Genomic DNA, 72089 nt, shown 5'->3' with positions numbered 1-72089 from the left:
CTGACTACTTGTCCATACTGTCTACCTTCTTTGCTTTCACACAGTCTCTGTACCACATGATTTCTGTAAAAAATGACAAGCACATTATTATTGGTTGGTTTAATAACTTTCTACTTACTAATAGGTCTTGGCCTTACACTGCAACCAATACCAAGGAAAATGCATTGTTATTATTATTATTGCCATGATTGAATTATTTGAAAGTAAATGGGTTACTACTGAAAACACAGCTACCACCTGCATGGCTATGACCAAATTAGTAACATTCATATACACAATTTTGTAGTACTATTTTCAAGTAAACTGTTTTCCAAACACTGACTGCTACCTTGAAGTACGTTACATTTTGGGTGAAATTTTTCTAAAAAAAATAAATTTCAAGTGACTCTATTTGTTTTGATTGCTTGTTTTTAAGTTCATGACAAGCTAAGATTCCTTCAGAGGACTTTATTTCCTCTTCTCAGTGCAAATTATCTTATATCTTTCCCAAGTTTTTCAAAGTGATCTTCAATATTCTGGTCTTTCCATTTGTTTCCTAAAATGCAGACCCACAAAATTATCATGAATTATTACAAACTACAGAAACATTACTAGATTTCATGTTCATTGTACACAGTGCCCATGCCTAATTTCTTCACCAAATCATTCCCTTGCCACATTCCAAATCACAAATAGCACTGATGATAGGGAAATACTTCTGTAATTAAGTGAAATGTGTTGTCATTCTTACCTACAGAAGCCAGGTTCCTGCAGGTTTCCTGCATCACTTCTCTGCAGAGATTCTTCTGAGAAGAATCTACCAAAGCCCATTCCTCCTGGGTAAAGTTCACAGCCACATCCTCAAAAGCCATGGAGTCCTAGAACATTCCACATATGTGGATAGTAGGACGGGTGAGACTGACAGCACTGGGAATCTATACTCAATCCATAAGCTGTTTACATGATTCTAAAATTTCCAAGCATTTATTCTATGACTTGATTGTCACAACTCTTAATCTGTTCACACATACTCCCTCCCACACAGCAGTACTAATGTGAGAATTGAACTATTCAAAAAGGCAACAGCAAAGTAGAAACACCCATCTCATTAGAGAATCCAGGGAGTAAGATGTGCTGCTAGGAGTTACCTTTTAACTTCACTTTGTACATTTCTAGTATCTGTCATAATAAAGTTCTACCTGATGTGCATAAAGGAGTTAATATTATCAGTCCTGAGACTACTTATTCTTAAAAATGTCTGCTCACAAAGTTCCATCTTTGTTTGTATTAGTAACTTACATTTTGAAAGGGATTCCACCAACCCAAGTAATAAGAATGATTCACTGCATCTAAATGGCTTATGCAATATATTTGCCAAAACTTTTTCTGCCGAAGATCTATTATTTTCACTGCAGTGGTGCTTAGAGAACCAGACACCAAACCACAATCTGAACACTAAGTGTTCAATGAGTTTCCCTGGTACACAATATTTTACATGTGCTGTCACTTATTAACTGGGGAGTTGAGCCCATTCCATGTGATTATACCAAAAGAGAGTAGGCTTATTAAATTTAATTGAGTAGTAAATAAAACCAATAATTGATATTGGACAATATTAATACAATAATTTTTCAAATTTCTGTTGCACAATGTCAAGGTAGAAAGGAATAAGAGGAAATACGACACCTGTTTTTAAAAAAGGACATTAATGTCACCACTTCCAGATGCTATTCCTATGAAATCACATAAATTCCCAAATCAGGTTTTTTTTAGGCAGGAAAAATTACTTTTTCATGCATAGTAAAAATGACAAATGTCTAATGCTTTTTAGTCATCTAAAAAAAGAGTGATGCCTTGTCTAACATACTTCTAAGATTTTCAAACGAAAATACTCAGGACAGCACAGTATTAGCAGAGACATGAGCAAGCAGACCAATGGGAAGAAGTCTTAATGACCCAGCATTTAAATGAAAAGTTGATGAGTGATAGAGTAGGCACTGTAGAATAGAAAAAGAAATCACATGCACTTTAAAATATGAGGCAAACCAGGCTGGCATCTGCTTAGGAAAATGCACTGCATTCTTCTCTATTCCATGATCCATAATCAACTTATTATATATTCAAATATGAAAGATAAAACCAGAACACTTTCAGAAGTCACAGAAAGATTTTTTTTTTTATTTTTTTTTTTTTTACGAAGGATTAGGCAGAATTTATTTTATGTAAGAAAACAGTGATAAAGGAACAGACAAACTCAAACATATTAAAATTTAGGGAATAAAAAGAAAATAGTGTGGGCAGGGCATGGTGGCTCACGCCTGTAATCCCAGCACCTTGGGAGGATGAGGTGAGCAATCATCTGATATCAGGATGTTGAGACCAGCCTGGCCAACATGGCAAAACCCCGCCTTTTTGCTGTTTGTATTTTTTGTTTTTTGAGACGGAGTCTTGCATTGTCGCTTGGGCTGTGGTGCAGTGGCAAGATCTTGGTTCACTGCAACCTCCACCTCTCGGGTTCAAGCAATTCTCTTGCCTCAGCCTCCCAAGTAGCTGGGATTACAGGTGTCTGCCACCATGCTCAGCTAAATTTTTTTTTGTATTTTTAGTAGAGACAGGGTTTCACCATGTTGGCCAGGCTGCTCTGGAACTCCTGACCTCGTGATCCACCCACCTTGGCCTCCCAAATTGCTGGGATTACAGGCCTGAGCCACAGTGCCAGGCCTAAAACCCCGTGTTTACTAAAAATGCAAAAATTAGCTGGGTGTGATGGTGGGTGCCTATAATCCCAGTAACTCGGGAGGCTGACACAGGAGAATCACTTGAACCCGGGAGGCAGAGGTCACAGTAAGCAGAGATAGTGCCACTGCACTTCAGCCGGGCTACAGAGCAAGACAGTGTCTCCAAAACAAAAAAACATAAAACAACACCAAAAAACCCCTCAGATATCCAGATAAGAGGACACAGATGTGTCCACTGTCATAAATTCTTCACCATGCTACAAGAGGGGAACTGACATTTTGGTGAATCCTTGTAAATCAACAATTTATCTATCACACTTTTATTTCACCAGTAGCATTCACAAAGCTAAGTCCTACAATTCCATTTGAAATTACCCTTGAAAAGAACAGACCTTTAAATCTTACTACACTCACTCTGGGGAAGAAATAAATATGAACTTTTAGCAAATAAAATACGTCATTTTACCTTGCTACTTTGGAAATAGTACCTTTATCTTTCAAACTGTACTAACAACATGTATCTTACAGTCAATGAAAAACTGAAACTCATATAAGCGGACAAGCCTTATCAAGGTAACAAACTCAGGGAGAGGCAGCGCTGACTCCAACACAGACCTTTCTAAGTGTCACGGCAGGCATTCTATCCCTCGGGACACCCATCCTGTTCAGTAAAGTCCTCAGTGACCACCTAGGAGGCACTGGCACTGCTCTTTGTCCTCCTGTGTGCCTTGAGTGCATTTTCATATTCAGGTTCTTGCACATCCTCTCTGGGGTGGGTTTTCCTTGTCCTTTGGGACAGTTTTTCTCTCTTCACAAGTCTGAGACAATCTAGAGAGCAGAAATCATTTCTGCCTTTTCCTCTCAATATCAGCATCCCATTTGCAGACCGTCAATGTGTCTCCGAGGAATAAAAGCTCCGGCTGGAGGAACAGTTTTAATGACCTAGCTTTAATGACATTACGTTGTATTGTCCATTCATTTTAATGTCCTAAAATTTTAATAACCCTAAGGGGTCACCATTTTAGATGAAACTATACCAGGAGATTCCTCAAAGGCCAAGAGCATCCAGTTGCTCCCCTGAGAGACTCTACCCCCTACCTCAGGCTGTCCTTGGCGATGAGATGACCCCGGGGCTGATACTCACTAGACCCTCCAATAGACATGGCCACAGCGGGTATCCTGGATCATCCCCAGACAGTTCTAAAATGCCAGGACTAGGAAAAGACAGGAGGGTGTCTGAGGACACAACACCCTGTAAAGTTTTCACGGGGGGACCTCAACCTAAAGACATTTTGGTAATATGTACACTTAGGAAAGATGAAAAGAAGAGAGGCACAAAGATTTTCTTTTTATAGTAGTATGTCAGAGGATTTATTCTCCGCTTTCCTCTCTTGTAAAATGTTTGGAAACAGAAAAATATTTTGGACAAGGTGGCTCACGCATGCATTCCCAGCGCTTTAAGAGGCCGAGGTGGGCGATCAGTTAAGGTCAGGAGTTCAAAACCAACCTAACTAACATGGCAAAACCCTGTCTCTACTAAAAATACAAAAATTAGCTGAACGTGGTGGTGGGCGCTTATAAGCCCAGCTACTTGGCAGGCTAAGGCAGGAGAATCGCTTGAACCCGGGAGTCAGAGGTTGCAGTGAGCTGAGACTGCGCCATTGCACTCCAGCCTGATGACAGGGCAAGACTCCGTCTCAACAACAACAAAATATATATATATATAAACATACATTTAAAATTACTACATGTAGATAGTATTTGAAGTCATGGGACTGACTGTAGGTAGAAACAAGAGAAGGCAAGGAAAGGTTTTATATTGATATTTACATATAATTATATAAAATATACATAATTATAATATATAAATATATCATATAGGCTGGGCACAGTGGCTTACACCTGTAATCCCAGCAATTTGGGAGGCCGAGGTGGGCAGATCACCTGAGGTCAGGAGTTTGAGACTAACCTGACCAACATGGAGAAATCCCATCTCTACTAAAGATACAAAAATTAGCCAGGCATGGTGGTGTGTGTCTGTAATCCCAGCTACTCAGGAGACTGAAGCAGGAAAATCCCTTGAACCCAGGAGGTGGAGGTTGCGGTGAGCCCAGATTGTGTCATTGCACTCCAGCCTGGGTGACAAGGGTTAAACTCCAACTCAAAATAAATAAATAAATAAATAAATAAATAAATAAATAAATAAATAAAACAAGAAATATATATTTATGTCTAAATATATAATTATAATACATACATGTATATGTAAATATACATTTATTATAAATTTGTTAATATATGAAATATGTTTATTTCTGAGACAGGGTTTGGTTCTATCACCCAGACTGGAGTGCAGTGGCACTATCATAGCTCATTGGAGCCTTGAACAGGTGGCTCAAGCGATCCTCCCACCTCAGCCTCCTGAGTGGCTAGGATTGCATGCACACACCACCATGCCTAGCTAATTTTAAATTTTTTGTGGAGACAGGCTCTTCCTTTTTTGCCTAAGCTGGTCTTGAACTCCTGGGCTCAAGTGATCTTCCTGCCTCAGGCTTCCAATGTGTTAGACGTGGGCCACTGCATCTGGTTTAATGCATTTTTTAATTTGCGAGTTTATATTATTTGATATTTTTAAGTACTGAATGTGTTGAACAATCAACTTGCATAATTCCTGAACAATGGACGGTCAGCTCTCATGTCCTGGTTCAAATCGCCCCAGCAACCACGGCTAGAAACCTTTCAGCCAACTTCCACTTATGTCTCCCAGGGCAGGACAATGTCACTTGGCCAATCCCCACTAAGAGGGACTCCGGAAAGGCATGAAACTATTCTGTTTTCTATAATGGAACCTGACCAGGGAGAAGGCAGCTGGGAGGGCCAGCTGGGCCCTCCAACCAGCAGCGTCCACCATCGACCAACTGCCCTAGAACTACACCGTGCTGGGCATTTGGGACACTGTTATGAGCAAGAGTTTCCATTTTTCTTCTCATGGGACCTTCATGCTAGTGGCAAGAGACTTTTTTTTTTTTTTTTTTTTGAGACAGAGTTTTGTTCTTGTCACTCAGGCTGGAGTGCAATGGTGTCATCATGGCTCACTGACCTCTGCCTCCGGGATTCAAGCAATTCTCCTGCCTCAGCCTTCGGAGTAGCTGGGATTACAGGATTGCACCACCACATCTAGCTAATTTTTGTATTTTTAGTAGAGATGGGGTTTCACCATGTTGGCCAGGCTGGTCTGGAACTCCTGAGCCACTGCACCCAGTCAAGAGGGAGATTTTAAATCAATAAGTAGAATTGTGATGAATGCCAGAAGGAAGAATGTGTGTGATGGGGAGGGGACCTAAGTTATTGTCTCACATTTTAACACTTTCATAGGCAATAACTAAAAATGTAGAAGCTTAAAACAACACACACCTTAAAGCCAATTTTGGCAAGCTAGGAGTTGAGCCTATTTAAGCGGGTCCTGTGCTTGGGATCTCATGCTAAGCAGCTGGGCTGCATCCTCATCTGAGGCTCCCCCAGGGCAGAATCCATTTTCAGGTCTGCTGAGGTTACTGGCAGAATTCATTTCCTCAGACCCGCTTGGCAAGGGCCCAGCTTTTTGCTTCCTTGCCTACGGGGCCCCTCCAAAGGTCTTTCTCAGCACAGCATCTCCCTCCAGCAGCACCTGCAGGTGGAACATTTCTCTCTAGTGTGCGAAGGTGATGCACTGTGACAGTGACATCCCATTGCTTTTGCCAGGGCCTATGACTTAGAAGCCAGTCACCGGTTTTGCTCGTATCTAAGGTCAGGAAGACTATGCAAGGGCATAGGTCATTGGGGGGTCAGTCGCTTTAGGGTGTGGCTGCCACCACAGAACTTGGTGAGAATTTAAGGGTTGGTAGGAGCTGGCCAGGTACAGGGGGGAGGGTGTGTCAGGCAGGGGTGAGGGCATGGAGGGGGATGCAGAGGCCTGCACCCTGGAATGTCCTTTCACTCCCTGAGGTTTTGTTCTCCTGATCCCTGAGTACATCCCAGAACACGGTGGGGCCCTAGCAGGGGAGAGGTAGGGAAGCCTGTGTTGTTCATCTGGGGACCTTGTTAGGCAAATCAGATTAGGGGCCAGGCTTTCAGTGGTGGGTGCGAGCGTGGGAGTGATGAGTGTGCAGGTGTGTGTGGGAAGAGCGATGGGGATGGGGTCAGCCCCAGCCACCATGAAGACCTTAACCGTGCATCCACCCATCCCAGCAGCCTCCCTGAGTGAATGCCTTCAGGATGCAGGTCCTGTTTTGCACATGGAAGTGAATCAGAGTGGGACACTGCCTTGCCTTAGAGAGGTCACACTTCTCCTTCTTCTTCTTCTTTTTTTTTTTTAATTTGCAACAGAGTCTCACTCTGTTGCCCAGTCTGGAATGCAGTGCTGTGATGTTGGCTCACTGCCAGCTCTGCCTCCCAGGTTCTAGCAATTTTCCTGCCTCAGCCTCCTGGGTAGGGTAGCTGGGATGATAGGCACGCATTACCATGCCTGGCTAATTGTTGTATTTTAGTTTCACCATATTGACCAGGCTGGTCCCAGTCTCCTGGCCTCAAGCGATCTGCCCGCCTCAGCCTCCCAAAGTGCTGTGACTACAGGCGTAAGCCACCACACCGGGCGAGAGGTCACACTTCATGCCAAGTGGGTGGCAGCGACTCAGACAGCACCCCAGCTGGTGCTGGGAGTGAGGGGTGCTCAGCGTCCTAGGAAGGCAGAGGGCTGCATGAGAGGTTCGGGGAGGAAGGACTGGAGGAGGATTTGAGATTTTCACCTGAGCAGCTGGGTGGATGGAGGGGCTGTTTACAGAGAATCACGAGAATGTGGATGAGCAGGTTAGGGCATTAATAAACCACTCTGTTTTGGCCGCGGACAATTTGAGATGCTTCCCTGTGTCCAGCTGGGGCTTTGGGAAAGGTCAGGGCTGGGCATCTGACTGGGATGGATGTCTCTGGCAGGCAGCAGAGCATGTGGATGGTTTGTGAAGCCCGGAAGGGCATGAGATTTCCTGTGGCAGTGCCCACTGCAAATGGAAGGGCATTTGGCCTGAGCCCAGACATATACAAGTTTGGCAGAGTAGCTATGGAAGTACAGGAAAACCAAGGGTGTGGGGGCACATGAATCAGGAAGCTCAAATAAGATGAGGAAAGAGGTTTTAAAGACGATCAGGGCTGGGGACAGTGCTTCATGCCTGTAATCCCAACACTTTGGGAGGCTGAGACGAGAGGATAGCTTGAGGCCAGGAGTTTGAGACCACCCTGGGCAACATAGGGAGACCCCATTTCTATAAATAAATAAATTCCATTGGTACTTGGCATTTCAGGCGGGGAACAGCAAACATATGAAAGCTCTGAGGCAGGAAAGGGAAGTGATTAGTGCTCGCTCCTGGTTCCTTTATCAGACCTTAAAGAGATGCAGAGACATTTCAGGTACTCCTTGGCTGAGCTCCTTCAGGGAAGGCCTAAGTTCGCTTCTACTTCCCATCTATTAATTTTTTTTTTTTGGAGACAGAGTCTCACTCTGTCGCCCAGGCTGGAGCGCATGCAGTGGCACCATCTCAGCTCACTGCAACCTCCACATCCAGGGTTCAAACGATTCTCCTGCCTCAGCCTTCCCAGTAGCTGGGACCACAGGTACGCGCCACCACGATCGGCTAAGTTTTTGTATTTTTAGCAGAGATGGGGTTTCATCTTGTTGGCCAGGCTGGTTTCGAACTCTTGGCCTCAAGTGATCCACCTGCCTCGGCCCCACAAAGTGCTGGGATTACAGGCGGGAGCCACCGCGCCCGGCCCTACTTCACTCCTAACGCCCACCATAAGTGCTTCCAAATGTTTGCTGAATGAGAAGGTGAACGAGTGAATGGGACTACGTGACTTCGGGCAACAGGCAATCCTATTCCTTGGACCTCAGTTTCACTTTTTGTAAAGCAAGCCTGTCTCTCGCTGTCTGCCCTAAAAGCCTGAGTTCTGGCCTTGAGATGAGCGCGTCCTGTAGAACAGAAGGCAGGTGGACGTTGAGCTGGGTCTTCTAGGGGGCCAGGATCCGGCCAGCTCTTGGGTCCGGTCCTCCCGCGGGACCCCGCACGCCCAATCCCAGCGCCGCCCCGCCCAACCTGCCTTTGTTCCCCCAGGCCCCGCCCTCTCCGCGCGGCTTGCTCCCCATTGGCCGGAGGGGGCCCTAGGCGCCCGGCTCCGCTGGGGGCGGGGCGGCGGGCGGCGGGCGGTGGGCGGGTCCGTGTGCACCTGCACGGTGTGTTTCCTGGCCGCAGCCCCGCGCCAGCTGCAGCTCCTTGATCCGAGCCGGATCCTGAACGGGGAACACGGGCTGAAGCGGCGCGGCTGCCCCGCCCCGGGGCTCCATTGTTGAGGCTGCCGCGTCTCTGTCGGCTGCTCAGCTGCGCTCCAGTGGGCCCAGGCTCCGCGGCCAGGAGCGAGCGATGCGAGGCGGCGGCCTTAGGTGAGAGGGCGCGACGGGCGACGGGTTCTCCGGACCGGGCGGGGGTCTCTGCCCCGGGCGTGGCGGCTCCGAGCTGGGCTCCGCAGGGTCCGAGTTCGGGATCCGGAGTCCTTGCGCCTGGGCTTTGTCTCGGCCTCGTGTGGCACCGGGGGCTTCGCCCCTGCTGCGATAATGCGTGGGCCCGCGCGGCGGTGCCGGGCGCCCTGCGGGTGGGGGCCGGTCCCCACTGCTCCCCAGCTCCCCGCGCCTGCCGCGGAGGGGACTTCATGGACCCGGGCGCTGGCTTCTGCCCGGTCCTCCGCGGCGTGGCTGGTCCCCGCGTGCGCAGAGGGGGCCCTGCGAGAACCCACTCGTGGGGCGGGGCCCGGGTCACCGCGAGTGGGAGACTCCGCCACCCTCCCCGCCTTCCCTCTCAGCGAGACTGCTTCGCTAGACTCACCGAGGGGACTGCGCGGACCCTCGGACGAGGGAGTCCGTGACTCTGGGTGGGGGCTTTTTCCTGGCCCCGCATGACAGTTTCCTGAGTGTTTTGTCACCTATATAGGTGGCTGCGTGGACCCACGCGCTTGGGTCCTGGCCGCCCTGCTAGTGGGGCTGTGCGCCCCCCCGTGGCTCGTCTAGGTCGACCCCGCCTGGGACGCGTGTAGTGGGGGTCCGTGCGCGAGGGTCGCGGTTGGTGGGGTCGCACCGCCCCCGCCGCATGGTTTGTCCTCTCACTTGCCCGGAGGGAGGAAGCGAGAGGCGCGGGCCCGGAGCTGTCGCACAGCGGCCGCACCGACCTGTGTCCCGGCCGGCGGGTCCCGGGGGGCGAGGGGCTGTCACCAGGCGTCCCACCAGGCGTCCCACCGCCGCACTTCCTGCTCTGGCCCCGAGCTGGGCTCTGATTGGAGGGAGCAGGGCCCTTCTGCCGGGCGCTTCTTGAGTTCTTCCGTTAGTAATGGGAAGAAAAAAAAATCTGGAAAGCCAGATTGAACTTTGTAACTCTCAGCGCTTGGAGAGTGGAAGAAGCTCTCCCAAGAATTTGGCGCGCTGGAAAATGCGTTTCAAGCAGGAGCATCCACACCCATGGAATGAGGCCAAGGCAGTTACAGTTAGAGGTCAGATTTATGAGGGGAGAGCGAGGGTGAGGTCCGTGGGTGGGGAGATTCTGACCTCAGCTTGATGGGAAGACGTGATGCTGCCCCTCAGACGCCTATTTCTCAGGCACCAGAGAAAGTGGAATCACTCCTTAGTGAATGCTTTCATCAGACTTTTGAAAAACCTGTAATGTTCCAGGAAGGAAAATCGAACTGGACAGTTTTCCCCTTTTAAGAGTGTTAAACGTCCCGGAGACAAACAGCAGAAGGCTCAAGGAGTCCAAATACTCAACCTGAAGTTCTTTCTGAACAAGAGATGGTGTATAAGTAACAGGCATACGAGACAAACCTGAACTAATCACCGCAGCTGTGGCTCCTAGCCCTGTAGCGTGTCATGCAGGCCCTTTTGCCTTCTCTGCCCTCCGCTGTCCCAGACCCCAACGCTACCGCGCACCTCCAGTCATCAGCTCCTGCCGACCCATTGCTATGAACTCTGTTTCGGTGGCTCTCTTCTCTCTGAAGTTTTGCTCTTTCTCCTGAAGTCCTGGTCTTGAAGAGCTTATGATCTGCAGGGACAGATTGGATTTGGGCAGTACATAGTTAACTGTAGCACAGCTTGAAAAATGCTCTGATAGAGGTGGGCAGGCAGTTTGTACATGCGGGTAAATGCGAGGTCCTTTTTCAAAACCATGAATCCAAGTATTCATGCTATTTTAAGTCTGCAATTCTTTGACTCTCCAGAGGATTTTTAGATTAATTCTTTTTTCTGTTACTCCCTAGTGTTTGTTGCATAATTCAGAGTACTTGATTAAAACTTACCAGGTCGGCCGGGCACGGGGGCTCACGCCTGTAATCCGAGGACTTTGGGAGGTCTAGGCAGGCGGATCACTTGAGATCAGGAGTTCGAGACCAACATGGCCAACATGGTGAAACCCTGTCTCTACTAAAAATACAAAAATGAGTTGGGCGTGGTGGTGGGCGTCTGTAATTGCAGCTACTCAGGAGGCTGAGGCAGGAGAATAGCTTGAACCCAGGAGGCGGAGGTTGCAGCGAGTGAAATGGCTCCACTGTACTCCAGCCTGGGCCATAGAGTGAGACTTTCTCTCTAAACAAAAACAAAAACAATGTACGGGGTCTACCTCCGGCTCTGGAATTTTCCTGGAAGGCCTTCTCTTCTGGGCTTCATTTTTCTCACTTTTGAGGATCGTAAACTACATAATTTCCAAGATTTTTGCCCTACACCTTTAATTCTTTCAAGCAAATAGAGCAGAGAAAAATTCTCTTCCCCGTAATGATGTAAGGAATTCTCTCACAGAAGGGAACACATGGGTATGGAGAAGACAGAGGGTGTATATATATATATATATATATATATAAAAATATGTGTGTGTATATATATATAAATATGTGTGTATATATATATAAATATGTGTGTGTGTGTATATATGTGTGTGTGTGTGTATATGTTTTTTGGGGTTTTTTTTTTTTTTTTTTTTTGGAGACAGAGTTTTGCTCTGTTGCCCAGGCTGGAGTGTAGTGGCAGGATCTAGGCTCACTGCAAGCTCCGCCTCCTGGATTCACTCTGTTCTCCTACCTCAGCCTCCCAAGCAGCTGAGACTATAGGCGCCTGCCACCACGCCCGGCTAATTTTTTGTATTTTTAGTAGAAACAGGATTTCACTTTACTAGCCAGGATGGTCTCCATCTCCTGACTTCGTGATCTGCCTGCCTCGGCCTTCCAGAGTGCTGGGGATTACAGGTGTGAGCCACTGTGCCTGGCCGACAGAGGATATATTTTTGAGCTCTACATTTCAGAGCTCTTTTCTCTAGCCCTGGCCTGGGTCCCAAGCAGGGAACTTAATTCACTCTATCACTGAAGTATTCTCTTGCTTTGATACCATTGATATGTTGTCCTAGAGATTTGCTGTGGCTACTAGGAGTGTTTCATAGTTAAGAACTGATGCAACCTCTCTTTTGTCAGTTGATGAGTCTATGAACCATGTTGTTTCCTTTAGTATTATCTGCCTGGAACTGGAAGGTCAGAGATGAAGTTTTCTTAGATTGTAAGTCTCAGTCTTTGCTATGTACCTTTGTCTGTCTCCCATGTTACCTGCTGTTTTTCCCCCCGTTTTTCATTTTAATGTTTTTATTGGATAGGTGTCTATTATTGCAGGCTACCTCAAAACGTTTTTGGATATTGACAGGATATAAGTATGAATAATATGTAAAAGATAACTTCTTCTAGTTCTTTTGAGCAGAAGATTTGGTTTCTACATGTGGCCCTATTAAAGCTTTTGTTAAGTCCAAGTGCTTTCTGAACTTCAATTCCCTTACCTGTAGAATGGAGTTAGTTGTTAGTAATACCTGTTCTGCCTAACTCAGGAGATTGTTTTGAGGATCAAATGAAATCATGAATGTGATGGAATTTTGTAAATTTTAAATGAAATATTGTATTACCTAAGAATTTTTTTTTAATGCCCTATTAAGAATGGAATGAATCTGGGTTTTCCTTTGAAATCCCAAATGTTTAATGTACAGAGAAGTTTTAATGTGTCTGTTGGGGAGCTTCATTAGGATTGTTTTCTATCTTTAACTGGCCAGTATTGTTTTATATTTTAGCATTTTTGGGGAACATCAAAATTTGTGTTTCAGTTATCATTAATATTTTACAAAGTTATTGAATGTGCATGATTTAGTCTTTACCAATCTCTTCAATTATTTACATTCCCATGTAAAAAAATGCAGTAATGGACGTCCATGTAAATAACATTCCCATGCTTTAATGAAGCATAATTTCTTGACATTGCAGTTTCTAAGTGCCCTGTGTTGAGGTCGGGAAAGCTAAAGGGCAGTCAGAGGTCAAGGTCAGCAAAGCACCACCTTTGACATTTGAAATTCAGCAGCAGGTATCACAGTGAACCCCATTCCAGCATCCAGGAAGTTTCTCTGCCCTGCCTCTCCTCCAACCACCTCGGAATCTGTGTCTGCAGTGTTGGTCCTGCTTTCCTGTCTCTCCTCTGCCTTTTCCTTCTCTTCACCAACTTCTACCGAGTGCCTCTGGTGTCCCAGACAGTGGCAGTGGGAGGACAAAGGCTAATAAACCCGGCCCTGGTCCTCAAAGAATTGATGTTTTCGGTGCAGACATTAAGTTACACTGTCATATATAGTGTTGACAGACATTGACACAGATTTCCTCTGAAGTGCAGAAGCACCATCCTGGAAGCAGAGATGCAGAGGCAGCACTGGTGACTCACACATGGAGAGCTGGAGTTCTTGGTCTAGTGGGATAAACTGACCTGGACATCATTTCAGTGCAGCGGAGTGAGTGCTGGGATGGGCTCCCTCGGGGCATCTGGGGCTGGGTTTGTCTGGTGTTTAGTCTCCTGCTTGGTACTTAGAGTTTATCAGTAAGATGAGCATTGGGAGGTTTCTAAGTGAAAGGAAAGGCAATCACTTACCTGAAACCTGAAATTTGTAGGTGTTCTGGGCCATTTATAATTCACTGAATCTGTTTTGTCAGAACAAGTCTATCATCTATTGTTTTGGATGGAGTGTGGCCAGCCCTGTCTTGCGATGTAAGGAAGTCCGGAAACGCCTGTCAGGTGTCAACACCGTGCCAGACACTCTTCTAGGGGTTTCCATGTAAATCACTGTATTCATTTCTGTTGCTGCTTTACCACATTTCCACAAATTTCGGGGCTTAAAACAATTGAAATTGTATCATCTCACAGTTCTGTGGGACAGAAGTCTGACGTGGGTGTCACTGGGCAAAAATCACCATGTGGGCTGGGCTGCATTCCTCACTGGAGAATTGTTTCCAAGCACTTTTGGCCAAACATAGTTCTTTGTGGTTGCAGGACTGAGGTGTCTGTTCCCTTGCTGGCCATCTGTTGGGGGCTGCCCACAGCTCCTGAGACCTCTATCTGGTCTTTGCACGTGGTCCCATCAGCTCAGGACTAGCTAGGCCAGGGACCTGGTCAGCCTCTCCAGTTCCCCTGTGTGCCTTTCTCTTCTTCCACTCGGAGAAAGTTCTATGCCCTATTTTAAATTTTTTTTTGAGATGGAGTCTCACACTGTTGCCCAGGCTGGAGTGCAGTGGCGTGATCTCAGCTCACTGCAACCTCTACTTCCTAGGTTCAAGTGATTCTCCTGCTTCAGCCTCCTGAGTAGCTGGAACTACAGGTGCCCGCCACAACACCCGACTAATTTTTGTATTTTTAGTAGAGATGGGGTTTCACCATTTTAGCCAGGATGGTTTCCATCTCTTGATCTCGTGATCCGCCTGCCTTAGCCTCCCAATGTGTGGAGATTACAGGCAAGAGCCACCGTGCCTGGCCAGTTCTATGCTCTTAGAGGTTCATGGGATTAGACTGGACCTCCCTGGATAGCCCAGGATACTCCTCCTAAGGCCTGTGGCAAAGCCCTTTTGCTGTGTGACATAGTCACAGGTCTCGGGGGGGTTGGAATCTCCCATCACAGTTACTGATCCAGTTACTACAGCAGCCTGGGAGGTGCTTTTCATTGCCTCTGGTTAACAGATACCAATTTTTTTTTTTTCATTTTTGCAAATTGGCAAGAACATGAAGATCCCTCTTTTTTTTTTTTTTTTTTTTTTTTCCAGACGGAGTCTCATTCTCTTGCCCAGGCTGGAGTGCAGTGGTGCAATCTTGGCTCACCACAATTTCCACCTCCCGGGTTCAAGCAGTTCTCCTGCCTCAGCCTCATGAGTAGCTGGGACTACAGACATGTGCCACCAGGCCCGGCTAATTTTTGTATTTTTAGTAGAGACAGGGTTTCACTATGTTGGCCGGGCTGGTCACAAACTCGTTAACTTGTGATTTGCCCACCTTGGCCTCCCAAAGTGCTGGGATTACAGGCATGAGCCACCACACCCAGCCATGAAGATCCTTCTTAAGTGAAAAAACCGTTCCTCTGACTTGATGTGAGGCTGTTGGTGAGATTGATAGCAATGGAGACAGGTCCATTAGAAATGGAGCTAAACTTTGTGTTTTGGAGTATTTTGATGGCCTGCCCTGATTATGTAAGTTTTGCTAAGAAGTCATTAGAGTCATTCCTCTACTGGAAGAAACACCCATATGGGGAATTTGGGACCTTGCCTTTTCAAGTTTTACACAAAGGACTCTCTATGAGTGAAAAGTACGTGATTCCAGGTCCATTTCTAGAATGGAAACAGCTGCATCAGCCCAACAGCGATTCACATTCCTGAGTTTGAGAGAATCTGACTATTTCAAGGCTGAAGCCAAAAGCCCGATAAACAATGTTTGTACCTTTATTCATAGTTAGGACTTAGGTGCATCCTGTGGTCAAGAAAACAACTGATGGTGGCCAAGTAGTTTAAAACCAAGCAGGACCTCATTTTATCATGTGGGTGTTTTTGATTTTTTAAATGAAGTTTTTATTTTCCTGTGCAATAAATGACAAGCTCTGACTTGAAATACATTTCCTTTAATAAACCAGAATCTAGGGCTGGGCGCGGTGGCTACGCCTGTAATCCCAGACTTTGGGAGGCCGAGGAGGGCAGATCACGAGGTCAGGAGATTGAGACCAACCTGGCTATGGTGAAACCCTGCCTCTATTAAAAATACAAAAAATTAGCCGGGCATGGTGGTGGGCGCCTGTAGTCCCAGCTACTCAGGAGGCTGAGGCAGGAGAATGGTGTAAACCCATGAGGCGGAGCTTGCAGTGAGCCGAGATCACGCCACTGCACTCCAGCCTGGACGACAAAGCGAGACTCTGTCTCAAAAAAAAAAAAAAAGAAAAAAAAAAGAAACCAGAATCTATAATCCTAAGGTTTTTAACCTGGCTTTCAGAAATGTATGAAGTCCCCAAAATCCTGTGCAACAATTTTGTGTATATGCATCCATGTGTGTTTATGGGGAGATGATTTATAGCTCTCCATACATTTTCAAAGTGGTTGGATTCCAAAAAATTTTAGAATACGCCACTTGGGCCTGGTGTGGTGACTCACATCTGTAATCCCAGCACTTAGGGAGGCTGAGGCAGTAGGATCCACTGAGATCAGGAGTTTAAGACCAGCAACATAACGAGACCTCCACCTCTACCAAAAAAAAAAAAAAAATGCTGGGCGTGGGGGTGCATACCTGCGGTTCTAGCTGCTCGGGAGGTTGATCACCTGATCCCAATAATCTGAGGCTGTGGTGAGTTAGAATTACACCACGGCACTCCTCCCTGGGCAACAGAGCAAGACCCTCTCAAACAAAAACAAAAAACTATATCACTTAATATACTATTGTTGTTGGTCAAGTATCAGATTTTGTTTAAAAATTAAATACTCTTTCTTTTTTTTTCAGATGGAGTCTCGCTGTGTCGCCCAGGCTGGATTGCAGTGGCATGGTCTGAGCTCACTGCAAGCTCTGCCTCCTGGGTTCGCACCATTCTCCTGCCTGAGCCTCCTGAGTAGCTGGGATTACAGGTGCCCACCACCATGCCTGGCTAATATTTTGTATTTTTAGTAGAGATGGAGTTTCACCGTGTTAGCCAGGATGGTCTCGATCTCCTGACCTCGTGATCCGCCCACCTTGGCTTCCCAAAGTGCTGGGATTACAGGTAAATACTCATTTTTGCAAAGTTGTACAGGCATACAGCTCTAAGAGTCAGAAATTAACAAGGCTTACAATAAAACCCAGCAATCCCCCACCTTACCCTTCACCCTGATCCCTGCTCCTTGGAGGTTACTATGTTTATGTTTTAGCTGGTTCTTCTAGATTGTGTGGAAGACAAGGATTCAGGTTGCTTACCCTCTCCCCTCCTCCTGTTGCCCATGTTTTTCTCCCCCATCCTCTCAGTATAATTATTGTGATAGTGAGGCCAGGCATGGTGGCTTGTGACTTATCCCAGATTTTTGGGAGGCCGAGGCAGGCAAATCACTTGAGGCCAGGAGTTGAAGGCCAGCCTGGCCAACACAGTGAAACCCTGTCCTACTAAAAAATACAAAAATTCGTCAGTTGTAGTGTCGCACACCTGTAGTCCCAGCTACTCAGGAGCGTGAGGCACAAGAATTGCTTGAACCTGGGAGGTGGAGGTTGCAGTGAGCTGAGATCGCATCATAAGCTGTACACGCCACTGTACTCCAACCTGGGCAACAGAGGTCGACGCTGTCTCAAAAAAAAATGTATCGTGATAGTGGGATACATAGTACAATAGTGTATATATTTAGTGTTCTTCCTGGTTTTGGCCCAGAGCTTCTAAAACCCTTGTAATTTCCTGAGTGATAGGAACATCATTGGTTGTAATATTTGGTCTTAGGTTTCAATACCTGACACAAGAGCTTCTAAGACTTTTGGAATCTCTGGGGTGATAGGAGTGTCTTTTGTATGATAATGAGATGACAGGTGGCTTCGGGCCCCTGGACAGGTTCAGGATTGGGGCTGGTTGCCAGAAAGATGAGTCATGAGTAAAGAGTTGGACATACCAGCCCCACCCCTACCTCTGGGAGGGGAGACGAGACAGGCTGGAGATTGAGCTAGTCATGGGTGGCCAATGGCTTCATCATGTCTATGTTATGAAAACTCCATAAAACCCTCTAAATACTGGGTTTGGAGAGCTTCTGGTTTGGTGAACTCATTTGGTGCTGGGGAGGTGGCACTTCCAGGGACGGCATGGGAGCCCCGACCTCTCTGCCCCGTGGTGTGCCCTGTGCATCTCTTGCATTTGGCTGCTCGTGTGTTCTCTTCTTTGTAATAAACCAGTAAGAGTAAGTAAGTGCCAAGCACTTTGCGTCTGTCACCTCTCTTACTTTTTCAGCAACACTGTGTGGCGGATAATGTCCTCATTTTGCTGGTGACAAAATGAGATTGATGCCTTGAGTAACTTGCTCAAGGTCACCTAATAAGTGGAATTCAAGCTCTGACTCCGAAGCCTGTGCTTTTAACCAGCATGCTGCATAGCCGCCTCTTTATTTGTTAGGATTTTTGGTGTCTTTAGGGCCTGACACCAAGTTGGTCGTTGTGGCCTAGAGCTGTTATAAGGGAGCTTTTAGCAGCCCTGCTGAGAACAGAGCCAGCACCTCCGGATTGGCAGGGCAGGGGCTGTTCCTGCTGGGAGCCGCAGGCCATTCATTCCCTGTGGCCCTTGGCTATCTTGCTCATCCACTCCCTCCTTCATTCAGTAGGTCCTGAGTGCCGCCTCCGTGTGGAGGAGAAGGAGGCAGCCTTCCAGCCCAGGTGGGGCCTGCAGGTACACACAGGGAGAGGCAGCTGTGCACTGAGCTGGCTGTCGGCTGGGACAGTGTGGCTCCAGAGGTGGCGATAGAATGCTCTGGGACTGCAGAGGGAGCACGTGCTTGTGAAAGGGAGGAAGGGGCAGGCACCGCAGAGGAGGTGTACTTGAGTTGGAGTTTGAGGGAGGAGTTGCATTTCCACAGTGGAACCGAGCAGCTGAGGCTTTCTCAGCAGCTGAAGATTACAGCCAGCCAGCCTCAAATGTTCAGCTTTTCCTGAATTCTCTTCTTTACAACACTGCAGTAAGTTTTCAACAGAGATGAAGCAGTCACCTCCATGTCATTAATGTTCTGCAAATCCTGTGTGTAGTTTTCGATGCTTAGCAGATGGGGGCAGCCTGGGCCATAAGAGAAGAGCCTGTGTGTCCACCTATTGGGGCAGCAGTCAGGTGTGGCACAGGGCAGTGATCACTGCCTGCCCCTGAGGAACTCAGTTGTACTTTTATGTGGAGAGGCCAAAGAAAGCTGTGGTACAGGGGGCAGGAGACATTTCACCTCCAAAGCAAGGCACAAAATACATAGTCTGTGCCCTGCATGAGAAACCGAGCAGAACCGTGTGCTGATTCCCACCCCTGCCTCCCCTCCTGAGAGCGAACCGTCCATTGTACTATGGCGGAAGGCATTTCTGCAGCCTCTGCAATTGGAGTGATCTGTCACTTGCCCATTGAGCCTTAGGGGCAGCAACCAAGTGGTGTGGCTGAAACACAGGCCTTGGCCAGACCGGGTTGGATATGTTGGTTCTGCCACTGATTGTGAATTACAAAACCTTGGAGAAGTCATTGTCTTTCTCTGTGCCTCTCATGTAAGATGGGGAACACTGCGACCATTGCAGAAAAGCAGATAGGTGGAGCGAGTATGAAGTGCTTTGTGTGTGTGTCACACGGTGAATGAAATGGCACTGATTGACATTATTGATAGTAATAACAGGTTTCATTCAGGAACAAAACCGGTAAAGTAGGCCAGGTGCAGTGACTCACGCCTGTAATCCCACCACTTTGGGAGGCCGAGGCAGGCGGATCATGAGGTCAGGAGTTTGAGACCAGCCTGACCAATATGGTGAAACCCCATCTTTACTAAGAATACAAAAACTAGCTGGGTGTGGTGGCATGCCTGTATTCCCAAGTACTTGGGAGGTTGAAACAGGAGAATCATTTGAACCCAGGAGGCAGAGGTTATAGTGAGCCGAGATGGCGTCACTGCACTCCAGCCTGGGCGACAGAGTGAAACTCTGTCTCGAAAAAAAAAAAAATCTGGTAAAGTGTTTTACCCAGCCTAGGTACGTGTGGCAGAGCCAAATGAAAGCTTAGAAAAAGATGACTTGAGAACTAGCCCAGCAGAAGAATCAGGCGGGATGTGTTGCTACTGAGTAAGTGAAATTTGCACCTGCTTTCTCCCAGGCCTTGCTGAGTTGTGTACAACAGAGAGCTCAGGTGTTGGGGGCAGTTGACTGGTTGAAGAATGCATTGTTATTATGTGAGGAACATTGGGCTTTGAAAAAGCAGAACTGGATCCACGTTCTTGCCTGGTAACTCTAATTATCATCTAGTTTGTAAAGGGGAATGCAGTTCACTGAAAAATTCGTATGACAGTGGGACAAGGATTGGGCCTCTGCATTGGTTTGTGTAATATAGGTCACATGAAAGAGCATTTAGGCTGCAGGGAGACTTTTCATCTCTATAAATTTGCTTTCACAGGACAATTCCATCATGATTTGAAGATTTGGGAGTCAAAACTACATTGTTCTGGTATGTGTTTCGGGGCAGATTTATGCATCCAATTTGCTTAAATATTTCAGATGATACAAGAATATATGTGTGGTGTAAAAAGCTGAAATTTGCATTCCCCCTTCTCTAGAAGTAACCATTGTGAATAGTTAACTCTGTATTCCAGCTATTTTGTATATTATAAATACACTGTGAACATTTGAGTGTATATATACATGTATGTTACACACATTTTTAGAGATGGAATATTGCTGTGTTGCCCATGCTAGTCTCAAACTCCTGGGCTCAAGGGACCCTCTCGCCTTAGTCTCCCAAAGTTTTGGAATTACAGGCGTGAGCCACAGCGCCTGGCCTGCATGAGTATATTTACTAATTGCTAAGTTACTCTGTTCAATACGTGTCTATTGAACTCCCCATGTGCCAAGCATTGTTCTGAATACCTTATATGCACCAATTCACTTAATTTTTAGAGCAGCTCTATTATTGTGGCCCTTTTACAGTGAGGAAACTGAACCACAGAGAGGCTGGGGACGTTGTCTAACATCACACAGCCAGTGCTGTTGGAATTGAGGTTTGAACCCAGACAGCTGGCTTCAGATCTCTTAGCTGTTATCATAGATGGCACACCCAAACCTTAGGGCCACCTCCCAAGCCTTGCCTCCGATACGGGCTCGCCTGAGCTCTGCGAGAGCCATGTACGTGAGGTTTCTTTCCTCTTTAAGAACACAAGCCTTGAAATTGTCCCAGACCCTGGAAGGACCTCTTGAGGACCAAAAACAGGGATTCTTCAAGCCTGCCCCAAGGGCCAGATCTCTGATTTAGCTACTTGGAAGGTAGATGTAGAAGAGAGTAATTTTGCCAGAACAAAATGTCAGGATGGCTGGGCTGACTCGGCCAGATGCAGTGGCTCATGCCTGTAATCCCAGCAATTTGGGAGGCCAAAGCAGGTGGATTACATGAGGTCGGGTGTTCGAGAGCAGCCTGGCCAACAAGTTGAAACTCCGTCTCTACTAAAAATATAAAAATTAGCTGGGCGTGGTATCGGGTGTCTGTAATCCCAGGTACTTGGGAGACTGAGGCAGGAGAATTGCTTTAACCCGGTTTACAGAGGTGGTAGTGAGCTAAGATTATGCCACTGCATCCAGCTTAGGTGACAGAGTGAGACTCCATTTCAAAAAAAAAAAAAAAAGAAGAAGAAGAAGAAGGGGGAAGGAGAATGGCTGGGCTGACTCATAGGGTAGAGGCCCTACAGCGGCCGTAGGACCTTGGCCACTTGGGTGGAAAAGAAGGAAGGAAGAGCTTCACCCATGGCGGTGACCTGGACTGCAGAAACCACACTAAATATCCACATCCTGGAGCCTGGCCACCCCATTTGCTTCTCTTCTCCTTGGGTAGAGGGTGTGGGGAGCTTTCTACCCTGGAGGCTGAGCAGCGCAGCTTCCAACCAGGGTAGGCGTTTGTCTGTCCCTGGGAATACAGACAGCATTCTCATAAGCAGCCCAAATACTCCTGAACAGCTTTTTGTAGGGTGGGGCGGGGCGGGGCAGAGGGTCATTTTGACTCATAGGTACCTTTTCCACTTTCACTGCTGATAACTGTGTTACAGATTAAAGTTTTGTTTTTGATACTGAAGAGGGCTTAAGAGAGTGAGCTATTATGGCACATCTAAGTCTGCTAAAATAGAACCACGGGGTAGAGTAGGAAAATCTCTTCTAAATTATGGATGATATATGGTGAACGTTAGAAGCCATATGTACCTAAGTTGAAAAATCAAAACATGTCTTGTATTTGGGTGACCCCGGTAAGTCTGGATGCCACTGCGCCTTGTGTGAAGACAGGATGCTGAAGTGTAGGGACCAACAGGCTTTTTCTGGACATCTTGTGCTTCTCCCTTGGGGTAAAGTGGGGCGGCAGTAGGAGCGCACAGCTGTTGGGCCCCTAATATTTGTCAGCTGGTTTACATGTGGGATTCCATTTAATGCAATCTTGGAGGTAAAATGATTTTATTGAAGATGAAGATAGAGGCTTAGAGAAGTTAAGAAAATTGTTCAATGTCACGTCATTTGTTTTGTTTTGTTTTGTTTTGAGGCAGAGTTTTGCTCTTCTTGCCCAGGCTGGAGTGCAATGGCACGATCTCGGCTCACCACAACCTCTACTTCCCTGGTTCAAGTGATTCTCCTGCCTCAGCCTCCTGAGTAGCTGGGATGACAGGCATGCACCACCACGCCAGGCTGATTTTGTATTTTTAGTAGGGACGGGGTTTTTTCATGTTGGTTAGGCTGGCCTTGAACTCCCAACCATGAGTGATCTGCCCAACTCGGACTCCCCAACTGCTGGGATTACAGGTGTGAGCCACCACACCTGGCCGAGGCCATGCAATTTCTTAAGTGGAAAGATGAAGTATTTGATGAACTCAGAAGTTTGACTTCAAGGCCCTTCATCTTTCCATAACACGTGGTTCCTTCCCTGGTTGGTGGGAGTGACTGAAGAACTCAAGGAAGCTGTGTTTTGTGGAAAGAAGACCTGAGGGGTGTATGGTCTTTCCAGGCTTGGAATCTGCCATGCTGGGCTTCTGAATTGTATAGCTTGGCCATATAGAGAGAAGCCCCTCATTTAAGACTTATTCTTTGGGGGAAATAAAGGAAGGCCGCCCGCATGAGACAGGCAGAGGTGATTTTCTCAGAACTGCTGTGGCAAGAGAGTCAGCACCATTACTTGCGTGTGGCAGAGACTGACATGCAAGTGAGTGGCTGATGAAGAGTGGGGAAATTTCAGGATGGAAAAGAACGGCTCCCAGTGGAGGCTGTTGTGGGGACTGGAGGTGGCTGTGCAGAAGTGGGTTGTCCTATGTGATTGGTTAGGGGCATATTTGGCTTTCTCTGAATGATCCTAACTGGAAACAGGGGCCAAAATTAGGGTAGCTGTCAGTTTTGAGTCAAGTCCTGGCCACATGGACAGAGTTGTGGTTTAGTTTCTGGGTTGTGGAGAGAGAGCAGTCTGGCTTCCTGCCTGATGTGCTAGCCTGGCTGGCCTCCTGGCTGTTGACTGTAGATAGGGGATTGGTTTCCTGGGTGGGCAGCTACAGGTTGTGGTCTGAGTTCTGTCTTTATACATATGATCAGGCATGGTCTGTTTGTATATTCAGTCCCTCATTTTTCTTGTCAGTAAAAATATCAAATGACAAATTGGATACATTTTTAGATGTCTGTGTCCCCTGGAGGAAGTTTTCATGTTCACATTTAATCAGAATGAATATAAACAATTGGGCATTTATCTTAAGATTTAAAATAGGAAATCTTCCACAATACTACCTCGGCGCCATTGCCTCTCTGTCTGTCGTTAGGGAATGTGTTTTTATCCACCCCCGGCTCATCGTCCACCAGTTTGTGGTTGATCCAGTTCTCTATACGTCTTGTCTTGTGTGCATCTCATTGTTTGCTAGTGTTAGCTTTCCCCTTCGTCAGTGTAGTTTGTGTAGCATCTGTTGGTAGGAAGTTATTTGTGGAATTTGTGAATGGAAGGGACCTTGGAGGTCCGCTAGGTCAGCCCAGTGATTTTCAAGATAAATGGAAATACAGGGAAATGTTCCAGCTTTTTTGGTGGCAAAACCAGGAATAGAAAGCAGTGTTCTTTGTGCCACAATGTCATTGAAAGACAGCTCAATGTGGGTCTAAAATGCAGAGTAACTAACTTTCATTTATCTCTGCTTCTGACTCTTGTTATCAGACATTTTAAATTGACCTTAATGTGTTAGCAGAAATATGAAAAGTCCTGACTTGTTTACATATAAGGTACTTCTTTGCCTACTCATTTGGTTGTTTTTTTCAACAGGATTGAAAAGACATTGTTCTAAACTGAATGTTTATGTCTCCCCCAGATTCTTGTACTGGAGCCCTAACTGCCAGTGTGATGGTATTAGGGAGTAGGACCTTTGGGAGGTGATAAGTGTTAGAGGAGGTCATGAGCGTGGGCCCTTGTCTCACAGGATTAGTGCCCTTAGAAGAAGAGAAACCAGGCCGGGTGTGGTGGCTCACACCTGTAATCCCGGCACTTTGGGAGGCCGATGTGGGCAGATCACGAGGTCAGGAGATTGAGACCATCCTGAAACCCTGTTTCTACTAAAAATACAAAAATTAGTTGGGTTTGGTGACACGTGCCTGTAATCCCAGCTACTCGGGCGGCTGAGGCAGGAGAGTTGCTTGAACCAGAGAGTCAGAGGTTGCAGTGAGCTGAGATTGTGCCACTACACTCCAGCCTGGTGACAGAGCGAGACTCTGTCTCAAAAAAAAAAGAAAGAGAAAGCAGGCAGCTCCCACTGCCCTGGTGTGAGGAAACAAGAAGAAAGGTGGCTGTCTGCAAGCCAGGAAGAGGTCCCTGTCCCGGAACTGAGTTGGCCAACACTTTGATCTTGGACTTCCAGCCTCCAGAGCTGTGAGAAATAAACTAATGTTTAAACCACATAGCCTATGGCGTTTCTTATGGTATTTGCCTATGGTATTATGGCCATCTGATTTGACTGATACAGAGATGGTTCCAGAATACTGTAGCCTGTATCTAAGTTGGTGATACCATGAAAATAAATGTGGTAGTTCATTCCTTTATATGAAGATAGCGCTGTGAGCCCAGGGCCTTTGCTCATGTCTTAGTTGAGTCTTGTTTTCTTATAATAGCTTCCTAAATTCTCTTTTCCCCCTCTAATTTATATTATATATCTGAATTAATTCATATATGGTATGATTTTATACTTCATGTCTATACAAACTTTTAGTGATTTTATTTCATTTGATTTGATTTTTGAGACATGCCCTTGCTCTGTTGCTCAGGCTGGAATGCAGGCGTACCATCACAGCTCACTGTAACCCTAAATTCCTGGGCTCAAGTGATCCTCCCGCCTCAGCCTCCTGAGTAGCTGGGACTACAGGTGTGCTATCCTTAGCAGTCCTCTCGCCTCAGCCTCTCAAAGCACTGGATTACAGGCATGAGCCGCCACACCCAGCCCAGTGATTTTTCATTATTAAGATCAAGGACGGGTTCCCTGGCTTGGCATTCAAGGCTCATGATCAGGGCGTGATATGCAAGTTTGGGTTTCAGTGTTTCCATTCCCACCATCAGCCTTGCGTTCCAGCTTCTTTCCTAAGCTCTGTTCTGAAGCCCAGCCTCAGAGCTGCACTTAGAATTTATACCTTCTCATCTCTTCATCATCTTCGCCTATGTTCTAATCTCCATCTGGGACATCGTCTTCGCCTATGTTCTTATCTCCATCTGGGACATCATCTCCACACTTCCGCCTCTTTAAATCTTCTCTATCCTTCAAGACTTGAAATACTCATTTCCTTTACATGATCCCTACTCTGACATCCAAGCTAGAATTAATCTTTCTTCCTTTGAACTCTGATAGTGCTTAATATTTTTCATTCTTTAATTATACAGCAGTCCTGTGTGTTAGATATTCTTATTCTCCCAGGTTTTCATAGTTTCTTTGAAAATATTTGCTGTAGTCATGTATTTTGAATATGTAATGTGAGTGACATTCAAAAGGTCCTGGAGAGTGAAAGGCAGTCCTACTCCCATCACTGCCCTGTGACCACTGTTGCCAGTTTTTGTTTGTTTGTTTGTTTTTCCAAGGCAGAGTCTTGCTCTGTCACCAGGCTGGCGTGATCTCAGATCTCTGCAACCTCTGCCTCCCGGTTTCAAGGGATTCTCCTGCCTCAACCTCCTGAGTAGCTGGGACTACAGGCGTGCGCCACCACGCCCAGATAATTTTTGTATTTTTCGAAGAGACGGGGTTTCACCATGTTGGCCAGGATGGTCTGGATATCTTGGCCTCGTGAGCCACCTGCCTCAGCCTCTCAAAGTGCTGGGATTACAGGCGTGAGCCACTGCGCCGAGCCTATGTGTCTTGTTTTTAAAAACACAGATGTTGGCATAAGATAAACACGGTTGTCCGCCGGTAAGTATTTAGGTTGTTCCCAACCGTTTGGATTAATCAATGCTGAGTTGTACATAATTCTTGCATATTTGCGTGAATATGTTCATAGGATGCATTGCTAGAAATGGAATTGAGGGATCCAGGGTTCTGCGCATTTTAAATTTTGATGGGTGTTGCTGGATTCCCTTCCGTTGGGGCCATACCGTTATCTCACTGTCAATGTGTAAGGGCGACTATTTCTATTTCCTTGCCACAGTTTCTTCTCAGCTGTTTTCTTTGACATCACACACACACAAATACCCCTTGTTCCAAAAACATGGACATTTTACATATCTACTTAAAGTGTGCATACACTGATTGAAGCTCTGTGTTGCAGTGATATGTGCTGCTAGGATTGTGGCTCTGTTTCGAATCTGCTAGCCAGGCTATGGATTTCCAGTCAGGTATTTTTTGTTTTGTTCATGCTGTTGCTGTCATTGGGCTGTGTGAATTTCCCTCCATTGCCCATCCAGATTTCCTTTCCGGTGGGCGGGCTTAGTGTCTAATCTGGCAGCCCTGTTTCCTAGTGACCTAGGCCGAGTGTCTCATTCGGCAGCCCTGTTTCCTGGTGATCTGGGCTGAGTGTCTCTTTCGGCAGCCCTGTTTCCTGGTGATCTGGGCCCCATGTCTCATCCAACAGCCCTGTTTCCTGGTGATCTGGGCCGAGTGTCTCCTCCGGCAGCCCTGTTTCCTGGTGATCTGGGCCAAGTGTCTCATCCAGCAGCCCTGTTTCCTGGTGATCTGGGCTGAGTGTCTCCATGAGAAGTTGCACCCATCTTCTCCAGTAGTGCATCTTTTCACAGCAAGCAAAACATTTTCACCACGTTTCCAGTGGGACAGGCACTAGCTCTTTTCTGGGCATCAGGAGACCTGGCTTTGTTCTGGTTCAAGCAACAGCTGGTGAGTTACCAAAGACAATTCGCATCTGGCCCCTGGTCCTTTTGTTTATAAGTAGAATCACAGTCCGAGTGGGCATCACTGCCCTGGTCTCTATGCGGTGCTGAGTGTTGTGGGGATGATGGCTAAGTGTCAGGGTGCATTTCCACCACTAGGGGATTACAGGCCAGCCAAAGACACAGGAGGAAAGCTAACAGCCCCGGGCAGGTACACAGAAGCAGAGGAGTTTGGAAGGGTGGTTCCAAGCTCCTTGGTGTGATTGATGTGATCACAATAAACATTTTATCTCTAAGTCTTGGGCCGTTGGACCAAGAGAAGAGAGAGCTGGTGTTGAGTTGTAGTGAGAGGTGCGTGGTTCCTGTACCTGCTGAACCTGGCTGGGACTCAATTCCATTGAGTCCCATTCCATTTAACCTTCTGTTTCCACCTTTTTCATGCTCCTGCTTGTTTCTCCAGAAAAAAATGCAATAAATTCCTTTCAAAAACTTTACAAAAGCCATAGACGCTTATTGAAAATAGTTCAAATGATATGGAAGTCAGAAAGATAGTGAGTGTTTTTCTGTTGTGTGTTTGGATGAATGTGTCTTTGGGGTAGTCACTATTAACACTGGGTGTATTTCCTTCAAGATCTTTTCCAGTGTGCCTACAAATATGTATGTACACACTGTAAAAAACAAAATAGTACCTGATCAACATTGAGTTCCCCTATTCTCACTGCGTAGTCGACATGGACATCCTTTCATGGTGATACGATGAGGCCTGATCGACTCCTTTTGTTCGCTGGAGTGGCAGGTAATAATAGCTACAGATAACTCACCTTCAGTGGGCATTTACCATGTGACAGGGTCTGTGCTCCAGGCAGGCTACATGAAGTGGGTCTTAAGGCTTTTTACAACAATGCTATGGGTGAACACAGTAATTGTTAACATTTTGCAAATGATAGAATTGCAGTAGAGAGAAGCAAAGCTGCTTGCTCAAACTCATGGCACGATTCCTGAGAGAGAGAGAGAGAACACTTTTAAAACAGTTGTTGTTATAGTCAGTTGATTTATGATCATTTCAAGAAATAGTGCATTCAGTGAATACATTTCAGGGTCTGGTACAGTCTGGGAGCTGGTTCTGAAAATGCTCTGCGCTAGAGGTAAGGGAGCGATCCATTGGCCCTGGGCTCCTAGTGCAAGGAGGGAGGTCCCGGGGAGAGGGGGCATGGAGAGGAGGTCTCTGAACAAACCTTGCAACATCCATTTCTGCTGAGTCTGGTCCGAGGTCTGGTTCTTGACATGTACACTTTTCAGAGATACTTGGTTTTGATTTTTATCATGGCTCAGCTGAGCAGCCATGGTTGCAAACTGCCTGGAGATGTGGTCTGGCAGGCCAGTGCTATGCCCATCCCTCCCGCTCCTGCAGGAGGGGAGTCATCCTGGGACTAGAGGGCTTCGCCTGTAATCAGCTATCTCATAATAAGTGGATTTGATGCTGGGTTCGCTAGGTCAGGAAATTTCCCATTTAGAAGGAAAACTGATACTTGTTTTTGGGTTTTGCTGAGGAGCCACAGGGTTTAGAGCAGGGACTGGAAGTTTGTTGAGACACACGTGAGTGCACTCAAACATCTTCCATGAAACGTGGAAATAAAGACAGTGTTCCAGAGAGGTCCCTGGCTTTGGGATATAAATATTTCTGTAACAGAATGGCACTGGCTGTCTGCTGTATTTTTTTCTCTGCTATTTTGGCAAGTTTTATTTGTGTGTGTGTCTCCTGTACAGAAGGTATGACATCAGTTTTGCCACCAAGTATTTACAGCCGTTGGTACCTCCTGTGTGGGTCACTTTTGTGCCATGGTTTCTTTGGGGAAATTGTAGGTCTCCTACCCAAAGCACATTGCCCATTTCAAGGTGCTCCTGGTTTCTGAACACCTGTGGCAGTGCCTTCCATGTGGGTGAAGCCAGCCGAGAAAGTACCCCACCCCAGGAGGTGGGGACTGGTGATTGCCTGAGTGAGGAGGCCGGGGATGAGCCCTGGACTAGAACTTGTGACCGGCTGCTTTTCCTTCCCCTCCTCTCCGTCCTATTTTGCCACCACCCCCACTTTTGAAAAATTTCTTATTAAAAATTAAGCAACTATTTTGGTTTCCTTTATTCGCTATTCCTTGCTAATCGTACGCAGAGTGAGCCTGGGACAGTGGAAAGGAAAGTTGTACTTAGCTTCAGATGATCCTACCAGTCCCGCATTGAAGGGTTTCTGCCAGGTGGCATTGTCAAGTGGCGTTGTGGAGGTTCTCCTTTCAGTCCTCAGCATTAACCAACAGAGGCAGGTGGTACTTATTCCTGGTTAATGTTGAGGAAGTTGAGCTCAAATTGGCTAAGGGAACTTCCCAAAGTCACATAGGAAGTAGCAGAGTAGAACCAAACACAGATTGTCTCTGAATCAGGCAGGTTGTCAGATTCCAAAATAGGCTCTTAATTTTTGGAGGTCAAAAAGCTGAACAGACACAGATATTTCTTTTTTCTTCTTCTTCTTCTTCTTTTTTTTTTTTTTTTTTTTTTTTTTGGCGCTAGGGTTTCGCTATGCTGCCTAGGCTGGTCTAGGCTCAAGCTGTCCTACTGCCTTAGCGTTCTGAGTGCTGGGCTTACAGGTTTGTGTCACCACACCCAATAAAACAGACATTTCTTTAAAGAAGACATACAAATGGCCAAAAAATATGTGAGAAAAATGCTCAGTATCACTTATAATCAGAGAAATGCAAATCAAAACCACAGTGAGCTATCATCTCACCTGTTAGGATGAGTATTATCAAAAAGACAAAAAATAGCAAGTGCTGGTGAGGCTATGGAGACAAGGGAGCTCTTACACACTGTAGGGGGGTGTGCACTAGAGCAGCTGGCTGGGCGCGGGGCGCACGCTGACATCTCAGCACTTTGGGAGGCCGAGGCGGGCAGATCACCTGATGTCAGGAGTTTGAACCAGCCTGGCCAACATGGTGAAACCCCGTCTCTACTAAAAACACAAAAATTAGCTGGGAGCGGTGGATCATACCTGTAATCCCAGCACCGTTGGGCAGCTGAGGTGGGTGGGTCACTTGAGACCAGGAGTTCAAGACCAGCCTGGCCAACGTGGTGAAACCCCATCTTTACTAAAAAATACAAAAATTTACCAGGTGCAGTGGTGGGCGCCCATAATCCCAGCTACTCAGGAGGCTGAGGCATGAGAACTACTGGAACCCTGGAGGCGGATGCTACAGTGAGCAAGCCGAGATTGCACCACTGTGTTCCAGCCTGGGCAACAGTGAGACTCTGTCTCGAAGAGAAAAAAAGAAAAAGAGTAAGAGTAAGCTACGGCACCCACTATGGCAAACAGTATGGAGGTTCCTCAGAAAACTGCAAATGAATTTACAGTGTGATCCAGCAGTCCCACTACAGTGTAGATACCCAAAGAAAAGGAAATCAGTGTCGGAGGGGCATCCGCACCTCTGTTTCCTACAGCACTGTTCACCATAGCCAAGATAAGGAATCAGCCTCGGTGTCCAACAGCAGATGATGGATAGAGAAAATGTGGTCTTTATACACAGTGGAGTACTATTCAGCCATAACACAGGAAGAAGTCCTGTTATTCTCAGCAACGTGGATGGAACTGGAAGATATTATGAAATAAGCCAGGGACAGAAAGTTACACAGCACATGTTCACTTATGTGGAAGGCAAAAAGGAGTGGATCTCATGGAATTTGAAAGTAGACAGAGGATCCTAGAGGGTGAGAAGGGTCGGAGAAGAGGCAGATAGGGAGAAATTTGTTAAAGAATACAAAATTATAGCTGGATAGGAAAAAGTTCTAGTGTTCTATAACATAGGATGACTATAGTTAACAAGAATATATAGTTTCAGGCTGGGTGTGGTGGCTCATACCTGTAATCCTAGCACTTTGGGAGGCTGAGGTGGGTGGATCACCTGAGGTCAGGAGTTTGAGACAAGCCTGGCCAATGTGTAGAGAAACCCCGTCTCTACTAAAAATGCAAAAATTAGCCAGGCATAGTGGTGGGTGCCTTGTAACCCCAGTTACCAAGGAGGCCGAGGCAGGAGAATAGCTTCAACCTAGGAAGCAGATGTTGCAGTGAGCTGAGATCACACCACTGCACTCCAGCCTGGGCAACAGAGCCAGACTTTGTCTCAAAAAAAAAAAAAAAAAAAATATATATATATATAGTTCCAGATAATTGGAGAAAGGGCATGAACGTTCCAACACAAAGAAATGATAAATGTTTGAGATGGTGGATATGCTAATTATGCTGATCACATACATTACATGTATTATAACATCACTATGTGTACTTCATACATATGTACAGTACACAATTATGTGTCAATTAAAAAAGAAAAGCTGAACTTAGATTGGAATGGCTATGAAGTAGCTAGCTTTTTCGTATTTTTGATATAGACCCTAGGCATTTATTTTAAGTAAACTACAGTTGGCTTCAGGAAGTGCTTAGTATTTGAATTGTAGCCTTGCATTTTATAATACGGAGAAGTAAAACTGTAGGCTTGCTTTAGATACAGTCACAGGGGTTTGCCGTGATGACTTTTTTATGTAATAAGGGGGAAATGTACCTTAATTAATAGGCATATATGATCATTTTTCTCCCTCGTACACATTTTTAGTTGTTGTCCAGGGATTGTGATACTTATGTAAACAGTATGCGATACCTTAGGCAGGAATCAGAATTTTAAGGTAAGAATACTTAGAGTTATATATGTTTCAACCTTTCAAACTGGACATTTTACATGTCCATTATATAACTGTAATTAAATTTTCAAAAAGACAATGTGTGTCTTTAATATGGGTGATGCTCTATTTTTTTTTTTTTTTTTTTTTTTTTTTTTTTTTTTTTTTGGAGACAGGGTCTCACTTTCTCCCAGGCTGGAGTGTAGTGGTGCGATCACGGCTCACTGCAGCCTCAGCCCCATAGGCTTGAGAGATCCTCCCACCTCAGCCTCCCAAGTAACTGGGACCACAGGTGTACAACACCATGCCCAGCTAATGTTTAAAATTTTTTGCAGAGATAGGGCCTCCGTCTGTTGCTCAGGCTGGTCTGGAATTCCTGGATTCAAGTGATTCTCCTGCTTCATCCTCCCAAAGTGCTGTGATTACAGGCATGTGCCACTGCCTGGCCCCATATAAGTGGGATGATGACTTGAGCCTAGGAGTTCCAGACCAGCCTGGGGAACATGGCACAAGACCCTGTCTCTACAAAAACTAACAAAATTAACTGGTCATGGTGGCACCTGCCTGTGGTCTCAGCTACTCCAGGAGGCTGAGGCAGGAGGATAACTTGAGCCCAGGAGTCGAGGCTGGAGGATAACTTGAGCCTAGGAGTCGAGGCTGCAGTGAGCTCTGATCCTGTCATTGCACTCCAGCCTGGGTGACAGAGTAGACCTTGTCTCTTAAAAAAAAGTTACTGGCTACCTGATTATTCATAGGAAAAAAACCTGAACTCTGATCGAAACCTCATACCTTGTACAAAATTTAACTCAAAATGGATCATGGACTAAAATGTAAAATGCAAAATAAAGATGAAAAGAGGAGCTAGAGACTGGGAGAAACTATTTGCAAACCACATGTCTGATGAAGGACTCATATCTATAATATATAAACAACTATCCAAATTCAGCAGTGAAACCAAGTCATCTAGTTTGAAAATGAATAAAAAACCTGAAGAGACATTTCAGATAACATATAAGCACATGAAAAGATGTTCAACATCATGAGCCATCAGAAAAATGCACACTAAAGCCACGTCACTACACACCTATCAGAATGCCTAAAATAAAAAGTAGTAACAAGAGCAATGCTGGTGAGGATGCGGGGAAACGGAATCACTCACACTTGGCTGGTGGGAATGGAAGATGGTACAGCCATTCTGGAAAACAGCTTGACAGTTTCTTAAAAAACTAAACGTGCAATTGCTGTAGGAGGCAGCACTCACATTCATGGGCAGTTATCCCAGAGAAATGAGGACTTATGTTCACACAAAAACCTATATGTATCTGTTCATAGCAGCATTATTTATAAAGTCTAGAAACTGGACACAGCCCGGAGACTGCTCAGCAGGTGAATGGTTAAACAAACTGGTGCACCCAGGCCCCAGATACCACTCTGCAGTAGTTAATGACGTCCTTGTTCATCAGTCTTTCAACCTCGAAACCACCATCATGCTTAATCCCCTTTTTTCCATCCTGGGTCTGAGTGGACTTCATTTTGCATTTCTTTCTAATGCATTTTCCCTCTGTCCTTTCTGCTTGAGCCTCATGCCTCATTGGAACCATTGTAAGAGCCACCGAATTGTTTCTCTGCCTCATCATGGAATCCTTTCTACACTTCATGCCCCGCATTGCCATTGGAACAATCTTTCCAAAACATGAACAAACTAACTTAAAAGAAATATCCCAGGTAGCCTTCCAAATAAGTATAAGCTTTCTGTTAGAAGTTTGACGTCTTGTCTATAGGGAACCCCAGGACTGTAGAGAGACAGATTTGCTGTCTGCATTTTAAGATCAGGCAGAAATCCCTGGAGGGGCCCATGTGGAATAGTGGCACAAATACTGGTTCTTGAATCAGAAGCCCTCATATCCTGGTTCTAACACTAGCTGGATGTTCTTGGGAAAGTTTTGGTTTCAAACCTCAGTATGAGGAAGCATCCTCAAGGGATCACACAAGGCTGCTGGGAGGAGCAGATGAGGGCCATGGTGAACATGCTGTGTAATCCGTGAAGCACGTCGTATGTGTGAGAAGTGGAGCTGTGTGGATAGCGGTTCTGGAATCATTGTATGAAAACGATGGAAAGCACATTCGTAGTTCTGTCTGATGATACCACTGGGCACCTGGGTTGTACACGCCTGCAACATGGGTGAGGCCCAGGTCAGTACAGCTCACAGTTTGGTTTTCATGCAGTTAGAAAGGCCCGAGAGGACCCTTCCCCCCTCCAGCTGTAGGAAGGAGGCGGCTGTCTCCTGCTTATATTTGGTGGGATTGTCTGTGGCTCCTTGGGGACAGGAATGCAGGGAGTGGGGGAAGAAAGCCGGCCTGACTGCTCGCTAGTCAGCCTTCCCCCAGGGAAGAGTGGAGGGGTCATTTCGTGGTAACTTGCCAAGTCTTTCTTAACCCATCTGCTCTTAGAAATGACCAGCATGACAAGTAAAAGACCCATTAGAGACAGATGGGCTGTGTGTCCCTTGCGTTTATGGCTTTGTGGTCTCAGAGCTGCCAGAACTCGATAGCTTTCTGGGGAATGCTGGGTCAGCCAAGGGGCTGAAAATAGTGAGAGGAAGAAAATTCACCCTCGCTGCTCTGGTCTGGGAGTGATTAGTGAGTAGAGCGGCATGGAGGGCCCAGCCGTGGGGTCCCTCTCAAGCACACCCTCACTGCAGTGGGAACGCGGGTCTCAACCTCCCTAGGCCTCCGTGATTTTCGTCTGTCACATACTCACCTCCAGCAGGGATGTCTATGGTGATGAGATGAGGGAGCATCGTAGCACATGTGGCACTTAGTAGGCTTGTGGTGAGTGGACGCTGGCGTCAGTGGAACAGGAGACTGGGCGCTGCGTGTGGACGCACTCACGTACTGGTGGCATGGGTGGACAGAGGAGAGAGGGACGCTCTGCAGTTCTCCTTTTGGTCTGTCACCCCCGCTGTTGTGAGCAGAATCCGTGAGTGTATTCTGTTGCCCCAGTCAACCTGGTAGGCTGATTGCTCAATTTTCTGCTTCCACTTTTGATTTCTTAAGAATGGGAAAACGAATACTTCAGATACTTTTCTGGTTGATGCTATACATTCCTTGATATCACCTTAATGCTTTTTAATTTCTATGTATTTTGGATGTTGGAGCGTGCCTGACATCTGTGCTTTTATGTCTCAACCTCTCGCGTAACTGTTGGCCACACCAGAACCAGAGAGACGTGAGTAGACCGATTGGTAGCAGGGCTAGGACTGGAATTCCCCAGCCTTTTGGCGCCCAGCAGGCTCTGTTTTCTGTATTGCACTGCTCTTCTCTATTTCGACCCCTGTTAGGACAGTGGATGTGAAATGTAGCTGGGTGCTTTTGGGGGTGTGCTAGGAGTGTGGCAGATGCCTCAGACTGGCATTTCCCCCTGATTCTGAATTCTCATGGCTCAGAGTCAGTCTCTAGGCTACTGACTGGGAAGATGCAGGAAGTTGTTTTGTATGACAAACTATGCCAGGGCATTTTTTTCACCCGGCAATTTGTTTGGTTTGGACTGGAATAAATCTCTGATCTTGGTTTCTTTGTCTATATTATTAGGGAGTGGAGCCTGACTTGTTAACTTAGCCCAATTCATAGTGCTTAGAATCTCAGTGAGTGTGTGTTGAACTGAGCGGAAGTGTGAGAGCATCTTGGACAGTGGTTTGCAAACCTAGCTGCGTCTGGGGGGCTGTGAAAAAAGCATGTGTGCTTACTCCCGACCAGTTGAAATAGAATCTGCAGGAATGGAGCCTGGGCAGGTATAGTGCTGTTAAAAACCCCCAGGTGGTTCTGATATACTGTAAAGGTTGAGTAAAGGTTGAGATGCCCTGATCCACAGTGAATTGGAGTCCTGGATCATAGACATGCCTTATGCTTTCACCAGCTTAGAATGGTTCTTGTGCTTTAGAACTGTGAAAAAGTGTTATGCAAACAAATGTGGAAACAGCCTAAATGTCACATCCTGTTACTACCTGTCATGAAGTATATTTACCGGTTACTCACTCTACTCTGATCTCTACCCATTCCACCTTTTCTTCATGGTAGGAAGTACTCTTTAGGCATTTATTGAACTCTTGTTTGTACCACCGCTGTGCTGGACAGTTTATAAATATTACTTCTTTAAACAAGGCCTATGGAGTCAGGCTGCCTGGGTTTTGCTAACTAGCTGTGTCATTTGGGGCAACTTTTTAAGCTTATATAAACCTGACTTTCATCTATGAAATGGGATGACAGGGGGTCATGATCATCTCACAGGATCATGCAAATGTGTGTGTAAAGTGCTTAGTTTGGTGCCTAACACATAGTAACTACTCAGTAAAGTTATTATTACACCATCATCATCATATTTAAATGTAAATATTAAGAGCTAATAAATTTGTAAAAGGTAGTATACCCTTACCCCTTGAACCAAAGACTACTTTAGTTTTAAGTGGTTGGGTTAATTTATCACTTAAATATTGGCCTCTTGAATACCTTGAATTTCAATTGAACGTAACCAGAGGATTTCATAATTGGACCGTTGCCTCTGGAAGTTGGAGCTTTGTTTGTTTGGTTTCACTTCCTACACTAAGCATATGGCTGTGCACATCTTTATGATGACTTTTGGTACTGGGGAATCAAAGCTTCATTCGCTTTTTGGAGGAGATGACCTTATGCTGTATGAAGCACTCAGACTTCGTTAACTATGTACCATCCAGACAAGACCAGGTGCTTCCCAGGGCAGCCTGTCCTTTTCTTATCTCTCTCATCAATCTAGCATGTTCCTTCTATTCCTCTTTATATTAGAACTTCTCTTTGAACAAGGAATGTTGTTTTGTCACTGCTAGGTCCCCAGCAATTAGTAATGCCTAGCACATACTAGGTGCCTCCTGAATGTTAATAGGTGATAATCTAGCAGTACACAAGATAAATCCGCAGGTTGAGATTTAAGCTGTGTGGTATGAAGGCTGCATTGGCAAACTTAGTAAATCAATTTTGTTAATACAAGTTTAACATATCTTAGTAACTGACTTAGTTCAGGAATCATTTGCTGAGTGTCTTCTAGGCCAGACATTGGGGACAGAAAGGTAATAATATATGATCCCTGCCTCATGTGCAGGAAGTCTAGTGCGATGGACAGATGCGTGCTAATGGCTGCCATGGAATACGGTGAGTATTAGATAAAGGGGCACCCTGTGTGCCCTTGGAGCATAGAGCAGGGCTTGTGTTCTGGGAACATGGGCTCCATGTGAAAACACAATTTAAATTCTCTTTTTTCTTTCTTTTTTTTTTTTTTTTTTTTTTGAGACAGAGTCTTGCTCTGTGGTCCAGGCTGGAGTACAGTGGTGTGATCTCGGCTCACTGCAACGTGCTCCCCCCAGGTTCAAGCGATTCTCGTACCTCAGCCTCCCGAGTAGCTGGGATAACAGGTGTGCGCCACCACGCCTGGCTAATTTTTGCATTTATAGTAGAGATGGAGTTTCACCATGCTGGCTGGGCTGGTCTTGGACTCCTGACATCAGGTGATCCTCCCGCCTCGGTCTTCCAAAGTTCTGGGATTATAGTCATGTATGTATTCATCCTTTTAAATATCTGCGGGTAGCATTTAACTTTAAATGGGTACTAATTAAACTATTGAATGACTTTAGTATGGATTGAATGACTTTGCTCGGGCCTCGTTTTTAATTTCCTTCATTAGAGAGAAAAAAAAAATGCAGGTTGAATATCCCTCATCCAAACTTCTTGGAATCAGAAGTGTCTCAGATTTTTTTCCTTTTTTGGATTTTTGAATATTTGCATTATACCTGCTGGTTGAGCATCCTGAATTCAAAAATCCAGAGTCTGAGCTGTTCCAATGAACATTTCATTGAGCATCACCTCGACACTCAAAAGTTGAGGATTTCGGAGTTTCTGGTTAGGGAGACTCATCCTGTATGGGTGCTGGGTTGTTGCAGGAGTTTTGGACCAGAGGTTGGGTGACTAGGCTTTGGTTTTCGCTTTGTTATTAAACGGGCTGTTTTATTCCATAATCTCAGCTTTAGATTCCCCGGTTGTCAAAGAAGGGAATGGGCCATCTGATGTTTAAGGCCTCTGTTAGTTCTGACTTGGAGACACCTGGCTTCCGTTCATCTTCCTTAGGAGTGGACAAAGAATATGGGAATTTTGAAATCGTTAGTCAACATCTACAGGGTCATTGCAGCCTGGTTTTGGGTAAGGTCATCTTTAGTGAGCCCAGGGAGAAACAGTGGTTTAGCTGTCAGCTGAGAGGGGTAAGCGGTCCTATTAATTTTCCTCTGTGTTAGTGAAAGCATTGTTAAGGGTCACAGCGTTAGTGGAGCTGGCTGGAAAGAGGAGGGGAACTCACTGTTACAGGTTATATTGAATGTCTTTTCAGTCACTAAATGCTTTTTATGATATGTTTTTCAGGATTTCAGTGTTGTATGATTTCTCTGTGTTAAGCACAGGAAATTTAACATCAGCAAAAAAGAATGCTCTTTCTTTTTTTTTCCTTTGAGATGGAGTTTCGTTCTTGTCGCCCAGGCTGGAGTGCAGTGGCGTGATCTCAGCTCACTGCAACCTTGGCCTCCTGAGTTCAAGCGATTTTCCTGCCTCAGCCTCCCGAGTAGCTGGGATTACAGGTGCCCACCAGCATGCCTGGCTAATTTTTGTATTTTTAGTACAGATGAGGCTTTGCCATATTGGCCAGGCTGTTCTTGAACTTCTGACCTCAGGTGATCCTCCTGCCTCGGCTTCCCAAATTGCTGGGATTACAGGCATGTGCCGCGATGCCTGGCCTTGAATGTTCTTTCTATGGGAATTTACAAAAGCCAGCTTTTGAGTCTAGTGGCAGAAAACCTCTTCATTGTTTAGCTGTGCTGTGAGCTTGGAGGGCTTCAAGCCCAGCTGAAAAAGCTGTAGTATTCTATGTCAGTTGGCTGTCTTGGAGAACTTAATGAGCACTGGACTGGAGTGATACTGTCAGAGTTCATGAGCGGTTTGAGGCTCTCAAAGTCTAGATACTGGGGTTGCCCAAATACATCAGCTGGACTCACTATTTCTCTCGGGAGTCGGGGGGTGGAAAATGCTGTGGTCTTAACTCTGCTCTTAATTTTACAGTGCTGTTATTAATGGTAAGAATGATTTCATACGTTTGCATTTTGCTTTGTAATTCACAGAGAATTTTAAAATCTGTTATCTGATTTTATTCCCTCAGCAGTTCTGTGAAAAAGGTAGAGCACTTTCATATCTTCTGTTTTTCCATGATTCTCTTGTGGCTCACAGAAGCTAAGAGCCTTCACCAAGGTCATAGGGTGAATGAGTTGCAGAGCTGGGAGTAGAGGCTCAGGCTTCTAGGGACCCTGTTTCTTCCTTGATAGCTTGCTCTGGTGGCGCTGTGCTCAGGTAACTGCACATGCTCGGTTTGGTCTTTTGTAAATCCTTGCCCCATTTCGGGGGAAGTTCTTGGGAGGCTTCTATTCATTTTGGAGCATTTAAGTATCTTGTCCTCTCTCCCTCTTCCCAGATGCATGGGCATTTCTGCAGGCCCCCAGGCTGGCCCTTGTGCGTGGGGGCGTCTCCTGTCTCCACGTTGCTTGCACGCCCCGGGGCCCCCTCGTGCCTGCCTCCACACTGCAAGCTGTTTGGTAAATGTTACTAAGTCAGCATCGTTGTTTTCTAGAAATGGGACGGGGTATGGATGCCACGTTCTTTTCTGTGTGAAATCTGCGATTGTATCATCTTGCCTTCCCCGTGTGTGCTCCTTGAGGGTGTCGCTGTGCTGCGGTCATCTGTGTTCCCTAGGGTGCCTCCCTTGGAGTTCGGGCGGTAGTAGACATGCAGTCAGTGTTCACGGCCTGAATGAGAGGAAGGCCAACAGAGCCATTAAATCTGGAAAATGACAAGTGAGGGAAAGGAATTTTTATTGAAGGCATGTGAAAAAGAAATCTTTTTGGAAAAGTTGACCTGTTTCTCAACTGGAGTTGAATTTCAGCTCAGAAAAGCAGCTGTGTGCCCAGAGGGATTTGGGATTTCAGTTTGTGACAGATGAATTGAATTTGTTGTTGTATGAATGTATTATCCTTTTGTGGTTTTGTTAGGCCTTTCTCCCAAATGCAATCGATTTTTCTATAAAAGTCACACTTCCTTTTTGAGAAGTGTAACACTAATTGTATGGGATGGTCTCCCAAAAGATTACCTGCCAGGAACCAAACACACTGCCTGAGACTCACAGCCCCTGGTTTCTGCCTGTGCAGCTGCAGGGCAGAGAGGCACGCTCGAGCTGAAATCAAGACGCGTGTCTGCATCTTCTCTTTCTTGACTGCTGTTTCGTCTCTGAGCTGGCCTGCCTTCAATGTCTAGGAGCTTGGTGGGTGTAGACACATTACGGTATGGAGGAGGGATATGGTGTTGCCACAGCCAGGAGGCTCGCTGAAGTCTCTGTTCTCTTCCTGCTCACTGCTCTGACTTTGTATGAGTCACATTTGTAGGGCTGTGCACAGCGGCTTACACCTGTAATCCCAGCACTTTGGGAGGCCGACCTGGGAGGATCTCTTGAGCCCAGAGTTTGGAACCAGTCTGGGCAACATGGTGAAACCCCATTCCTACAAAAAATAAAAATTAAAAAATTAGCCAGATGTGGTGGCTCCTGCCTGTAATCCCAGCTACTGGAGAGGCTGAGGTTCGAGAATCACTTGAGCCTGGGAAGTCGAGGCTGCAGTGAACCATCATCACGCCACTGCACTCCAGTCTGGTCAGAGCAAGACCTTGTCCCCAAAAAAACAAACAAACAAACAAAAATTCATTTGTAATAGTGGCAGTAGTTAACTTTTGAAAGTTTGAAGAAAAGTTTCTAAATAACCTGTGACCATGGACAACTTACTTAGCCTTTCTATGCCTCAGTTTCCTCATCTATGAAAAATGAGAGAATATGGTACTGATCTTACAGGATTTCAATGAGAACTAGACGAGATCAAACTCAGAGCCTGGCACCTCGTGAGTGCACACTCAATGTTATTATTTCAACATTTTAGAGGAAAAAGAATGCTAATGGGTCACTATGGCTAAACATAGTCTATCACTGGCGTTACTCATGGTATTGGAAGGAAGTTGAATTCCATATAGATAGTGTGATGGAGAAAGTATTTTCGGCATTGGCAGTATTTATTCAAAGAACAAAGGATGTGTCTGTCCTGTGTGGAGAGCCGTTTCCGCTTGTTTCTTTAAATGTTATGGGGAAAGCACTCGACCTTGTGCTCTCTGCCGGACAGCTTCAGTCTCCGCGTATTGATTTGGCCAATGGTCGCTCGCCATCATCATGGCAGCAGCAGTTGAAGGGACAGCTTGTCTTGATTTGCATTTTTGGGTGTTTGTGCTATTTATAGACAATTAAGACTTGGAAGCCTGTTTATGGCAAGCTGGTAAATTCAGCAAAACATGGAAAAACCTGTTAGCAGAGTTTGCACGTGTGCAGGCACAGAGCAGCCAAATAAACACACAAGTTTTCCTGTATTTTAAAACTCTCTGGAAAAAAAAAAAAAGACATTAAACCATTGCCCAGATGGCTTATAGAGCTAGAGCTTTTTCCTTGAAGTACGTGAGTATGACTGTCAGACATCTGAAACCCCAAGCCATCTTAAAACATCATTTGGATGCTACCCCCTCTCTGCCCTTTTTTTCCATTTGTAAGGGACAAGGATCCAGGAAGGAAAGTATTAGTTTACAAAGGCTTTTGTTACAATTAATCGTTCATGTTCTTTCTTTTGGTATCTTATTCTCTGTTTACATTTTTTTTTAATTTTTACATTTTTTGAGACAGAGTCTTGCTCTGTCACCCAGGCTGGAGTGCAGTGGCACGCTCTCAGCTCACTCCAACCTCTGCCTCCCAGGTTCAAGTGATTCTTGTGCCTCAGCTTCCTGAGTAACTGAGATTACAGGCGTGTGCCACCACGTCCAGCTAATTTTTATGTTTTTAGTAGAGACAAGGTTTCGCCGCATTGGTCAGGCTGATCTTGAACTCCTGAACTCAGGTGATCTGCCTGCCTCAGGCTCCCAAAGAGCTGAGAATACAGGTGTGAGCCACCGCGCCCGGCCGCTGTTTCCATTTTGTAAACACTAGCGTCACCCCAGTGTAGGGTGGCTAGGGGTATTCTTCTTTCCTGTTTCCTGGTGTATTTTCCTCTACAGCGTTGATCACTCTTTAACATACTTTTTTGTTATCTGTCTCTACCTACAAAAATATATGTTCGCTGTTATATCACCAGTGCCTGGCACGTAGATAGTCAGTCAATATTTGTTGAATGAATGAATGAATGAATGGGCTGAAAGAACCTTATTCTTTCTTCTGTCACTTCACACCAAATGCTTTTGGAAAATGCTATGTGAACAGGGATCGTAAGCAGCAGAGGTTATACACGTGGCTGTGGGATAGCCCATCATCCTCAGATACTTGTCTGGAAGGAGGTGGAGTACATGAGTAGAAATGATACAAGATAACTTCTTCAGGAAATCAGCCAGGTGTCACAACTTTTCACATAGGCGTGTGATGTTAGTGTATGTGTGTATGAAGAGCTGTCGTGGCCTAGAATCACGGGCCTTTAGATCCCTTGTACAGATAGAAAAGTAAAGGTGGAGGCCCAGGAATGCTGTAGGCCACCGAGGTAGAGTCCCTGTCTATCCTTCTCAGTGTCCGGTCGCTTCTCAGTGCACTCCCCTCTTTACTGCTAAAGCCACTTTCCCTGACTCTGAATGTGTAACCACGAGGGGGAAAATGTCCTCCAGGCTCACAATTTGTGGAGAAAAAGCCCAGCACCTAAAATAATGTTCACGAAGTTTGTACCTAGAAAACGTGGCCATTTCTATCATATCTTTGAATTTCCCTCTTTCTCATACATTTTATAAACAAGACAGTAGAAGGAGATTCGTGAACAGCCACTTTAGAACAAGGGGGAAAAAATCAAATCTAGAACATTCCAGTTTCTGTTTTCTTCTCAGTTTAGGGCTGAGGCACTTTAGCTTCCTGTCTAAGGGACTACTCAAATCTGATTAGAAGCCATTGTGGGCTGGTAATTATCCGTAATTTTAGGAAGACAGATGCAGCACCAACTCTATTCTCTGATAGTAGGCTTAAGAATTTTAAATTTGCATGGCAGGAGAATCAGATGGTGAGGTGGGATAAGCGTTCAGATGCTTGGTCATTGATAGCTTTTTACTTCCACGTATCACATGGGGATTTGGGACTCGGGAAGCCCGCTGAGAACTGATGACTATCTGTCCCCTGAACAGCTGGGGTCTTTTTCATCCTGAGCTCAGAAAGATTGCTCCTACTGCAGCCAGGGAAGACAGGTTGTTGACTGGTTAGAAATCATGGCAGGTTATTTTCTCCACCCGCAGTTCGCAGTTGAAAAGCAGAGCTATCAAAAAGTTGTCTTCTCTGTTGTATTTCAAATCTGGGTGTTTAAAAAATTATGTAAGCAAATTAAGCATTTCTGTAATGGTAGTTGTGTGTGTTCTTGATGCGAATGAGAGGTGCATTCCCTTGTAAAATCTCTGGGACTTTATAGGAGTATGTGAGCCTTAGAACAAAAGTTGGTTTTCTAGATGATCACGTAGATATGATGCTGAGCACTAGACAAAGATGTTGATTGAAGCGATTTAAAAAAATTTTTTCTGAGTTCAGATTTTACACCAATATTTAGAAAATCAGCAAAAGAACTTGGAGGAATGTTCTCAGGCATCCAGTTCAGCCCCCTGCGCACATTGTCATAAAATCCGAGTGTGTGTACAGGGAGACGCATTCCTTTCTGTTCTCATCACTGGTCCTTTCCTGGCTCTGCACCTGCCTGTCATGCGCGTCCGCGCGAAGAGACCACCAAACAGGCTTTGTGTGAGCAATAAAGCTTTTTAATCATCTGGGTGCAGGCGGGCTGAGTCCAAAAAAGAGAGTCAGCAAAGGGTTATAAGGGTGGGGCCGTTTTATAGGGTTTGGGTAGGTAAAGGAAAATTACAGTCAAAAGGGGGTTCTGTGGCGGGCAGGAGTGAGGGTCACAAGGTGCTCAGTGTGGGAGCTTTTTGAGCCAGGATGAGCCAGGAAAAGGAATTTCACAAGATAATATAATCACTTAAGGCAAGGACCCGTCATTTTCACTTCTTTTGTGGTAGAATGTCATCAGTTAAGGTGGGACAGGGCATTTGCACTTCTTTTGTGATTCTTCAGTTACTTCAGGCCATCTGGGCATATACCTGCAAGTCACAGGGGATGCGATGGCTTGGCTTGGGCTCAGAAGCATGACATTGCCCTCTTCCCGACCTTCCCTACCTTTTCCCTCCTGTGCGGTTCTCTCACAAAGTGAATGGCCTCAGCCACAGCTTCTCTGCAGCTGCATCAGACTGTGGCGACAGGAGTGGTGGCTCCTGCAGGGCCCGCTGTCCCCACGGAGCCCAGTCTTGCTTGCGGCGGGAACCTGGTCACCATTTTGCACCGAAAGTACGTAATTCTACAGAACGAGAGCCAACATGCTGGGAATGGAGGTGTCTTTATCACGGTGCTCTGCATATTTTAATCTTGGGTAGAAAGTATGGAAAAGTATGTGATGCCTGTGGTTTGATGTCAGAAGGACGTTGTGAACTTGATGTGGACTGAGGATGTTCAGGTGCAACAGGCACCCCGGCTTCATTAAATGAGACTTCCCCACCTCCCTGCCAGGCATGCACAGGTGTATGGCCACATCTTATGTGTCATCCTTATCTAGAGTGCGCCTTGTCATGCTTAAAGTTACATGATGATATTCTGCCTCATAGAGTAGGTCCCAAACCGCATTCAACACAGAAATATACTCTTGCTATTATACATAGAAAGGGCTTTCATATACCAAGCGGGAGAGCAGTCCTAAAATCTGGGCTGGAATCACAGAAGGAAGGTTTGGGAAGCAACAGATTCCCTAGTCCAAAGCTGGTTTTTGATGAACCTAGAAACAGGACCAAGAGAAGTGAATTTGCCTAAGGCCCTGACAGTGTCTCACGGTAGCATTTGAACCTAGCAGTTTCTTGACCTATTTCTTTAAATGATTAGTCATGCTTCCTCTGATTCCTATATAAACGTATTCCTCATTCATTCTTTTGTTTCAGTGAATTATTGCAGTGCTACCCCGTAACAGTACTGGAGTCAAAATGTGGCAGTGTTTATCCCTTTCCAAGGTTTTTAGTTGCACAGTTTGTCAAAGTTGTGCTAACAGTTTCTTGTTGGTTGCAAGGTGTCCTTTCAGAAGCCAATTGTGTGGTGTATTGACGTTGATTGTTGGAGGTAGTTTGGTTAGAACGTACTTCGAGTGGCTGGCGTGGGCCTGGGGAACAGTGACAACTGCCTGCTTCATGGGCAGAGATGAAGTAATTGCTTCCTGGGAAGTACCATCCTCCTGGCCACACTCTCCAGCCCATTTCGTTTGTGTTGGTTTCCTCGCATCTGCACGTTTCTGGCTTCATGTGAGTCTCATTTATTGTAGCATATGACTTCAGGCTGTGGGGAAGAATGGCCATTTTAGCACAGAGATGCACACAAAGGAACAACTGGCTAAATGTGAGAGAAGACATTCTTAGAGGGGGTTTCATTTTTTTTATTCTTTAACAAGCAGTCTGGGAAGCATTCTGGACATGTGGCCTGCGCTGTCACAGTTCCTCCCTGCAGGATCCCAGATGTTTGGAGATTTTAGTGATAACTGTTATCATTGAGAATGTCATTCTCACAGGCTCTAATAAGTCAGGATTTATTCAGTGTTAATTTGTTAAAGACAACTGTATTTCTAGCCAAATCCATGTGAGACGTTTCTCCTGGCAGTGTTGCTGGGGGTATTCCCGTGGCTTAGTCTTCGGGCAGCACACGCCTTTGAATACTGCTGAAGCTGTGAGTACCCAAAGCGCACTGGAGTACTTTTGCCATACGGGGTGTTAGTCACTGATACACGTCTCAGTCAGACCTGATGGATTCTTGACCCCTTCCTTTCTTAATTTTTTAATTTTTATTTTTTATTTTTGTTTTTTAAGAGCATAACCCCTTAGGTGGCCACCATGAATCTCTGGTGTTTTCAGTTGGCTGCAGCCTATTTGCCGTCTCTGGTTCAAACATATTCGAAGCCTGATGATGCTTCCCTCGGTTGTTCTTCTGCTGTGTGACCTCCGTGCCCGCAGGGTTCAAGAGTGTCAGAGCTGGGAGCCACCTTCACAACTACCAGGGTTTCCGGAACCTCCTTTATCTAGCCCTGGGGACGGAAGAGGTGTCATCAGAGTCGGAGGCTTACTAGGGTTACACGCCATTGATAACAAATGAGGAGGTTTTCTTTTATATAAGGGGAGCTTCTTATAATGTGCTTTAGTAGGGTAAAGAAGCTTTTGAGATTTGCTTTCTCTGGAAAGATAATTTGTGATCCTGCTGTTGCTTTCAACAAAAATATAATTTGCATACCAGTGCATGTTGTATTACTGAGCACTGGCTGACAAATGGTTCTTAACTCATCATTCACTCCGCCACTGTTTCTTGAATGGCATATGTGTGCCAGCTGTAGTAGGAACTTGCTAGGCTCTAGGACTAACCCTTATGAAATAGGGGTCCTGGGGGAAGCAAATGCATATAACTATAAACGTTTGAGGGGATATCAGAGGGGTGCCTATAGGTACAAAACTTTGTTCATTCATTGTCCCATCTAGGAGGTTTTGTGTCTTAGCAGCGTGTTCCATAGCAACCCATCCCTCTATCAAAATATTCATCATATTATTTTGAAATTCTCTGCTTAGGTATGTGTTTTTCTGACTATGTTTAGAACTGGTTAAGGACAGGCTATGGGGTATGTATTATATATATCTACACACACACATATATTTATATATATACACATTACCATTGTAAATATACTATATATTTATATATATACTCATATATATATTTCTCCCTCTCTATATATACATACACACCACACACATATATATACACACATATATATGAAATACACACACACACACACACACACACACACACACACACACTTCTACTGCCAAGCACAGAAAGTCAATACTAGGCAAGAGTTCTTTTAGTGTTCATGAAAAAATAGATGTGTTAGTTGAGAGCGTCCTTAAGTTGCCAGGGGAAAGACAGGATGGATTCACAAAGGGAGATAGTGTGTTTTTTTTCCTTTGTTTAACTCTTGAATTCGAAATAATCCAGACTTATGGAAAAGTTGCAAAAATAGTACAGAGAATTCCCATATACTCTTCCCTCAGATTCCCCAAACATTTCACCCCATTTGTACTTTCTTTCTCTGTGGATATAATTTTTTTTTCTGAAATGTTTGAGAGTGGAAGGTAGCATGCAGGCAGGGTGAAAGGCGGAAGGAGAGAGGTGGGTTGGGAGGCTTTTTTTTTTTTTTGACCTTCTGAGATGGCGTTTCACTCTTGTCACCCAGGCTGGAGTGCAATGGCACGATCTTGGCTCACTGTAACCTCTGTCTTCTGAGTTCAAGTGATTCTCCTGCTTCAGCCTCTGGGATAGCTGGGATTACAGGCGCCCACCACCATGCTTGCCTAATTTTTTGTATTTTTAGTAGGGGCATTTCACCATTTTGGTCAGGCTGGTCTTGAGCTCCTGACCTCTGATGATCCACCTGCCTTGGCCTACCAAAGTGCTGGGATTACAGGCGTGAGCCACTGTGGCTGGCGATTGGGAGGCTTTTGCAGTAACCCAGAGCGCTATGATGAGGGCTGGACCTGGTTGGAAATGATGAGAAAGGTGAGAAGTGGTTAGGTCTGGCATATATTTTGAAAGGAGAGTTTAAATGGGTTGGATGACAAGAGAGAGAAAAAGAAGTTTTAAGGATGATGTCAAGGATTTTGGCCTGAGTAACTGGAAGACTAGAGATGCTGTTATTGGGATCGGGAAGACTATGGGAGGAGTGGGTTATAGCAGGGGGAATCAAAAGTGTGTTTTCGGCATGCTAAATTTGAGGTCCAAAAAGGGATATCAAGAAGTGTTGGCTGGGCGCGGTGCCTCACGCCTGTAATTCCAGCACTTTGGGAGGCTGAGGCGGGCAGATCACCTGAGGTCAAGAGTTCGAGACCAGCCTGATAATTATTAAAATCGATCATTGATGTTTACTAATTAATCATATTATTGCTCCTAATACTGCAGGGGGTGTATACCTACCTGTGATGTTGTTCCTAATATCCAGGGACAGAGAGCATGATTTTAGTTTTAATATCACAGTAGGTGTACACTCACCATGTGAAACTGATCCTAATATCCAGGGGGGTAGAATATGACATGACTCCCAACATAGCAATGAATGGACAGCCACCTGGTGATATTACTCCTAATATACACAGAAGAAGCGTATGATATTACTCCCAATATCCCAGGGAGGGTACAGCTCCTCTGTGATATGGTTCCTAGTATCTGGAGGGGGAGAGGATGATAATAATTCCAGTATCACAGGCTGTGTTCACCCGCCCTGTGATATTGTTATTAATATTCTGGAAGGGAGAGGATGATATGATTCCCCATAGAGCAGGAGGCGTACACCCAGCCTGGGATATTGTTCCTAATATCCATGGAGAGGAGAGGCTGATGTTACTCCCAATATGGCAGGGGGTGTACATCCACCCTGTGATATTCTTCTTAATATTCCAAGGCTGAGAGGTTGATACTACTCCCAGTATCGCAGACACCGTACACCCCCATGTGATATTCTTCCTGATATCTGGAAGGGGAGAAGATGGTATTAATCCCCATATCGCAGGAGGTGAACACCCACTTTGTGATATCTTTCCTAATATGCAGAGGGAGAGAGGATAATATTATTCCCAATATTGCAGAAGATGTACACGCCCCCCCATGATATTGTCCTTAATATTCCAAGGCACAGAAGACGATGTTACTCCCAATATCGCAGAAAGTGTACACCCCCCAGTGATGTTGTTCCCATGATCCAGGAGGGAAGAGGATGATATGACTTTCAACCCCTGCACCCTGCAATGCTCTCACCCTGCAACACCGACACCAGCTCAATCTGACATGGGACGAGAGGTGCTGGCTGGGGGTGTTCATTGCTTCTCTTTTCTCCCTTGCCAGACTCAGTAGAGGAAGCTGAGACCGAGCAGCCGCAGGAACAAGGTAGGTTTTGCCCGTGGCTCAGGCTTCCTCTGGTTATGAGCTGGGTCTTGGAGTAACACCGGGGGAGGGGACAGAGCTGAGTACAGTGGGCATTGGATGTGGCTGTCACCCCTCTGTGGTGTGGGCCGGGGACTTGAGGGACATCGCCTGAGGTGGGCCTGAACCTCCCGTCTACTCTGGCACTGGAGGCCGTGGGGTCCCACACTTCTTCCAATGAACATGCTGACCCCTGCCTGGTCACCGACCGAGGTGGGACATCCTTTCCACTGCTGGAGACCACATGTAGCTGTGGGTTCCTTCTTCATGACCTGGAGAAGCTGCAGTTCACCCTGTGCTCCGCCTCAGAGATGGGAGGCCACACTGCCCTCAGCGGGTAGCAGAATGCAGAGCTTTAGGTTGCAGGGGCCTCAACTGAGGTCCCTGAAGGGTCTGCTCCTTCCTGAGGGGAGCCAGTGGGGAAGGGAAGGCTGTTGTAGGTTTGCCTCAGGGAGGGGGTGGTTCCACCCTCTGCCAAAGTCACTGGAGCAAAGGCACGTGGCTCTCCAGCTGCCCCGGAGGCCAGGGTAGTGGCTGGGAGGGGCTGTGTGCCTCTGCCGGATTGGGGAGATTTCTTAGCTAATCTAGTGTAGTCAAGTCAGACATTTGCCTCTAAATCATATTTATTTATTTTTTTAATTCCAAGGCTTTACAGATGAATAAGGAGGCAGTTTGTACTGAAAATATTTTTTACATGTGAGCTTGAAACAGAGAGTCTGTTTAAATCTAGTTTTTTCCTTCCCAGTAATGCCTCCTTTCATCCCAGGTTTTCCAACAGGAAATGCGCTTGTTTGCTCACCTCTAGGAGGGGGCTTTGGCTAGGAATCCACCAAAGCCAGCAGGCACCAGTGGGCTGCTGGAGCACGCTGGCCTTTGTTAACCCTTTAGGAACTGTGGGCTTCAGGTTTTCAGACCATTGAAGGTGAAGGTGGCCACAGGGGCCTGGAAGCTTTCCCATCCTTCCTGCAGCGATGGTCCGTTTCCCTGCACGGAGATGGGTACATGGGTACAACAGCCCTGTCCTGTGCCGTCAGTGGCTTTACCAATTTTGCATAGCAGCTTTTGAGCTGATCAATAGCTCTGATTGGCTGTTGAGGATTTCATGGATTCCTGTACCCCACCGGGGGGCCCAATATGCTGACAAAAGTTACATTTGTAGTTGTAGTGCTGCATATACATGGGTCCAGTTAGAAGGCTTTGATTCTTTCTAAAGGGAAAGGCATCTCTGAGGGATCACTGAGCTGACATAGTCTCCTAAAACCATGCTGTGAGGTGGGCGACAAAGCAGGACAGGAGGGTGATTTTGTAGGAGAGTCGGGCCACGGGCCTGCGTGTTCTCTCTGTCCCCATAGTGCCGGAGTTCCTATGTGCTCCAGGCCCGGGTTTGCATTGCACATAATTCTCAAGGGCTCATGGCAAGCTGTGCCAGGGACACAGAGAGGGGGGATGTGGGGACCTTGTCCCCAGTGGACCAAGGACTCAATGCTGAACTCTAATCTGTCTAGGTGTTTTTGTGACTTGCAGAAATACCTCCACCTTGCCTGGGCCTGGAGCCACAGGCGACCCTGCCGAAGGTGAAGAATGTTCTAGAACAATGCAAGACCTGCCCAGGCTGCCCCCAGGAGCCAGCATCCTGGGGTCTCTGTGCGGCATCCAGCAACATGAGCTTGCAGGACCCCGAGGAGCCTTCCTTCTTCTTGGAAGCTGAGGACGACTGGGAGGACCCAGAGGCCCTGACCTCACTGCTGTGTTCCTGAACGCCCCCGGGTACAAGGCCAGCTTCTGTGGCCTGTACGGTGTGGCATGGCCATGGCTGAGCGGCATGTTCTGCAGCTTTAGCGACGAGGAGGAGCTGACTGGGCGCCTGGCACAGGCCCGAGGGGTGGCCAAGAAAGCTGGCCTCTTCATGGCCCTGGCCAGACTCTGCTTCCTCCTGGGGCGGCTGTGCAGCAGGAGGCTCAAGCTGTCCCGGGCCCGGGTGTACTTGGAGGAAGCACTGGGGTCCCTGGAGGGCAGCTTTGGGGACCTGTTCCTGGTGGTGGCTGTGTACGCCAACCTGGCCAGCATTTACCGGAAGCAGAACGGAGAAGTGTACACAGGTGGTTCCCAAAGCCATGGCCCTGCTCCTGGGGACGCTGGGTCACATCTGCAGCACCGAGGTGGAGGGAGAGCTCCTGCAGCTGGCCCTGCAGCAGATGGTGGGTGGCCAGAGCCTGCAGGCCGCGGCCCGGGCCTGCTTCCTGCTGGCCAGGCACCATGTGCACCTCAAGCAGCTCGAGGAGGCCCTGCCCTTCCTAGAGCTGCTGCTGCTTTTGCACAGGGACTCGGGAGCCCCAGAGGCTGCGTGGCTCTCAGACTGCTCCCTACTGCTGGCTGACATCTACTCCTGGCTCCTACTCCTGGCCGCAAGTGCCTGCCCCACCTCGTGCTGAGCCTGTGTCATGGTGGCCTCATTGAGGACACAGGACTCGCTGGCCGGCTCACTAAGAAGCGTGAACCTGCTGCTCCAGAACGCCCTCCAGCCCCACAGCCGCCCCACCCAGACTTCCCACTACCTCAGGCGAGCGCTGGCCTCCCTAACCCCGGGCACAGGCCACGTGCTGCGCGGCCTTCTCCACGCCAGCCTGGCCCAACTGTACAGCCACCGTGGCTATCACGGCCCAGCCATCACCTTCATGACACAGGCGGTGGAAGCCAGTGCTGTTGCCGGAGTCTGTGCCATCGTGGACCCCCTGGTGGCCCTGGCCTGGCTGCACGTGCTTCATGGACAGAGCCCGGTGGCCCTGAACATCCTGCAGTCTATCCAGGATGCAGTGGTGGCCAGCGAGGACCAGGAGGGTGTGATTGCCAACATGGTGGCCGTGGCTCTGAAGAGGACAGGCCTGACGAGGCAGGCAGCCGAGGGCTACTACTGCGCCCTACGGGCGGCTTGGTACCTGGGCCAGCGGAGGAACCAGGCAGTGGTGCTGGCCAACTTCGGGACCCTGTGCCTGCTCTGGGGTGCCAGAAGGCTGGCCCAGCACTACCTCCTGGAGGCCGTGCGGCTGTTCCGAGGCTGCCCTGCAGGGAGTGTGGCCAGGACTTCACCCACGTGCTCCTGTAGCTGGGCCACCTCTGCACCCACCAGGGCCCAGCCCAGCAGGACAAGGGCTACTATGAGTGGGCCCTTCTGGTCGCCGTGGAGATGGGCCATGTGGAGAGTGAGTGCCCCAGTTCCCCCTGTGCGCCTTCCGGGGCCACTCAGGTCAGGGCACACCTGGGGTTTGTGATTCGGAAACAAGTGGTGGTTTTTCCACCATCAAAAGTGCTGAGTCATGGCCAGCAGCAGATGTTGGCAAGCGCCCTGGAGACAGGCGGTTCCCATGCAGGGCCAGGTCCTCTGTGCCCTACTGAGGCAGCCAGCTCTTCCTGGTTTGCCCAGGGACCATCCTGCCTTGAGCATGGAAAGTCCTGCTTGCTGGGAATCCCTAGACATAACCCTGGGATCAAGGCAGGCTCTGCTGTGCTGGGACTTGGGGCCCCTCCATGAGCCAGGCCCTGACACCGGTTCTTGTGCCCGTGTGATCTGCTTGGTATGTTGGCAGCCTGCGCACCTGTCATCCCACTTCACAGGGGACAGGGGGTGGGTGATTGCCCAAAGCCGCAGAGCAGTTCATGCAGAGTGTGTCAGGCCCCACCCACAAATGGGGCTTGTGGAGTCCTCGGGTGGCAGGGACTGAGTGTGGGAATGGGAGCTTCAGGCCAGAGAAGCCACAAAAGTGTGAGTGGCGTGATGGCGGGGCACCAGTTGGCCCCGGGTTAGGGAAGCCTCTTTAGTGTGGGACCAGAGGGTTGAGAGGATTTAGTCAAGTAATAGGTGGTGGGGGAGGGGCTGGTGGTGTAGCCTGTGTGAAGCACCAGGGATGTGCGAGTGGGGGTGAGTGAGCGGGAGTGTGAGCAGGGATGAGTGAGTTGGGGTGAGTGAGCGGAGGTGAGATGGGGGTGAGTGAGCGGGAGTGTGAGCGGGGATGAGTGGGTTGTGAGCAGCGGTGCGTGAGTGGGGGTGAGTGAGTGGGAGTGTGAGCGGGGATGAGTGGGGTGTGAGTGGGGGTGAGTGAGCGGGAGTGTGAGCGGGGATGAGTGGGGTGTGAGTGGGGGTGAGTGAATGGGGTGTGAGTGAACAGGAGTGTGAGCGGGGATGAGTGGGGTGTGAGCGGGGATGAGTGAGTGGGGTGAGTGAGCGGGAGTGTGAGCAGGGATGAGTGGGGTATGAGCGGGGGTGAGTGAGCAGGGCTTATGCAGGGAGGTGCAGAGTTGGGAGCGGGTGGGTTGGGTGCTGGATGGTGAGAAGCTCTTCTGGAGAGCTAAGCAGGGCCTGGGGCCTCAGGCTGTGGCTTGGCCTTTTCCCCAAGAGCACTGGGGAGCCATGGGGTGCTATCGAACAGTCACTGCAGACTGAGCAGTGAACGGACAGTAGGTGGGCAGGGCTGTCTGAAATCTAGGCCGCAGAGGATAGATGAGGAAGTTGAGTCCAGGAAAATGGCTGAGTCGAGGGATACTGTTGAGTCCCCTCTGTCTTGCAGCGCTTTGTCATGGCATCGTGAGACCACTCAGAGGTGCCTCCTGTGGCCTGGGCCAGAGCCCCAGGGGCTGTGACCAAACCTGCCCATTTCCCAGCACAGGCCTGGCACCCACTCCTGGCCCCAGGAGGGATGAGATTTTGGAAAGGACCATGTGAAGGGGCCCTGGTCCCATATATCTGCCCAAGGAGGGGTGGGGGGTTCTGACCCAGGCTTCTTCCCCAGGGGCATTCTCTGACTGGAAGGAGACCCTCCAGGAACCCAGCGCCCCAGCCCCCACTGCAGCCTCCGGTGGCTCCTGGCACAACAGCCTGTGGCACCTCCTCCTACGAGGCCCTCCCCGGCGTGCTGGGGGATTCAGACTTGGAAATGCAGGCCAGGGAACGGGGATCATGCTTCCCTGTCTCCCCACCCTGAGCTGAACAGTCGAGGAGACCGAGGGTGCCGCTGATACCCCACATGCTTCCTTGGGGTCATTTTTGAGTCACTTTCGGTAGTTTGTGTCCTTCTAGGAGTGTGGCTGTTGTGTCTGGATGGTCTGATTTCTTGGTGTACAATTGTTCGTAGTGTTTTCATGGAATCCTTTTATTTCTGTCAGGTCGGCAATAATGTTTCCTCTTTCATTTCTGATTTTAGAAACTTGGGTTTTTATTTATTTATTTTTATTAGGGATGGGGTCTCATCATGTTCCCCCAGGCTGGTCTTGAATGCTGGCCTCAGCGATCCTTCCACTTCCGCCTCACAAAGCGCTGGGATGACAGGCGTGAGCCATGGTGCTCAGTCTCTGATTTTAGTCATTTGTGTCCCGTCTTTCTTTTCTTGGTCAGTCTGGAGAAATATTCGTCAATTTTGTTAGTATCTTCAAAAAACCCACCTTCGGTTCTGTTGATTATCTCTTTTGTTTTTCCATTCTCTGTATTTTTACTTCCCATTTCCACTCTCACATTTATTATTTTCTTCCTTTTATTCACTTTGGGTTTAGTTCTTTTTCTAGTTTCTCAAGGTGGAAGGTTAAGTTATTGACTTGAGATTTTTCTTCTTTCTTTGAATGTAGACATTTACAGTTATAAATTTCCCTTTCAGTGCTGCCTTAGCTGCATCTTGGAATTTTTGATACGCTGCGCTATTTTTTTTTTGTTTTAAAGACAGAGTTGTGCTCTATTGCCCAGGCTGGGGTGCAGTGGTGCAATCTTGGCTCGCTGCACCTTCTACCCAGGTTCAAGCCATTCTCATGCCTCAGCCTCCCGAGTAGCTGGAATTACAGATGTGCACCACCCCACCTGGCTAATTTTTTTTTTTTTTTTTTTTTAATAGAGCGAGACGGGATTTCACCATGTTTCCCAGGCTGATCTCAAACTCCTGGACTCAAGAGATCCTCCCGCCTCGACCTCCCACAGTGCTGGGATGAGAGGCGTGAGCCACTGCGCTGGCCCGGGCTGTGCATTTGTTTGCATTCTTCTCAAATTAGTTTTCGGTTTCCCTGATGGTCTCTTTGACTCACTGGTTGTTTAGCAGTGTGTAATTTCCACGTATTTTTGAATCTCCCACATTTCCTTCACTGTTGATTTCCAGTTTCGTGCCAGTACAGCTGAAGAACACCTCTGCTTTGGTCTCAGTCCTTCTCCATTCACTGAGGCTCATTTTGTGGCCTGGCACATGGTCTGTCATGGGGAATGTCCCATGGGTGCTCGAGAGGACGGTGTATTCAGCTGTTGTTGGGTGGCGTGTGTGACAGATGTCCATTCGGCGTACCTGGTTTCCGGTGTTAATCTGCGGAATGTTTCTGACACTAGAAAATCAGAAGCTTTTGACCGTTCCCAGTGCCCTGGCTTTGGGAGAGGCCAGTGAACCTGTGGGTTTGGAGCCTGGTGCCATGAGAGAAGCATGTGTGGGAACGCCAGGGGCCGGCTTTGAACCCCATTCCCCCAACATGATGCCGTGTGTGGCAGACATGACGCTTGGCTTTGCTCTCTCAGGGTTCCATCTGCGACAGGGGCTACTTGTGCCCCTGGCCTCATCAGCTCAGGCTGAAGGCGGCCCTGGTCCTGGCCAGAGGGGCTTTGTGAAGCAGAAATAGATGGCCTGGTGCAGGGGCCGAGCCTGGCCAGGACCTCGGCCCTGGGAGTTGTAAAGAAGGCCGGCCTGTACCATGAGCATCTGCATCAAGCTGTGCCCATGTCACGGTGTGCTCGGTGTCTGCCCTGGCAGACATGGCCGGCCTGCACTCAGGCTCCCCGCCTATGGGGCCCAGGCTCACAGAGGTATGAAAGAGGCAAGCACGGCACCGGGGTCTCCGACCCCAGCCAGCCTCGCTTCGATGCTGGGAGACTAACGTCTTCCATTTTGTCCTCTGCCCAGGCCAGCTGCAGGCCGTCTAGCGGCTGTGCTACTTCTACAGCGCCGTCATGCCCAGCGAGGCCCAGTGTGTCATCTACCATGAGCTCCAGCTCTCCCTGGCCCGCAAGGTGGCCGACAAGGTACTGGAGGGGCACATCCTGAAGACCATCAGTCAGCTCTACCTGTCCCTGGGCATGGAGCAGTAAGGGCTGGCTTTGCAGTGGTGGAGGTGGGGGCAGGCAGGGCAGGGAGAGGGGCACAGGGAAGCTGGCCCAGGGCGCCAGCAGCCCCTCTCCTTTTGATCATTTGGTTCTTTGGCATCAGATGCTTTGAGCTGGTGGGCCTGGGGTCGTTCCAGGGCTGCTGCTGGCCCGTGAGTCCCAGCTTGAGCCTCCCTTGTTAGGTCAAAGGTCATCTCAACCCCAGCAGAGGCAGTACGTGCACTCTGGGCTGTTCTTCCTACTGTGGTGGCTTTTGTCGTCTGACCTCTGCCTGCCCCGAATCTTCCCTCCTGGCCTTCATCTGTCCCCTTAAATGTGACCACAGCAGCCACCTGTGGCTTCTCTCCCACAGAAGACAGAGCCAGTTGTGTCACCTGCTTCCCTGGGGCACGGTTTCCAAGGTCTCACGTCCCATAAGTGGCCTACTCGGCTTCCCCCAAGCATCCTGACCTGGTGGGGTAACCATGGCCCTGGCCACCCCACCCATAGGGCCCAGTGACATTGCTGCAGTCACACCCCCTCGAGTGTTGGACTTACTGAGAGAGCAGGGAAGGAGCCAGATTCCATGGCGACCCAGGAGACTGGCTCCAGTCTTGGCCTCAGGTTCACAGAAGGAAATGGGCCAGTGTGCTAGAGCCATGCTTCTCAAAGTGTAGTCCCTGGACCAGTAGAGCAGCATCCATGTCACCTAGGAGTTTGTGGCAAGTGGGAGTTCTAGGGCCTGCCCCAGGCCTGTGGAACCAGAAGCTCTGGGGGCAGGGCCAGCAGTCTGTACAGACCGGCCTCCGGGTGACTGTGATGCCTGCACACCTTGGGAACCATCGGCCCAGATAGCCTCTGAACACTAACGGCTCCTGGTGCATCTGGAGAAGACACAGGCCATGTCTGGGAGGCAGGGGAGATGGACTAGCACACTCCTCCTGCCACAGGGCAGCATGATGCTCGATTCCCTCAGAAGGATGTCCTTCATCTTTTCCATGCCGTGTGTGTTCACCCTGGCCCTCCCAGCAGCCTGGGAAGGGCAGAACACTGCACACACGAGAGGGCCGTTCCCAGTCCCCACATTCCAGGTTCATCTGTCACCACACCCACGGGTGGAGGCAGACTGGTTCCAGGAGGATGAGAGCCCTTGTTCTGACACCTGTGTCTGATTCCAGGGCCTACAAATCTGCTCTGGACTACACCAAACGAAGTCTGGGGATTTTCATTGACCTCCAGAGGAAAGAGAAGGAGGCGTATGCCTGGCTGCAAGCAGGGAAGATCTATTACATCTTGCGGCAGAGCGAGCTGGTGACCTGTACATCCAGGTGAGTGGCAAGGGATGCAGGAGGACCCCTGTGCTGTTCACTCTCTGTCCATCCACCCATCCATTCATCCTTCCATCATTTATTTACCTGTTCATCCTTCCATCCATCCATCCATTCTTCTGTCCATCCATCCATCATCCATCCATCCACCATTCATCCATCCTTTTATCATCCATTTATTCACCCGTCTATCCATCCATTCACCTGTCCATCCACCCATCCAATCATCCTTCCATCATCTATCTGTTTACCTGCTCATCCTTCTATCCATCAATCCATCATCCATCCATCCATCCATTCTTCCATCATCTTCCCATACACCTGTGGGTCCTTCCATCCATCCATCCATCATCCATCCATCCATCCATCCTTCCATCCTTCCATCATCCATCCATTCATCTGTTCGTCTTTCCACGAATCCATCCATCCATCCATCATCCATCCCTCCGTCCATCCATCTATCATCCATCCATCCTTTTATCATCCATTCATTCACCTGTCCATCCATCCATCCATTCACCTGTTCGTCCATCCATTCACCTGTTCGTCCATCTATCCATCCTTCCATCTATCTTTCCATCATCCATCCAACTGTTCATCCTTCTATCCATCTATCCATCCATCATTCTTCTGTTCACCTCTTCGTCCATCCATTCACCTCTTCGTCCGTCCATCCATCCTTCCATCCATCCATCCATCCATTCTTCTGTCCATCCATCCTTCCATCCATCCTTCCATCCATCTTTCCATTATCCATCCAACCATCTTCCATCCATCCATGATCCATCCATTCACCTGTCCATCCATCCATCCATTCATTCATCATCCATCCTTTTATCATCCATCCATCCATTCACCTGTTCATCCATCCCTCCATCCATTCTTCCATCCTTCCATCATCCATTCACCTGTTCATTCTTCCATCCATCCATCATCCATCCATCCTTCCATCATTCATCCACTCGTCTGCTCATCCTTCCATCCATCCATCCATCCTTCTATCATCCATCCATTCATCTGTTAATCGTTCCATTCATCTGTTCATCCTTCCATTCATCCATCCATCATCCATCCATCCATCCATTCGTCCATCCATCATTCATTCATTCAGCCACCATCCATCCACCTGTTCATCCATTCATCCATCCATCCTTCCATCATCCGTCCATTCACCTGTTCATCCTTCCATCCATCCATCCTTCATCCATCCATCCATTTATCCATTCATCCATATATCCATCAATCCATCTATCATCCATCTATCCTTCCATCATCCATCTACTCACCTCCTGTTCATCCTTCCATCCATCCATTTATCCATTCATTCATCCATCCATCCTTCCATCCTTCCATCATCCATCCATCTTTCCATCATCCATCCTTCCATCATCCATCCATTCATCCATTCATCCTTCCATCCATCCATCATCCATCCAGCCATCATCCATCCATCTGTCCATTCATCCATCCATCCTTTTATCATCCATCCTTCATCCATTTATCATCCATCCATTCACCCGTCTATCCATCCATTCACCTGTTCATCCATCCATCCGTCCATTCATCCTTCCATCAACCATCCATTCACCTGTTCATCCTTCCATCCTTCCATCCATCCACCTGTTCATCCTTCCATCCATCCACCATTCATCCATCCACCATTCATCCATCCATCATTCATCCATCCATCCATTTATCCATCCATTTATCCATTCGTCCATATATCCATCCATCATCCATCCATCCTTCCATCAACCATCTACTCACCTCCTGTTCATCCTTCCATCCATCCATCATTCATCCATCTATCCATTTATCCATTCATCCATCCATCCTTCCATCATCCATCCATTCATCTGTTCATCCATCCATCCATCATCCATCCATCCATCCATCATCCATCCATCCATCATCCATCCATCTGTCCATTCATCCATCAGTCCATTCATCCATCCATCATTCATCCATTCTTTTATCCATCCATTCACCCGTCTATCCATCCATTCACCTGTTGTTCCATCCATGTGTCCATTCATCCTTCCATCATCCATCCATTCACCTGTTCATCCTTCCATCCATCCATCATCCATCCACATATCTGCTTATCCATCCATCCATCCATCCATCATCTATCCATGCTTCCATCATCCATCCATGCTTCCATCATCCATCCATCCACCTGTTCATCCTTCCATCCTTCCATCATCCATCCTTTCTCCCATCCATCCATTCACCGTTCGTCCATCCATCCACCGTTCGTCCATCCATCCATCATTCATCCATCCACCCACCAATCTACCTATTAATCCATCCCTCCATTCATCTATCTGTCCATTTGTTTATCCACACATTCGTCTATCCACCATCTATCCATCCACATGTACATACATCATCTACCCTCCACCCATCCATACATTATCTACCCACCCATACATACATACAGACATACACACAAAATTCCACCCACCCACCCACCCATCCATCCATCCACCCACCCATCCACCCATCCATCCATCCATCCATCCAAGCATTCATCTATCCGCACACCCATCCATCCATCCATGTGTCTACATCTCCTCATCCATTCATCCATCCATCCACTCATTCCTAAACCACTGCTGAGCACCTGTTGTGTGCCTTTTCCCTCCCTCCAACTGGTTCCCTCACATCCTCCCCCAGTGGCCAGCATCTTCTCCCTGAGGGCAGAGGCGTGGCCCCTCACAGTGCACAGCACCTGCTGGTATACAGCACATGCTCAAATAATGTGACCACTCAGTTAACACACAGAAGAGCTTGCTCCAAGTGACACGTGGCACATCTCCTTACAAAATGAATCTATCATAGTGGCTGTTTTCAGAGGCTTTTCCAAACACAGTGTGATCTGGAACAAATTGTGAAGCCCACGAGCCTGGTGAAGCTTTCATTATTGAGCACCTGCTGTATATCTCCTTGAGCTGAGGAGAGGGATCAAGAGCTCATGGCCAAGAGAGGACCAGGCCCACCCACAAACACTGCTGATGTGGCAGGGATGTGGCAACGCAGAAAGGTGCCAGGGGCTGGGCTCCCAGCAATCTGGGGGCCACGGAGACTGTTTTGAGTGCAGGGGGAGTGGGCTAGGGCTAGCCTTGTTGGTAGGATTCACAGGTATCGGGCTCCTGGGCTGCAGCTGCTCAGTCACCTCCTGGCACTCAGGTGCATCAGTTCATTGTCCTCATGCCAGTGGTGGGGGCAGCCCTCATGCACAGGGTTTGAAAAATGCTCAGGTGTACCTGTAGTGTGTGAGAGGAAGGAGGCTGGCAAAGGTGCGCGTAGCCACCTCGCTAGGTGTGGGTCTTGAGGGAACTTCTGTCTCCTTTCAGGTGGCACAGAATGTGGACCTGTACACAGGGAACCCCAACCTGGGGCTGGAGCTGTTTGAGGCAGCTGGAGACATCTTCAATGGGGCCTGGGAGCGGGAGGAAGGCATGTCCTTCTACCGGGTGAGCTGGCCTGTGGGCTGATGTGGGTGGGCCTCAGTGGGGCACCTGGAGGCTGAGGTACAGGTGTGGCACGGTAGAGGTCTCCCACCTGGAGGCAGGGCCACCCATGCACATGATGAGTTTCCAAGTGGTCTCACCGGAATGATATTGACCGTGCCCCTGCCCGGGACAAACGCTCGGGCTCTGGACGTGACAATGGCTGTACCTTTGTACCTGATGACCTCAAGCAACCATGAGTGGGAAGTCCTGTCCCCATCTTCCAGATGAGGAAACTGAGGCTCAGAGAGGCACAGGGACATGTCAAAGGACACACAGCATCAGTGGGAGGCCCAGGTCTGCATGTACCCCGAAGTGGGATGGCTTCTCCCTTCCTCTGAGCTCACAGTGTGGCTCAGCCCTGGGCACAGATAAATGTGGTGTTTTTAGAGCAGAGAGGAGTGCTGGCTCCCCCCAGTCAGACCCCCGGTGCCCAGGTGGGAGAGGCTGGTCTGAGGCTGTCGAGTGTAGCTGGATGGGCCTCAGGTGACTCTTCAGCCCCCAACTTGGGTGTCTGAACTGTGTGTTATCCCAGAGCACAGAGCTGTGTCGAGGTGCAGGGGTAGCTGGGGCGTGGGAAGCTCCAAGTACATGTTTGAGCTCTGAGGAGGGCTGTGGGCAAGGTGGGTGCTGCGGGAAACCTGACCCCACCTGCCTGTGTGGTAGGACCAGGCCCTGCCCCTGGCAGTGACTACGGGCAACCGCGAGGCGGAGCTGCAGCTACAGCTGTGCAACAAGCTGGTGGCACTCCTGGCCACGCTGGAGAAGCCCCAGGAGGTCTTGGAGTTTGCCTACATGGCCCTAGCACTCAGCATCACTCTGGGTAAGTCCCCTGAGCCCCCACCCTGCCAGGACCCACATTTTGCCAGAACCCAGCCTCCAGGTCTGCAGGCCAGGAGCTGAAACAGCTGCTGGATTTCCCTGGTCTCCTGTCCAGGCAGGCAGATCTGCCCAACTGGCTTCCCCGTCTGGCTGTGGGGCACAGCCCGAGGTCTCTCACGCAGTACAGAGCTCCCTGCCTGACTGAGCTCTGCTTCCTCTGCCTGTTCCTGCTGCTGACCACAAGGGCCGCCCAGTGTGCCCTCTGCCTTCCAGACATGCCAGGCATCTCGTTGGTTCCTGTATGTGTCAGGCTGAGTGGCACATTCCCTTTCTCTTGTGCCCTTCCCACCCTTATCAACCACATGGCTCTCTGGCTGATAAAATCCCAGTTCCCCTTCCAGCAGTCTGCCCCTTAAGGCCAGGTATCCCCTGGTGCTGTGCCAGGGTCGTCTGTCCCCCTCCAGAGACAGGGAACCCTAGGCAGGCCACATGCCCCAGCGCCTTGTGCCCCGTGGCCCAGTACACAGTAGGTGTGCAGCTGACTCCCCAAGGTAGGGGTTCTGATCGTGACACACCCAGGAGGAGTCAGATGTCACGTCGTTGGGTTGCCTGGAGCCGGGGTCCCGGGAGCACCTGGACTGCATGGCTTTTGGGCTCCCCTGGTTAAAACCAGTGAGCAGAAGGGCGCGGTGGCTCACGCCTGTAATCCCAGCTCTCAGGGAGGCAGAGGCGGGAGGATAGCTTGAGCCCAGGAGTTCGAGACCTGCCTGGGTAATATAGCGAGACCCCGTTCTCCACAAAAAGGAAAAAAAAAAAAAAAAGACATAAAACCAGTGAGCAAAGGCAGGTGGCTATGTGTAGGCACAGAGCTGGGCCATCCAAGTCCGACTTTGCCAAAGCCTCACAGTAGACAGGGGCAGGCCTTATTAGTTCTGCTTTGCAGATGGGAAAGTGAGTCTGGGAACCTGGAAGGGAATGGCCAGAGCTGCCCAGGTGACCACAGGTGCCTGGAGGCAAGCCAGATGTGCTGCCCGGGGTCTGCATACCTGCTCCTGAGGGGCCTGTGCCCTCCCTGCCCCAGGGAGCCGCGTCCTCACACCTGCCCCTTTGGCCTGCACCCCAGGGGACCGGCTGAACGAACGCGTGGACTACCACCGGCTGGCAGCCCTGCACCACCGGTTGGGCCATGGCAAGCTGGCGGAGCACTTCTACCTCAAGGCCCTGTAGCTCTGCAACTTGCCCCTGGAGTTTGACGAGGAGACCCTCTACTACGTGAAGGTGTACCTGGTGCTCGGTGACATCATCTTCTACGACCTGAAGGTGGGTAGGAGGGGCAGGGCTTGGGGTGTTCCCGGCCCCCTTGGAGTGAGATCTCCACCCAGACCCCAGAGGCCTGGGTTCCAGCCTTCCTTAGGAATGGCCCAGTGGCCTCCTGAAGCTCTGTACCCAGCTGGAGGAGCCGGCAAGCTTAGCAGATACAACCCAGCTCCCAAGATGGCCAGGCCCCACCCTCAGGAACTCAGTCTCAGCCAGGGAGGCTGACACATGAGTGTGCAATGGTGGCCTCCGAGTAAAGAAGGGGGATTGTAGTCAGGGGGGCCCTCCTGGAGGAGGTGACACCAAAGCTGAGTCTTGACAGTCAAGTGTCAAGTTGCATTTAACAAAGAAAACAGGGTTGGGAGAAGGACATTTCGGAGGACGGCATCATCCTCACATTGAATCCACGTTGCAAGATCAAATCCTGGCACCTCCTCTAGGAAGCCTGCCCAGGGTGCCAGCCTGCACTGAGCAACTCCTTCCTGGAGTCCCGAGACACCTTGAATCTTCACACCACCCAGGAAGGGTGGGGTGGGACCCCAGTGTCTTACCATTGGGTTCACAGACAGGGAAACCCCAGCTCAGGGCAGGTGCAGTGGGGCGGGGCCCCAGCCAGCCAGGCTGAGGCCTTGCTGGGTCGGGTCTGTCTCGAGGGAAGGTGCTGTGCTCCCTCTGCCCCCAGCCCTGCAGGGGTGGAGAGCTGGGACTGGCAGACTCAGACCTGGGGTGTCTCCACCCCTCTGCCCAGCAGGCACCGCTCCCCCTCAGCATCGCACCGGCGCCGCGTCAGTGCTCCTTATGGGCTGAGGGGCCAGGGCGCTCCAGTCCAGGGGCCGAGATCTTGGCGGCCTTAGAACAACATGGGGAGCTGCGGCAGCCCTAAGACCCCGCCCCGTTTCCCCCACCGCAGGCCTGGGGCTGCCCGGGAGGCCTCTGCCCAGTGCTGGCGACACCTGGTGGTCAGAAGTGGTCCCTGTGGTCTCCCAAGTCCCAACCAGACAGGGAGGTGCCAGGTGTCAGGCCCAGAGGGACGCTGCTCACCGCTCAGGGGCTCGCCTGGGACCCGGGGGACTGGCCTCCCAGAAGAGGCCTTTATCTCTCTTGGTCAAGCCTGCCGCCCATTCCGCCTGTCCAGGAGAAAGGAAAGGGCCAAGTAGTACCTGAGAGGCCAAAGTCCACGGTTGGGGTCGAGGGGCAGAGGCCTCCTTCACCTCCTTCCCATGCACAGTCCTCCTTCCCATGTACAACCTTCCTTCACCTCCTTCCCGTGCACAACCTTCCTTCACCTCCTTCCCGTGCACAACCTTCCTTCACCTCCTTCCCGTGCACAACCTTCCTTCACCTCCTTCCCGTGCACAGTCCTCCTTCACCTCCTTCCCATGCACAGCCCTCTGGGCCTCATCGTGACTATGCTGTCAGCGGGGGCCAGCTTCCCACAGGGAGGCCGCCTTGGAATTCCCCAAGGGCGGCTGTCTTTCCAAGGCTACACCCTCCTCCTTGTATAGGAGGCTCTGGACACAGGGCCCAGAGGAGTGGGAGAAAAAGCCGGGCTGGATGGAGCCTGGAAGGCTGGCAGAGAAGCAGGGGTAAATGGGCATCTTTGCCGATTGCCTCTAAAATGGGGTCCCCTTTAGTCTACACATGAGAGTGAGCCCTGGAATAGGGTGGATTAGGTGTGTCCTGGCTCAGCCTGCCACTCACTAGCTGCTTCACACACTACAGGCACATGGAAATGCACATGCAAATGCACACAGACACAGGCACATGCACACACACAGGCGCGCGCACACACAGGCATGCACACAGGCACACAAACATGCACAAGCACATGCACAGGCACACGCAGAGACATATGCTTTGGCTGGCTCCTTCCTGTTTAGTTGGGAAGCCCCCACCCCTTCAGGAAGCCTTTGCCTTCCACCCCCGGCTGAGTCTGGGGCCTCCTGGGCTTCCCTCTGCCACAGCCCGGCCACCCTGTGTGGTCAGTGTTCACTCAAAGGTCCCTCAGACTGGGAGCAAGGACGTTAGGCTCAGCCACGCACCCAGCACAGAGTCCAGTGTTCGGCTGGGCTGGGGGGCATTGGATGAGCAGTGGCGGTGACTCGGGGCCTTCTCACGCCCCTGCTCCGTGTGTGGGGTGGGGCAGTGAGGGAATGGACTGCTGCATCTTGGACTTTCTCATTGGCCCTGGGAGCCATCTTGAGATGGTAAAGAGGAACAGGCCAGGCATGGGTCTTAGAGAGGTCCCTTGGGTGACCCCCATGTGGAGGAGGTGCCTGGGGAGAAGCCGGGTGGGGGATGGGGAGGGTCAAGGAGGAGGTCTGGGAGACGGCATCCCAACCCAGGGATGGTGAGTTTGAGCCAAAGATGCATTGAAAACAGGAGTGGATGTCTGGGGAGTCACACTCCGTCAGTATTTCAGGGAACATTGCCAGAGAGGACACCTGTGAGATGGTTTTGTACCTGGCCTGGCCCATGGAGGGCCTGGAAATGGTCAGCATGGAAAGGGGCCAGAGGGGAGCCTGGGTCACTCAACGCTGTGCCCCTGCTGTGGCTTGGAGCCACGGGTCCTGCATGGAACTGTCAGAGCAGGCAGGATCTGCCCTGACCTCAGCCCATGGGGAAAGCAGCCACTGCCTGCAGAGAGGGTGGCACTGGGGCAGGAGGCGTGGGGTGAGTGGGGCGTAGGGACAGTCAGGAAGGCTTCCAGGGGTGTCAGGGTCATCCCCACCTGCAGCTGAGACCACAGCAGTGTCACAGGCTTCGGGGCTCATGGGGTGAGCCAGCATTGGCTGGACATGTGGAATGACCTGGAGACAGGAACGGCCTCTGGGAAGACGGGCTCCGAGTCCCCCTTTTGCTGAGCATGGCCTGTCCCTTTCAGGACCCCTTTTGATGCAGCCGGGTACTACCAGCTGGCACTGGCAGCTGCCGTGGACCTGGGCAACAAGAAGGCACGGCTGAAGATCTACACGCGGCCGGCCACCATCTCCCACAACTTCCTCCTGGACCGCGAGAAGTCGATCCTCTTCTACCAGAATGCCAGGACCTTCGCCACAGAACTCAACGTCCGCAGGGTCAACGTACCTCCTCTGCCACTCTGCGGGTGGGCCCCCTGGTTGACCCTCAGCCACCCTCGCTGAGGACAGCATCCGAGGGAATGGGTTTTGTGCAAGGAGGATGGTCTCCTGCCTCTCCTGGTGTCTCCGTGGCTCATTTTCTGGGAAATGGAGGCATGAAAACAGGGTTCAAATAGCAATAAATGGTTTTTTTTGCAATAACATACCAAAGTCCCCAGGGCATCCTTCCCTGTGTGCTTCCTGGGCTGTGTCTAGGGGCCAGCTCCTTCCCTGGTGGCAGCCCTCTTGGGGATGAGAAGGACTGTGAGTCCAACAGACCTGGGCCAGGTCACCATGAGCCTAGGTTTCCTCGGCGGCCAGAGGGGAGATGGTGGTGGAACTCTGGGCACCTCCCTGCTCTCCCTGCTCAGAGCTTTTGCTGTAGGTCTCGTGCCGCCGTTGCCTTTAACCTTCAGGCCACTGTGCCCGGATGTGGGGGATGCTAGTGTCCCTGTTCGCCATTGGAGAAATAGAGGCACAGAGAGGTTAGGTGTCTGGCCGACCGTCACACAGCAGGTAGGGGCGGAGACGCAGAGCCCAGTACACTGACCACCACACCACCCTGTCAGCCTGCAGCCAGGAAGGTGTCCCCCATTAGGACCCAAGGTCAGCTCCTGGACCTCTCTTGTGGTGTCAGGAGAGCCACAGGCCAGTGAGGGTGGCGACGGGGATCCCTCAGTCAGTGTCCTCTGCTCCCAGACTTGGTTGGGCCGAGCCTGGCTAGTCCCACCTCTGGCCACTGGTCAGCCCTGCGGGAAGTGAGATGCAGGGATCTCCGCCTGTGTAGACGCTGTTACTTGGTATTGAAAGCCTTATCTGGGCTGACCGCAGCCATCCCCACATGCCCCTCCCCTTCCGGCCCCCGGCCCTCATCCCAGTCCCAGGAATCCCAGGTTTTCCTTCTTGGAATCTCTGGGCCCCAGGGAACACAGCTCACACGGTCTCTTTGCCAGTTTACGGCAAGGAAACCGAGGTTCAGAGACTGTGGGTGTCCCACGTGATTCTCACGTACACTGCACTCTCCCAGGCCCCTCTTTTAAACACTTTAAATGAGGTGACATTCACATCACATGCAATTAACTATTTCAACGCGATTAATGTGGTGGCATTTGTGCATTCACAGTCCTGTGCAACCACTCACGCCATCTAGTTTCAAAATGTGTTCATCTCCCCAGAAGAAACCTCCCATCCTCACTAAGCAGTTACCCCTCCTTGGTATCCCCCAAGCCCCTCGTTTAATGGAAGGGGAAACTGAGGCCCGCAGAGAGACTTGCCAGTGGATGGAGCTCTGATAATAAGGAATCAGGCACCCATCTGCTGGTTCAGTCCTGGGTTGGTTTTCCACCTAGCAGAGGTGACAGAGCCAGGAGGTTCTGGGACCCCATGCTTGCAGCCAGAGCCCTACCCTGAGCCTCCCCACCAGGGGGCAGCAGAGAGCTTTCCAGAACCAGCCGCGGGGCTGGCAGGAAGCAGCGCGTCAGAACTGCTGACAAACCTCACGTGGACTCCAGATCGCTGTCTCTGTGGGTTGGGCTTGGGAATTGGAGAGGAGGCCGCATGATTGGAAACGAAGACAGCACGGCCTGGCTGGAGCAGCCGGAAGCGCCGTCACGTTGCCTGAGGACAGACTTCGTGCCCGCTGGGTTGGACCTGCAGCCATTCTTCTCGGGGTGGGGCCCCAGGTCAGGGTTGCTCTTGGTCCCCGACCTGCCTCAGAGTCTGGGGAGCTTTGGAACTCTGCCTCCCCATCTCCACCCACCCTGGCTGGTGCCATGAGGGGCCTGTATCCTGGGATCCTGTTCCTCTTGGGCAGCAGAGACTGGGGGACCAGAGGAGATGACGGGTCTTCAAGCCCCACATTCAAACCCCAGCCCACCACTGACAGTCTGGGGGTTCGGGATGAGGGAGTTGATGTCTCTGAGCCCCAGTTTTGCCACCACTAAAATGAGGCCGACATACTGGGGCAGAGTGCCAGTCCCCGGGCTAACAGAGGCCTGTTTCCTACTGACAATCCCTCTTACCCCTAGGAACAGCTCCAACAACCACACACTAGAGAACACTCAACCCAGGCCAACTTGTCAGAGGCACGAGAACCAGAGCGACTCCATCTTGCATGGGGGCTGGGTAAAGGGAGGCTGAGACCTGCTGGGCCGCATTCCCAGGAGGCTAGGCATTCTTAGTCACAGGATGAGATAGGAGGTCCCCACAAGATACAGGTCATAAAGACCTTGCTGATAAAGCAAGTTGCAGTAAAGTCGGCCAAAGCCCACCAAACCCAAGATGGCCACGAGAGTGACCTCTGATTGTCCTCACGGCTCATTATGTGCTAATTATAATGCATTAGCTGTTACAAGACACTTCGACCAGCGCCACGACAGTTTACAGATGCCATGGCAACATCTGGAGGTTGCCCTGCATGGTCTTAGAAGGGAGGGCAGAAACTCTCAGTTCTGGGAATTGCCCACCCCTTTCCTGGAACACTCATGAATAGTCCAACCCTTGTTTAGCGTATGATCAAGAAATAACCATGAAAATGGGCAACCAGCAGCCTTTGGCGCCACTTTGCCTATGGAGCAGCCATTCTTTTTTTTCTTTTCTTTTTTTTTTTTTTTTGAGATGGAGTCTCGCTCTGTTGGCCGAACTGGAATGCAGTGGCGTGATCTTGGCTCACTACAACCTCTACCTCTTGGGTTCAGGCGATTCTCTTGCCTCAGCCTTCCTAGTAGCTGGGATTACAGGCACCTGCCACCACGCCCAGTTAATGTTTTGTATTTTAGTGGCGACAGGGTTTTGCCATGTTGGACCAGGCTGGTCTCGAACTTCTCACCTCAGGTGATCCAGCTGCCTCGGCATCCCAAAGTTATAGGATTACAGGAGTGAGCCATTGCACCCGGCCAGAGTAGCCATTCTTTTATTCCTTTCCTTTCCTAATAAACTTGATTTCACTTTATGGACTCGCCCCGAATTCTTTCTTCTGTGAGATCCAAGAAACCTCTCTTGGGGTCTGGATCGGAACCGCTTTCCAGTAACAAACTTGCTTAACCTCTCAGACCCTTTTTCTCTTCATCTGTAACCAAAGACAAAGACTCCCCCGAGGTTCCAAAAGTGTGGAGAGAACGCATGGGAAACGAGGGGCACAGAGTTGGTGTGCAGAACCAATATCACAAACTGAGTGTCAAGCCACTGTCATACTGGAAGGAATATCATGCTCTCCCCCACATGTTATGAGGAACAATATCACAGGGAGGTGTGTACCTTCTCCGGTAGTGGGAGTAGTATCATCATCTCTTCCTTTAGATGACAGGAACGATGTCACAGGGTGGGTGTACACCCCGTGTGTTTTTGGAAGCAATGTCATTCTCTCCTAGGTTTTACGATTCACATCACAGGCGGGGTGTACACCCCTTGTTATATTGGATGGCGTCTCATCCTCTTTCAACCTGTATCTTTAGAACAATATCCCATGGGGGTTGTATATCTCTTCAATATTGGTAGTAATACCATCTTCTCCTTTCCTGGATATGAGAAACAATATCACAGGAGGTGTGTACACCCCTTGCGATGTTGGTAGTAATATCACCTCTCCCCTGTGGTTATTAAGGACAAAATCCCAGGGTGGCTGTACGGTTCCTACTTTATTGGGAGTAATATCATCCATTCACCCCCTGGATATCAGGAACCATATCACAGAAGAGTTGTCCACCCCCTTCGATATTATCAGCCATGTCATCTTCTTCCCGCCTGGATATTAGGAACGATACCCGAGGTTTGGGGGCGGTGTACACCCACTGCGATATCGAAAGTAAAATCAGCCTCTTTCCCGCTGGATATTAGGAACTATATCACGGGTGTGTGTGCACCTTCTGGGATATTGGGAGTACTATCAGCCCCCACCCTGCTGCATATCAGGAACAACACAAAGGGGGCAGGGTGGTTACATCCCCTGTGATATTGAGAGCAATACTCTTCTCTTTCCCCTGTACATTAGAAACTACATCACAGGGGTCTGTACACCTTCAGCGATATTGGGATTCCTGTTATCCTCTCCCCCATTGAATGTCGAAAACGATATCACAGAAGGGTGTACACCCCCTGCAATATGGCCGGTAACATCATCGTCTCTACCTTTGGATACTAGGAACAACATCACAGAGGGTGTGTACACTCCCCTGCAATATTGGGCATAATGTTATCCTCTCTTCCCCTGAATATTAGAAACGATATCCCTGGTGGAGGGAGGTGGAGTACATTAAGAACAACATCACTGGGTGGGTGTACTCCCCCTGTGATACTGTGTGTAGTATCATCCTCTCTTGCCTAGGATATTAAGAACAATATCACAGGAGGGGTGTACAGCCACAGTCCCTGCGTTATTGGGAGTAATAGCGTCTTCTTCCACTCTAGATATAAGCAACAATATCCCTGGGTTTGTGTATATCCCTTGCGATATAGGGCATATTGTCATTGTCACCCAATGTGGATATTGGGTGCAGTGTCTCAGCGGGGTTTACACCTTCTTCGATATTGGGAGTAATATCATCCTCTCCCCTCAGGATCGTAGGCTAAATGTCGAAGGGGTTTTACAACTCGTACGATATGGGCAGTAATAGCATCCTATCCCCACCTGGATGTTAGGAACTATATCACAGGGGACTGTACACTTCTTGGCATATTGGGAATCTTATCATCCTCTCCCATTTTGGATATTATGAAAAATATTAGAAACGAGGTGTACACCCGCTGAGATATTGAGAGTAATATTATGCTCTCCTCTTCGGGATATTAGGAACAATATTGCAGGAGGTGTGTACAACCCCTGTGATATTGGGAGTAATATCATTCTCTCTCTTTGAATATAAGAAACCATATCACAGGAGGATGTACCCCCCCGGTGATACTGGGAGTCATATGATGTTATTCGGAACAATAGCACAGTGGGTGTGTAAAATCCCTGCAATATTGCCACTAGTATTATCTTCTCCATCCCAGGATATAAGGAACAATATCACAAGGGGATGTACACCCCTGTGATATTGGGGATAATATCTTCCTCTCCCCGGCTGGCTATTAGTAATATCTTCCTCTCTCCGGCTGGATGTGAGGGAAAATATCACAGTGGAGGTCGACGCCCTTTGTGATATTGGGAGTAATATTATCGTCTCGCAGGTTGGATAGAGGGAACAAGATGACCGTAAGGATGAATACACGCTGCGGTAGTTTCATTCATGTCAGCCACTACCCCCTGCTTATTAGGAATAACATCATAGAGGAGTGAACACTTTCTTCGATATTGGGAGTAATATCATCTTCTCAATGCCGGATATCAGGAACAAGCGTATTAATTGTTAATATTAACAAATACAATAAAAATTGATACTAATCATCAACATTACTAATGACAATAAAGATACTAAATATTATTGATTCAAAATGTTAACGATTAGTATTAATAATTAATAATCATAACACTATTAATAATAAAATAATGGTATCAATAACTAATGTTACCTAAATCAATACAAAGTGACATGGCAAAAACACAATAATTAATATTAAGAATTAATATTAATAAATGACATAATTATTAAAAATTAATTTTGGGCATACATCATCATCTATTTAAATTAATTATCAATATTAATGAGAAAATATTAATTGATAATATTATTGATAATTATTAAAATTGATTCTTAATATTTAATAAATAATTCTATCATTGTTCCCTGAGCAATATTCTGAAGATACACACCCGTCTGTGAAAGAGTTAATCATTTCCAGAGAGAGAAACGATACTACTCGCAATATCGAAAACAGGATGTGAGTCCACAATGGCTCCCAATAGCCAAGGGGGGGAGAGGGGGTGGCTATTGGTCCCC

General features: G+C 48.5%; 1 pseudogene; it reads left to right on the top strand.

Annotated features, from left to right (window-relative positions):
- Positions 1-27774: 27774 nt before the first annotated feature.
- Positions 27775-63977, top strand: LOC135969942 (SH3 domain and tetratricopeptide repeat-containing protein 1-like; annotated as a pseudogene).
- The last annotated feature ends 8112 nt before the right edge of the window (positions 63978-72089 follow it).

Source organism: Macaca fascicularis, chromosome 3, assembly GCF_037993035.2.
Source record: "Macaca fascicularis isolate 582-1 chromosome 3, T2T-MFA8v1.1".
Taxonomy (NCBI): Eukaryota; Metazoa; Chordata; class Mammalia; order Primates; family Cercopithecidae; genus Macaca; species Macaca fascicularis.
The sequence above is the reverse complement of the archived record's forward strand: the minus strand, read 5'-3'. Positions and strand labels throughout refer to the sequence as shown.